This window comes from Zingiber officinale, chromosome 9A (assembly GCF_018446385.1).
Source record: "Zingiber officinale cultivar Zhangliang chromosome 9A, Zo_v1.1, whole genome shotgun sequence".
Lineage (NCBI taxonomy): Eukaryota > Viridiplantae > Streptophyta > Magnoliopsida > Zingiberales > Zingiberaceae > Zingiber > Zingiber officinale.
The window spans coordinates 26,927,593-26,999,681 of NC_056002.1; the positions used below are offsets into that span (position 1 = coordinate 26,927,593).

Genomic DNA, 72,089 nt, shown 5'->3' on the forward strand with positions numbered 1-72,089 from the left:
ATGATGAGAGTGGAGAAGATATCTGTGAGCACTGCGCAGAACTGTCCATGCAAACACCTTTTATTAGGTTGATAACGACTAGTTTTTCAAGCTTAATCGACTACCCTAATCGATTAAGTCTTCCTAATCTATTACCATAATCGATTAGGAAGATTTCTTTTAGTGCTAAAATAGGTCGTAAGCAATTAAGCTTCCCTACTTAATTGCTTACCAAACTCTCTATGCATTCACAAAATTAAGGCTTAATTGATTGTTGTAATCGATTAAGCATTCATAATCGATTATGAACCTCTTTGTGCACTTCGTGAAAACTAGTTAATCCATTACCTTAATCGATTAAGCTTGGTAATCGACTAACCTAGCCAATTACCAAGCCCTAACTTCAAACCAGAGTCTAGAGTTCTTTTACCCAACATTCGGTCAACTGTGACCTGTTGGGACTCCTCATTGCCTAGCATCTGGTCAACCTTGATTTGCTGGAACTTCTTTACCAAGTGTCTGATCAATCCTTTGACCCATTTACACTTTTCTCCTTGCGCCAAGTATTCGATCAAACCTTTGACCTACTTGGACTTCTCTCCTTGTGCCAAGTATTTGGTCAAACATTTGACCTACTTGGACTTCTCTCCTTGTACCAAGTATCCGATCAAATCTTTGACCTACTTGGACTCCCAATCACCAAGTGTCCTATCAACCTTGACCCAACCTGGATTTCCACTGCTTAGCTTCACTCACCAGGACTTCCCACTGCCTAGCTTCACTCACTAGGGTTTTCCACCTGACTTCACTCACCAGGATTTTTCTTCTGCCTAGCTTCACTCACTAGGGCTTTTCAACTGTTTAACTTCACTCACCAAGACTTTTACCTGACTTCACTCATCAGGATTTTCCTTCTGCCTATCTTCACTCACTAGGACTTTCCAACTGCCTGGCTTCACTCACTAGGACTTTTCAACTGTCTGGCTTCACTCACCAGGACTTTCACCTGGCTTCACTCACCAGGATTTTTTTTCTACCTAGCTTCACTCACTAGGGCTTTCCAACTACCTCGCTTCGCTCACTAGGACTTTTACCTGGCTCCACTCACCAGAATTTTCCTTCTACCTAGCTTCACTCACTAGGGCTTTCCAATTGTCTGGCTTCACTCACAAGGACTTTCACCTTGCTTCACTTACCAAGATTTTCCACACCAAGTGTCTAGTCAACACTGACCCACCTAGATTTTCTTCTTCTGCCAACCTTTCAGTTGGACTTGCCCTTACCTAACTTCCAGTTAGGACTTTCTCAATCAAGTATTCGGTCAACCTTGTTCTACTTGACTTTTCTTCTCATCAAACTAGTCAAACATTGACCAAAGGAGAATTGCACCAACAATCTCCCCCACACAAACAATTGCAACTGCAATCTCCATACATTGTTAAACATTAAAACTTAAACATCAAGACTCAAGCTTGAGCCAATTCAAGCTTAGTCAAACTGGTCAACCTTGACCTAGGGAAATCACACCAACAATCTCCCCTTTTTTTGATGTTTGACAATACGTTTAAGTTAGGCTAATCTCATAGCCTCAACTTCTTCTTTATACCAAAGCATGAATGAGAGTTTCCTTCATTCTCCTCCTTTCCAAGAGGGTAGCCTCCCCCTTTGAGTAATAAAAGTTTCCTAACTTAAACCCTACATTTCCCCCCTTTGGCACACATCAAAAACTCTCCCCTTGAAGAGTTTCCTACATATTGTTCACAACCTCACTTATTGTTCACAACATCACAATAAAGGTCTCATACCCTTATTATGGTCAAATGCTCATCCTAGAGCATTCACCCATTACAATGAGGATTTAAAGCCTTCCAATGTTTTGGTAAAAAAAATATCATGTCTTTAAGGAGTAGCTCCCCCTTATAATATGCTCTAAACTTCTATCATTTGCACCAACAATGACTCGGAACTCCTAAACCTTTAGAAAATTCAAACTTTTGAAGTTTTGAGGTTCAATAATCAAATTGAATGCAAACCTCATCCTAAACTTCAACTTATTCTTTCTTTAACCAATTCTTTCTTGTTTCAACAATAAAACTACCCTTGAATGATTACTTAAGCACTTCCTAGGGTTAGGAATGGTTAACACGATTAAACACAGCTTATTCAACTCAAATAAATTTATTTAAGCTGAAATCAGGATCTTAAGCGCTTAAACAAAGCCCTTAGTCACTTAAGACCAACCATAGTCGATTAACGGTCGTAATCGATTAAAGTTGAGATTTAATAGATTCCTGAGTGTCAATCGATTGTTGTAATCGATTAAGGCCTTTAATCGATTGTTGTAATCGATTTCGTGAGTTGCTGTGCTCACAGAAACTTGCCTAATCAATTATCCTGATCGATTATGATGTGGTAATCGACTAGCCTAGTCGATTACTATTTCTAATTTTTGAAATTAATTTTAGCTGAATTTCAAAAATACCCCAAAAATTTTACAAAATTCTAAAAATTATAAAAATTTATGTAGACATTATTTAATGCATATATTATCATGGAAAATAGTTTTATAAGAAAATACATTCCATTTTCAACGATTGACACAAAATAAAAAGTCTTGAAAACTTCAATATTTCTTCTAATTTTGTGTCTAACTATACAATGATGATTCCTATCAAAAGATGACCTTTACCAAGGTTTTCCAAAAGTATTTTGAAATAATTTTCAAAATCAATTTTCAACTATGTTCCTTGGGCTAAATGCACATGACTTATACATTAACTTTTCCAATGATTGGATAATACATAACTATGTGTTTTGATGAATTCAAAACTTAAAAAGATGCACTAAATCAAAATCTTAGGTTTTGTTCATTCTCCTAACATCTCACTTGTCTCTAATATGTACTAAAACATATACAAGTCACCTTATAGTCTTTATGAGATGTAGATTTTTATTTTATCCTGATCTAAGGGATCATGCATATCTATTTAAGAATTATAAATTTGATCATCCACCTAGCATGTCACTTGTTGATAAATGTCATTGTCCTTAATTACAAGGAATTAGAATAATGCATTATAATTTATAGCATACATCAAAATTGATATTTTTCAAAGGAAAAACTCTTTTAGCTACATGATGTATGTATGACATATCATGGTATTTTTGTTGTTTTTCATAATAAATATGAATGAAAAATATGACATCATGGCATATTATAGGCAAATAATCATGGCAATTTAGCATAAGTTGCATACCTAGATTATCTATTAAGTATCTCTATTAGTTGTTAAATTAAAATTTAATCCTAGATTGCTCTCATCTCCCTAAGAAAATGTCAAAATCCCAACTTGGTCTTTCTTTGACTTTTCATATTTATGCCAATTTTAATTAAGCCAAATTCCTCAAGTTTTGGCATAATTTTCTCTTCCAAAGAGTAAACAGTTAAACCATTTTCATTTTCAAGGAGTACAACTACCTTGAAAATGCCCTCTAAGTGTCAACTTCTTCAAGGTTAGATTAACTATCCTTCCAATTAGAGTTGACACTCTCTAAACTCATCTAGGGTGTAGAGAACACAGTACTCCTAGGAACCTAAAATCGATTGGTGCTCCTTAGGTGTATTCACTAGGGATAACTTCCCTTGATACCTTCCTAATGCCCTTCCTAGGCTTCTTAGAAGATTTGGCCATGCTAGATTCCTCTTGATCAACTCTATGGATAGCTTCGCTTGTGACCTTCTTAGTGATTTTCTTAGGCTTCTTAGAAGCCTTAGTCACGTTGGTCTTTGCAAGGTTTGTTCTAGGAATAGCCTCCTTTGAAACCTTGGCTTGACTCCTAGACCTAGGGTTGGTTCTATAACTATATGGACCCCTATGGTATGAAATCACATCCTTCTTAGCTTTAGTTTTGTATCCCAAACCCCTATGGACATAAGATGGCTCTTGCATTCTTAAACCTAAGTTGTGCTCATTTTGCCCCTTAAAGATATTTTTCATTCTTTTTAGGGTCTTTTCCAATTTATCAAGTCTTGACCTCAAAACTTGATTTTCCTTCCATAAATCCATAGATTTAAAATTTTCTTGATCCCCATAAGCATTTTTATTTTTAGGCATATATCTACAACTCTTAGAGTTCTTGCCTAATTTGTTATCTACCTTCCTAACCTTAGGTGACACTACATGTTTTTCCTTAATCCTATCATGCTTCCTATTTTCATGATAAATAGCATTAAAATGATATAAACTAGACTTACATGCTTTTTATCATGTGTAAAAGGAATTAGTTCAATAAATGATACCTTGAGTTTCCCCTTAGAAGCTCCCCTTTGACTTAAGCTTTCTCCTTTGACTTTGGCCGGATTCTTCTTCTTTGGGCATTAGCTCCAGTAATGTCCATTTTGTTTATACAAGAAGCACGCAATGTGTTCCTTGCTCTTGTGTACCATGGGGCCGACCTTCTTGGGCTTCTCCTTACCCTTTGGTATCACTTGGCCCTTCTTCTTGGCTAATTTGAGACACTTACTCTTGTAGTGTCCTTTTTCCCTATATTCAAAAAAAATGATATGATCTTTATTATTTACAATTTAAATTTCTATACCTTTACTTGTAGGGGTGGCACTTTCTCCATTTGATCCGGATGAAGAGACTTCTTCTTGATCCAGCATTGATGTTCCACGCTCCCCCTCAATCCTTGAGGTGGAGGTCTCTTCATCTTCATCCTCATGCACATGAAATAAGGAGTATGTTGGATCGAGACGCGCTAGAGGGGGGGTGAATAGCGCTCGTGGCTATTTTGATCGTATCCGAATCGTAAAACTATCAAAGTAAATATACGCAGCGGAAATAACGAATGCAATCACAGAGGGACACAAGAAGTTTTACTTCGTTCGGAGCCTAGGTCGACTCCTACTCGAAGGCCCGCGATCCTTGATCGCTTTCGATGGGCAACACTTATAAGTACGAAAAAGAGTACAAGATTTACAATTAGTACAGTAATTAAAAACAAGTATACCGACGACAGAATCGTAATCTCGAAGCTCCTGGTCGTCGTGGACTCGTAACAGCACTTCAGGGTCGTTGATTGAGCAGCACGCAGCACAAGGATCGCTTGGAAGTTGTTGTTCTTCAATGCTGCTCGAAGTCCCCTTATAAAGGGCATCCAAGGCGCCTTGAAGGCCTCTGAAGGCGCCTCCTAGGCTCCGAGTCCACCGTGCAGATGAGCGCTGACCAGTTTGCGCTTATCACCTTTGAGGGCGCCTTCAAGGGCCTTGAAGGCGCATTCCAAGGCGCCTCCAGGGCCAGCCGAGGCGCCTTCAACCCTGTTTCGCGGCCAAGTCAGCTTTTGTACCCGAGGCGCCTCCAAGCTCCATGGAGGCGCCTCGGACACGGTTCATCCGAGGAATTAGGTTGCTCCTTTGCACCTGCAAGTTATGTTAGTCCCAAACACAATCCTGCAACACAAAGTTAGCACAATACACATGATAAATAAAGTATAGACAGTCTCCGGACTGTCCGAGTCTGACTTCGGGTTTCCGACCGGAAACCCTAGGTCGACCTGACGCCTACTGTTCCCTCTACGGGGAACGCGTCCTCACCTACTCCACTCAAGAGATTTACCTGTTGTCAGTCGATCCTCCAAATCGACTGGACTTTTGCTTAGCACTCGACGCTTCCGGACTTTCTGCTGGACATCTGCTTCCCGGCTAGTCCAGACTTTCACCTGGTTCGCGACACCAGGACTTTCCACCTAGGGTTACCACCCCCTAGGACTTTTGCCTGAAGCCATCGACCTGCCAAGACTTTCCGCATAGGGTTACCACCCCCTATGACCTAGGGTTACCATCCCCTAGGGTTTTCCCTTTGCCTAACCGCAGCTAGGACTTTTCTCCACCTAGGGTTACCACCCCCTAGGACCTAGGGTTACCACCCCCTAGGGTTTTCACCTGCCTAACCGCAGTTAGGAATTTCCTGAACTACTCACTCAACATGTTAGATAACAAGGAATCTTAACTTTGAATCCCTTTGCCATTATCAAAACTTAGGTTCGATCGTCAGATGCTTCCTGCACCAACAGAGTATACTCCTTTGCCTTTGTCTTCATGCTCTCTAGAGGATGAACCTTCTTCTTCTTCTTTCAATGTTGAGCATCTCTCAACTTCCGATTCCTCTTCTTCTTAATCTAATGAGTTTTCCTCTTTGGATTCTTCTTGATTTTGTATAGTGGAGGGATCTTCATGGATTCTTGCCAATTTGCTTCAAAGCTCCTTGGCATCCTCAAATTCTCCTATCTTGCTCAAGATGTTACTAGGCAATAGATTAACCAATATCTTGGTCACTTTATCATTGGCCTCACGTCTTTGGATTTTCTCTTGACTCCATTTGCTCCTTTTGATGAGTTTGCCTTTTGAATCTCTTGGAGCTTGAAAACCCTCCATTAAAGCAATCCATTGCTCTATCTCCATTATGAAAAAGTTTTCAATTCTTGATTTCCAAGAATCAAAGTTTGCCATTATGAATAGTGGAGGCACCCTCGTGTCGAATCCGAGTTTATCACGGAATTCCATTTTTAAGTTGAACTTTTGAAATCTTTGACTTGTTGACTTTTATGCTTCAACTTCTTCTTCCTCTAACTCATTGCCCTTCTGACGATGAGTCCGGTGAAGAGCGATCTCGCTCTGATATTACTTGCTAGGACACTTCAGAGCTAGAGGGGGGTGAATAGCTCATCACGCTTGTTCGCTTGCTTCGTAGATGATGTGCAGCGGAATAAACTCAAAGCTAAGCTCTCTAATGTTAACAAGTATATTTACTTAGTATCCACCATAAGATGAGGTGACTAATCCAAAGATGCACACTCGACCACACTCTCCACTATGTAAATACTCCTTCTCGGAAACACTCTGGAGGTGGAGAAACCTCGTACAAAAATCTCAATACAACAAGAAGAAGAAAGAAGCAAATACAAAGAATGTCTTACAAGATTTATACAAATGAAACCCTAGCTAGCTTCTTCTTCTTATTTGAGAATGCCTCGACCTTGGAAGTATAACAACACCTTTCTCCAAGAAGCTTCAAGAACTAGAGAGCTCGATGATGAGAGTGGAGAAAAGATCTATGAGCGCTGCTGAGAACTGTCCACGTGAACACCTTTTATTGGGCTGATAACGGCTAGTTTTTCAAGCTTAATCGACTACCCTAATCGATTAATTCATCCTAATCAATTATTGTAATCAATTAGGAAGCTTTCTATTAGCGCTAAAATAAGATGTAAGTAATTTAGCTTCCGTGCTTAATCGCTTACCAAACTCTCTGTGCATTTGTGAAATCCAAGCTTAATCGATTGTCGTAATCGATTATGAACCTCTCTATGCACTTCGCGAAAAATGCTTAATCGATTAAGTTTCGGTAATCAACTAGGTTAGTCAATTACCAAGCTCTAACTTCCAAACCAAAATCTAGAGTTCCTTTACCCAACATCCAATCAACCGTGACATGTTGGGACTCCTCATTGCCTAGCATCTGGTCAACCTTGACCTGTTGGGACTTCTTCACTAATTGTCCGGTTAATCCTTTGACCTACGTGGACTTCTCTTCTTATGTTAAGTATCTGGTCAAACCTTTGACCTACTTGAACTCCTCTCCTTGTGCCAAGTATCCGGTCAAACCTTTGACCTACTTGGACTCCCAATGTCCGATCAACCTTGAGCCACCTGGATTCCCACTGCCTGACTCCACTCACTAGTGTAGGACCGTTGGGCCGGCTAGAAAGGGGGGGTTGAATAGCTTTGTAAAACTAAAACAAAAGTACCTTTCTCGAACTTTCAACAGAACACTTGCATCAAATAAAAGCAACAAATAAAATCAGAAAATAGAAAGTAAAAGGCTCACAGAGAGTTGACTTGGTTACAACCGGGGAGGTTGTTAATCCAAGGAAGATGTCGTACTATTATCTCCTTCTAGTGGAGAAGCCTTTTTACAGCAATGTAGGCACAGAAAGACAAAAGCTTATCTAAACAGTGGAAGTGCACAAGTGTTGTTTACAATTTCTGAATTGATGAAGTGCTTCTGGACTAAGGCTATATTTATAGTCTTGGTCGGGCGCCTGGAAGGGTTCCGGACACCCTGGGGGGGATAAATTTTATTCCCCAATGATCAGATCGAGTCAAAGCTCAATCTGGTCAAAAACTCACTTCCGGGCACCCAGAAGGGTTCCAAGCGCCCCGGACTGGTCCGGGCACCCTGGACTGGTCCAAGCGCCCCGAGCTGGTCCGGGCGCCCTAGACAGTTCCGGGCGCCCCGGATGCTTAGTCAACTCCAGTTGACTTTCGTCCTGGTCCTCTGCTTGGTTGGGCGATCTCTGCTATCCGGAATAGGGCTCACCCGAACCCAAGTTCCGGTCTTCTCGAGCGGGCTTCCCTCCGGCTTCTCGTCCCTTGGAATCACCGCGTGTTTCCTTCTCATCCACCGGCGTACTCATCCGCAGTCTTCGTCCCTCAGACGCACCGCATGCCATCCTTCTCGCTAGCTGCATCTCTTACTCCTCGAGCAATCTTCAGCTCCGGCTTTTGTCCCTCGGAACCACCGCACGCTTCCTTCTCGTCCGCCGGTGTACTCTTCCGCAACACCTCATCCCTCATAATGTCGTCCTTCTCGCTAGCTACGTCTTCCGCTCGACTACCTGTGCTCCTAAGCTCCTGCACACTTAGACACAAGGTTAGAAACACACGAGACCTAACTTAACTTGTTGATCATACCAAAACAACTATAACGACCCAACCCTTTGGCCTCTTGGGCAGCCCTTGTGGCGGCCCAACTAGCAGCTCTTATGTCGTCGGCCCATTTGGCGACCTCTCATGTCGTCAACCGACGACCCTTTGGCCGTACCGTTACTCTCTAGGACTTTCCACCCCTGGCCAGTGGATTTTTGCCTCCCCCAAGAGTTTATGAATCCTGGTAACCAAGTGAGATCATCTCACTTGGTTACCAGGATTCATAAACTCTAGTACTTAAGCATAGAGGTCTAGAGTTCGAATCTTGGGGGAGGCAAAAATCCACTGGCCAAGGGTGGAAAGTCCTAGTGAGTAACGGCACGACCAAAGGGTCATCGGTCGATGACATTAGAGGTCGCCAAATGGGCCGACGACATAAGGGGCCGCCAGTGGGCCGCTGCAAGGGTCGTCCAAGAGGCCAAAGGGCCGGGTCGTTACAACAACCTTGGGGTTCCAACAATCTCCCCCTTTTTGGTGTGATCAACCCAAGTTAAGCTAGGGTTAAAATAGACATTAAATAAAATTAAGTTAATTAACTTAGTTTGCAATTTAAGGGCAAAAAGATAGACAAGAGAGAAAAAAAATTAAATCTATCTACCTCCCTCTAGACTTATATTTTCCCTTCTCCCCCTTTGATCACAAAAAATGGGGTTCCAAGAAAAACAATCTAAGTTAAAAACAATTCTATGTTTTTGCAAGAATTATTTTGAGAAAAACTTAAAAAAAATTCTAAGTAAAGTTTTAAAAATCTAACTTAGGCAATTTTTAAAAAAATTTCTAGGTAATTTGAGAATAAATTTCTAATTTCAGAAAATCTTTTAACTTAAGAAAAACACTCAAAAAAATTTTCTAAATAAAGATTATTTTTGAAAGAGATTTTTCTAACTTAATCATTTGAGAATTTTTAAGAAAGTTTTTCCAAAATAAATGACTTAGTCAATTTTAAAAAATTTTAAATAAGTAAATTTCTAAATTGAAAAAAAATGTTTTGAATAACATTTTTAAAGCATTAATTAATTCTTGCATTAATGCTTTATTAGTAAGTTAATTAAACATTTATTTCAATATTTTGGCTTCCAGGTCGTAGCGAGGCACTAGGCCTTCTTGGTTATTGGAGCAACAACTACTTCCTTGACAAAGCCTCATAAAGAAATTCTTTGTTTAATTTTCTCACTTAAAGCGCTAATTTTAATTTTAAAATTAATTTAAGCATGACTTTAGAACCCAATATAGGTTCCAGCCTACTGGATTAACCAAAAAAATTTTAGAGACATATTTTCTTGAAATATTCTTAATTTGTCCCGGGTGATATTTAAAGTACCAATTTAAATTATTAAATCTTCTAAAATTGGTTTTAGATGAACATGCATAGTTTTTCAAGTTATCTACTTGAATTTTCAAATCATCATTTTCAAGTTGTAATTTTTCATTTGCTAGTTTTAATTTATCTAATTCTTCTAAGGGACAAGACTTAGCTAGAATTACTTTTAAATTTTTATTTTCATTTTCTAATTTGCAGCAATCTTTTGTTAAAAGTTTAACGAACTTAAACATTTTATCGGGAGGAAGAGATCGTACCTGACTTACCTTGTCGATCTCGTTGTCTGTTTCTCCCCCTAAGCTGCTGCTTTCTTCCGATGTGTCTCCCCCTTCATCGATGCTCTCGATGCTCATTTCGAAAGAGCTTGAATCGCAGTCGTCGTCTTGATGACTCGCTATCAGTGCGAGTCCGGAGAATGCTTCGACTTCCGATTCGGACGACGTATCGTCCCACGTCACCTTCAAGGCCTTTCATTTTTGGATAGGCTTCTTACCCTTTTCCTTGTCTTTGTTCTTCAGCTTGGGGCAGTTGTCCTTGACATTCCCTTCTTCGTCGCAGTGGTAGAAGCAGATTGTCCTTTTCTTTTTCCCTCACAGATGGTTAGTAGATCTAGATTTAAAAAGTTTCTTGAATCTTCTTACCATCATTACCATTTCCTTGTCGTCGAGAGAAGATTCCGACTCAGGTTCATCTCTCGAAGCTTTGAGGATGACGTTGTTCTTGGGTTCCTTCATTCCTGCACATCTTGACTCATGCACTTCAAATGTTGAAAAAAATTCTTCTAATGAAATTTTTTCTAAGTCCTTCGAAGTGTAAAAAGCATATACTAGTGATGCCCATTTTGAATTTCTCGGAAATGAATTTAACGCGTACCTGAGCGAATCTCGGTTACTTACCTTTTCTCCTAGATTCGTGAGTCCGATGATGATTTCTTTATTCTAGAGTGCAGATGTGCAATTGTCTCGTCTTCCCCAAGTCACAGGCTGGTGAGCTGATTGCGAAGCAGATCTCGTCTAGCGAGCTTGGCTTCGGATGTTCCTTCGTGCAGCTCGAGGAACTTCTCCCAAAGTTCCTTTGCGGAGTTATAGTTCCCGATCCGGTTGACTTCTTGAGGCGGAAGAATGCTTAGCAGATGGTATTCTGCCTTACTGTTCGCCACGAAGTCGGCCTACTCCTTTTTTGTCCATTGATATATTTCCTTGCTCTCTGGAGCTTCAAAGCCAAATTTCATTGTTAAAGTTAATTCAATATCGGTGGTAAAGAATACCTGCATATGCTTTTTCCAAGTGGCGAAATCCCCTTCGAATTTCGGCGGGTGGATGCTTGGTCCGGCTATCTCTTTGTCGCTTCAGACGACGGTTAGTCCTTCTGAGGCGTCTCGGCTCTGATACCACTTGTAGGACCGTTGGGCCGGCTAGAAGGGGGGGTTGAATAGCCTTGTAAAACTAAAACAAAAGTACCCTTCTCGAACTTTTAACAGAACACTTGCATCAAATAAAAGCAACAAATAAAATCAGAAAACAGAAAGTAAAAGGCTCACAGAGAGTTGACTTGGTTACAACCGGGGAGGTTGTTAATTCAAGGAAGATGTCGTACTATTATCTCCTTCTGGTGGAGAAACCTTTTTACAGCAATGTAGGCACAGAAAGACAGAAGCTTATCTAAATAGTGGAAGCGCACAAGTGTTGTTTACAATTTCTGAATTGATGAAGAGCTTCTGGACCAAGGCTATATTTATAGCCTTGGTCAGGGCGCCTGGAAGGATTCTGGGCGCCCTAGGGGGGATAAATTTTATCCCCCAATGATCAGATCGAGTCAAAGCTCAATCCGGTCAACAATTCACTTCCGGGCGCCTGGGCTGGTCCGGGCGCCCCAGACAGTTCCGGGTGCCCCGGGCTGGTCCGAGCACCCCGGGCTGGTTCGGGCGCCCCGGATGCTTAGTCAACTCCAGTTGACTTTCGTCCGGGTCTTCTGTTTGGTTAGGTGATCTCTGCTATCCGGAATAAGGCTCACTCGAACCCAAGTTCCGGTCTTCTCGAGCGGGCTTCCCTCCGGCTTCTCGTCCCTCGGAATCGCCGCGTGTTTCCTTCTCGTCTGCCGGCGTACTCATCCGTAGTCTTCATCCCTCGGACGCACCGTATGTCGTCCTTCTCGCTAGCTGCATCTCTTGCTGCTCGAGCAATCTTCCGCTCCGGCTTTCGTCCCTCGGAACCACCGCACGCTTCCTTCTCGTCCGCCGATGTACTCTTCCGCAACACCTCGTCCGAGGGACTGCCGTCCTTCTCGCTAGCCGCATCTTCCGCTCAACTACCTGTGCTCCTAAGCTCCTGCACACTTAGACACAAGGTTAGAAACACACAGGACCTAACTTAACTTGTTGATCACACCAAAACAACCTTGGGGTTCCAATAACTAGGACTTCCCACTGCCTAGCTTCACTCACTAGGGCTTTTCAGCTGGCTTCACTCACCAGGATTTTTATTTTGCTTAGTTTTACTCTCTAGAGCTTTTCACCTAGCTTCACTCACCAAGATTTTTCTTCTACCTATCGTCACTCACTAGGGCTTTTCAACTATCTGGTTTCACTCACCAAGACTTTCACCTGGCTCCACTCACCAGAATTTTCCTTCTGCCTAGCTTCACTCACTAGGACTTTCCATCTACCTAGCTTCACTCACTAGGGCTTTCCAACTGCTTTGCTTCACTCACTAGGACTTTCACCTTGCTTAACTCATCATGATTTTCCTTCTCCCTAGATTCATTCATTAGGGATTTTCAATTGCCTAACTTCACTCACCATGACTTTCACCTGCCTTCACTCACCAGGATTTTCCACACCAAGTGTCTAGTCAACACTGACTCACATGGATTTTCTTCTTCTATCAATCTTCTAGTTGAACTTGCCCTTGCCTAACTTCCAATTAGGACTTTCTCAATCAAGTATCCGGTCAATCTCGACCTACTTGACTCTTCTTTTCATCAAACTGGTTAAACCTTGACTAGAGGGGAATTATGCCAATAATCTCTCCACACAGATAATTACAACTGCAATCTTCATACATTGTCAAACATCAAAACTTAAACATCAAGGCTTAAGCTTGAGTCAACTCAAGCTTAGTCAAACTAGTCAACCTTGACCTAGGAAAATTGCACCAATAGTTTTTATATTGTGCAGGGCAATTCATCCCTTCTTGTCAAGCGCAAGGGACCTACAATTGGTATCAAAGCCGAACCACTTCAAAAGGACTAAACGTCGAATGGAGCACAAAAGACGATGGCCGGAGCAAGCATCCATCCGCCGAAGTTCGAGGGAGACTTCATACAATGGAAGAAGAAGATTGAGGTTTATTGTAAAATTGATTTTGATATATTTCTTATCTTAAAAAATGGTTTTGTAATACCTACCGATAGCAACTGTGAGTTGAAGAAAGAAGAAAGCTGGACAAAGAAGGAACAAGCCGAGTTTGTGACCAATAGGAAAGTAAAATTTCATCTGCTAAGTGCACTGCCACCATAAGTGATAAATAGAATCAGAGTCTACGAGTCTATAAAAGACCTCAAGGAAAAAATCCTAGAGCTTCACAAAGGATCATCCGAAGCCAAGCTCGTAAGGAGAGATCTACTTTAGAATCAACTAATGAATCTGCGACTAAAGGAAGGTGAAACAATTCCTCAACTATACGCCAAGCTAAAGTAGCTAGTCACCAAACTCATGAATCTCGGAGAAAATGTAACTAATCAAGATTATCTAAGGTATACGCTTAACGATTTTCCTAGAACTCCTAAATAGTCAACTCTAGTAGATGCATATTACATCTCTAGAGATTTAGAGGTTAGTAATTTAGAAAACTGCTTTCTACTTTCGAAATTCATGAGCCTAGATGCGTAGATCTAAAAAAGGAGTCGAAGCACAACATTGCCTTAAAGGCAAAAATGAAAGAACCAGATTTTGAAACATCTCTCGATAATGATGAAACGACTTTTATGGTAAGAAAGTTCAAAAAATTTGTTAGAAATAATAAATTCAATCATGTGCAGGCTAAAAGAAGAAAAAAAATTGAGGTGCTATCATTGCAATCAAGAAGGATACATCAAAGATAAATACTCAAAACTAAAGAACAAGGACAAAGACAAAAGATTAACCCAGAAGAAGCACAAAAATCTAAAGGCGACGTGGGACGAAACGTCGTCATCAGATTCAAAAGTTATAGCCTATGTCGGACTTGCACTGATGGCAAGTCACCAAGAAGATGATAAAGTAAGCTTATCCAAAATGAGCATCGAGAGCATTGACAAAGAGGGAGCCACTTCAGAAGGAAGTAGCATTACAGGGGGAGCATAAGATAACGAGATCGACAATGTAAGTCAAGTACAATCTCTTCCTCTTGATGAATTATATAAGTTTATAAAAATGCTTTCAAAAAATTCTTGCCATTTAGAAATTAAAAATGAACAATTTAAAAAGGAAAATGAAGAATTAAAAATAACTTTAGAAATATCTTGTCAATTAAAAGATTTTGATAAATAGAAAATAGAAAAAAATGAAAGAATAAATAGACAATTTCAAGAATTCTTCATGTTCAAATTTTACTACTTTTAGGAATTATCAAGGACTTAATTAGTATTTTACATATAATAAGGGTCAAATTAGAAAATTATCATCAAAATATATTCCGAAAAAGTTTCTAATTAATCCATTAGGTAGGAACCTATATTGGGTTCCAAAATCATGCTTAAATTAATTTTTTTATACATGTCTTACTTTTAATTTGATTTTGTTTTTACTTAGAATTATCTAAATAAATTGTGTCGTATAATTTTTGGTTGAAATTAATTTGATTTTAATTTATCCAAGAAAGAAGAGTTCACTACTTCTCTATAGAAAATATTTTGACCGTTGAATTATTTTTTATAAATTTTTAACAAAAATTATATTTTTTAATTTAAAAATATTTCGCAGAGTTACTTTTGCAAACTTTATTTTTCTGTAAAATTTTATTATGTTCTCTATCCATGAAAATAATTTTAAAATTTTTTAATCGTTATTGAATTTTCTATGAATTATTTATACAAATGCTAACTTTTAATATTAAAAATTATTGAAAAGTTAATTTTTAAAATTTTATATTTTCTACTTGCTTTAATATATTCTCAGAAATTTTTTTAAGATTTTTCAAGCTTAAAAGCTATTTTTAAGTAATTTTTTATAAAAATACATCTTTCTGTAAAAAATAATTTATTACTGTTCAAATTATTTTTAAATTTTTGTGAAAATTTTCTTACTTCTTTGAATTTCTATTTAACTATTATACAAATTTTCAGAATTTTTTAACACTTAAAATTAATTTTAAAATTATTTCTCCAAAAATACTTCCTAAATCATAAAAGTTAAAATTTTCAAAATTTTAAATTTTTCTCAATATTAGTAAGTTTTTTTGAGATTATTTCAGATTTATTTCAAACTTACTTTCCAAGATTACCCCTATTTTTAATATAATCAAAGGAGGAGAATTAGAGATTAAGTCTAGAGGTAGGATACATTTTAAATTACAAATTATGTACCTGTTATTTTAATGTTATTTGTTTTGATTTACCTTAACTTAACTTGGGTTGCTCATATTAAAAAGAGGGAGATTGTAAATACCTCGTGATAGTTTTGATGTGATCAACAAGTCAAGTTAGGTCATGTTGTCATTTGATGTCTTGTGTCTAAGTGTGCAGAAACTTAAGAGTACAGAAAGTCAAGCGAAAGACGTAGCTAGCAAGAATGACGTCACGGGAGAGAGTCGACGGCGTCGGTGCGTCTAAGGGACGAGGTGTTGTGGAAGAATACACTGGCAGACAAGAAGGAAGCATGCGGCATTTCCGAGGGACGAGAAACCAAAGCGGAAGACTACTCGAGAAGGTCAAAAAATGGATTCGGACGAGCCCTATTCTGGATGGCCGAGATCACCCAAACAAGCGAAGCCTGATCGGAGTAGAACCAGACAATCAACGAGATGTTGACTGCCCGAGTGCCTAGACCAAGTCCGAGCGCTCGAATGCTCCGGGCGCTCGGACTCCCTGGGCCAGCTGAGGGGCAACGCCCGGACCTACCCGTTGCATAGCCATTTGTGTGACAATAAGATTTGTCACGCTAGGGGCGCCCGGACCGTGCCACATCTGCAAATAGTCGTTTTCGATCAGTGGGCTATAAATAGAGTCCTGGTCTTCTCCTTTTCAAACAAGACACTCTGTATTTCAAAAACTTTTCTGTCTTTCATTTTCGAGCATTATTTTCGTGTATGAGGCTTCTCCGCCTCCGACGTTTTGTTTGAGAAGGAGATCTTGATTGTGAGCTTATATTTCTTAGAGTAGCAATCCTCTGATTGCCAACCAAGTAAAAATTTGTTTGTCTTATACTTATTTTATTTTATTATATTTTATTTAAGTGTGTAATTGTGTTAAGCCTGATTGTTTGTAAAAGGTATTGTTGTTTTTATATTGTACAGGGTAATTCACCTCCTCTTACCGGCCTCAAGGGGCCTAGATAACCCAACCCCAAAATCCTAAAGATAAAATCTAATTGACTTAACCTCGGAGCTAAAAATTTTTTACAAAAAACAAAAAAAGACTATTAAGCACCCTAAATATGTACCCCGTGAGCAAGTAATTTTTTATGAAATCGTAGATGCTACAACGTTCTATTCTAGACATATTGTAGTAAATACGATTTCATAGATGCTACAATGTTCTAGTTTGTAGTCTAATTGTTAGACCAGAACGTTATAGCAACTAAAAAATCGTAACTACTACAATGTGATTAGACCAATATGTTGTAGTAGCTACGAAATCATAGTTGTTACAATGTTGTGTTGCTACATTAGAAAAATAGTTTAGGGTTTTTTTATTCTGACAGGACACTGCTATAGTAGAATTTTTTTTAAAAAAAATGATGAAGCACTGTTATAGTGAAATCGTGCATAGTCACACAATGTGTGTGCACTCCGCATGTGCAATTGGAGGAGGGGGCACTTGCAAAATAAAATAAATTAAATTAAAAGGGCACCCCTTTAATATTTTTATCCCGAAAATACCTCTTAATCCAACATTATTGTATAAGTCACTAAATAGCTACTACAACATATAAAAGCTATCGAGTAGTTGGTACAATGTGTTTAGAGTGAGTATATAATTTAAAATTTATACCGTATAGAAGTTTTCTAGTAGCTACTATAATATATTTAGGGTCAGTTTAGGGTTTAGGATTCAGTATCTCCTAACATTATTATATCAAAATACTATTTATCAATTTGGTCAAAATTATTTAAATTTTATCAAAATCATTTTAAAACATCGTCAACCATAAATCATAAACTCACTCTAAACATGTTTAATAACAACTAGATAATTTCTATATGTTATAGCAACTACTCGGTAGCTTTTGCATGATATAAACTCTAAATCTTAAATTCAATTTAAACACATTATGATAGTTATTTGATGACTTCTATATGTTGTAACAACACCTAATAGTTTTTACACATTGTAATAGCTATCTATGCTACCCTAATAATACTGAATTAAAGAGATATTGTTGAAATAAAATCATTGAAGGGGATCCATTTGATTTGTTTTTAAAAAAATTACTATGTTTCTCTTAATTTGAGACTAAAGACTCATTTGATGTTTCTTCTTAATTTGGGACTTCTTTTTCATTTTTGCCCTATATATTGCTGAAGGTCAATTAAAATTTATATCTAAATTTATAAAAAAAAAATATTTTTCATATAAAAAGTTTAATCAATTAAATATATTATTATTTCACAAAGCCATAAGAAAGATTTTCTCACAAAGTATTTCACCAGTTCAAAACCATTTCGTGAGTAAACAAATAATTTAAACAGGTTGCAACACATGGAGTGATTTTAAGTTTTCACCTCTTAGATGCATATCAGATCGATATCTTGAACAGTGGCGCATGCATATCTCAAGATTATAGTTCGAAAAATTTTACACTCCCACTTCCACAAATCCCTTGCTTTCTCATTGACAGGATATATCTTGTTCATTTGTCTATTACAGATCCTCAACCAGTAGAAGTCGAAGCGTAGTCCCTAACCATCCAAGGCAGACAACTCGACCTCCTGAGTGCACGGGCGATATACCGCAAAGGAATTGTCGCTAGAGAAAGAACCCGGATTGACACAAGTAATTCCAGTATATTTGAAGGATTTCTGCTCACTTTTGTCCGCCAAGACTATCTGTGAAACAACATGTTTTTTATGTTTCAGAATTGGCAAAGACACTTCTATCGATAAAAAGTCTTCATACCATATGGGGAGTTGGATATAGCCTCAGACAGTGATCATAGTTCCAAATGATAGGTTGCACAGTCAAAGGCAAGGGGCAAAGGTGACTTTGATGAGTGATAGTCACTACCAGCTGGAAGGACACGGGAAAAAAAAATCAAGTGAGCATTGGAAATTCGACGAATAAAATGATTATCTTATACATAGATAATATAACTCACATGCTCGAAGTGATCATTTGTTTCCTCTGTTGGTGGTGGAATTAAAGAAGCCCTACGCATTCTGTAAAGCAGATCTTGCCGGAAAAATACAATTTCTTGGGTGTAAAATTTGACTCTGTAAATTGCAAGATGAGTGATAACATATATTATTTAACAATAGAAAATCAGTCCATGCATGAGGGAATGTTGTATTATCTGAATCCGACTATGATATTATGGTGAAATTGTCCATATTAAAGATATATATATGATTAAGAAAATTTATTAGTAACTGTTTACCTGCAGGGGTTGCTTGAAAAAATAGCATTTGGAATGTGTTTTTGAAATTCTTCAGTGAGATACTTAGGCAAAGCACACCTGGGAAGTACTTTGGATGAACCTAAATCATAAGATTAAATCAATTTGATAGTGAAATATTCTAGAATAGCATTAGATTAGCATTTATGTTGCACATAATTTGAGATGGATAACATGTAAGTCCAACAAGTTGATTCTGAATGACCAACTTTAGAATTACAGTACCTGCATCATCAGGACCTGGGATAAGTAAAAATTTGCTTTGTTCTTTAAGCCTTGGGTGAGATGCAATCATTTCCCCAAGCTTCCCAAACTGCATTCTGCATTTTTTTTACGAAGTTATTTTCACTGTCATTTGCTTTCTTTAGCAAAGATAGCTCGGCTTGCTAAATCATGTAATTATCAAAAATTCAATGGCATATTCCCTTTAATAGTGCATTTGAAATAGTATAGCGGCTAACCTGAGGTTTGAATAAGAATGAAAAGCAAAGTGGCATGGCCGTGAGCAGAAATTCCCCATCAAGATAAACAGATAAGGAACCACCTCAACACCCTCATAAGCATCAAAGACCACGGCGAGTTTCTCCATAGTCTTTTTCATCAAACAAAGTTATCATTTTGAGTAATATTTTTACCCAATTAGATTGGGGGAACCGGGGCCTAATGAGTGTACCTCTTCATTGTCCAACCAAACATCTGATAGGATCACAAGCATGTGATTCACTGCCGCCTTCTCCATCTCTAATAGCTTGGACTGTTCAACATAGAACACATTTGTCAAACATTGACAACAATATGGAAACAGTGCAGAGATGCATACCCTTTCGTCATTTGATAGCACTCCTCCACCAAAGAAATCAAGACCCATGAGTAATTTTAATGACACTTCTCTATCCTCTAATGGTGGAAATCCACATGTATTAACCTACAACCCACACAAAAGATATGAGGTTTAATTTTTTTCATGGAAATGTGATATGAATTTAACATGGTCATAAAGCTGAATTATCCAAGAGTTTGTTCCTATTCTGGTTTCATATTAAAAATGTTAGTGTTTCTCAAAGACTAGGGTGAAAATGATTGAAACTGTTTGCAACAAGAAGGCAGTCGAACGCTTCTTTCGATTTAGTTCATATATAAAAAAGTCAAGTTAAAAAATGAATTTTCTTTCATCAGTACTTTAACCTATTATCATATTAGTCACGATTGCAAATATTATAGAAAAAATTGTTCCTAGTACAGAACTACCAAAAAAAATGGCCATGGTCTGCGTTCCATAAATTAATTGGTAAGATTGACAAAATATCAGCAAGTCTCCATTGTTTATGAGCTTGAATAACCATTATGCGATAAGTTTATAAGTTATGCTCTTCTTCTAACTGAAGTTATGATGTTGCACGGACTTTACTTTTAAAATAACACTATAAGACTAATATATAGATAAAGAAATTAAGAAACCTTGACCTGAAAAATTCCATTAGGAAGTAATTCTCCCTCTGCAACAATGACAGTGTTTTCAACAAGGAATCCTGCTGTGATTTTGTAATATATATTAAGGAAAGCCACCTAATATTAACCTTCCTATTTTCTATATCCTTTATGCCCATAAGAATAGCAAGAACAATATAAAAATAAATAAATAGCAATTTGAATGGCTTGTTGGTTATGGAACATCACGCTTATAAATCCTATACCCTAAAAGGCATTCCAATTGGTGCTCAACATATAAAATCTTAACAGTAAGCAAAAGTTATGAGTATTTGGCATTCATCCTATGTAAAAGTAATTAAATATCAAACTGAAAGCAACTTTTCTAGATAAAAACACCATTTTATGTATTCACAACTACATGTGGCAATTTCAAGCCTTTCTGTTCTTGTTCTATATTTTTAAATAATAATAATTATTATTATAACAATAAAAAAAGTCTTCCATCCAAGGACAATGGCTGAGCGTTCACAAGTGGGCAATTTAGTTGTTTGGTAAACTCAATAATCCAATTGCCTTCATTTGGTAGGCTTTCATGAAAGTCATGATCAATCAGGGTTCTACTTGCATACATGGCTTGTTCACGTACTAAAATCCCTAAAGGGTGACTAAACTTGGATCTCCTCAAGTGATATAAGACAACTTTCAACCAATAATCTTGTATGATAAAAAAGACAGTCTTCACTGCATCAGAAATTAAAACAATTTATGTGAAAATAAACGATATATAAGCTGCATAAAGGATATTGAATTTGATAAATCAATCGGCACAGCAGCAGCCAGATCTTCCAAGTAGAATTGGCCTTCTTCCAATTGGGAGATCACCCCCATGATCCATCTTCTTCCAGTGCATCCAATCAGTGACTGGATGGAAGTAATCTGCAAATAAATAATGAGGCAACTGTTAGATAGTGGTGTACATCATACTGTCATGCATCTGCTATATATCATTCCTGAAATTTTTAGGGGAAAGCAGTACCTCACAGCTCTCAGATTCAGTCATTTCAGTAGCAAAAACAGGTCTTGAGAAGTACTTATCACGAGAGATCCTCTGAAACAAAAGCTGGTATCTATCCCTGTACAGGGCAGCTTTATCGACAGCATCACCATGGATAGGCAGCTTACCAGTGTGTCTAGAAATAAATCAAAAGACAAATTGTTGAATTATCTTAGAAGCCAAAACATCAAATAAACCAAAGTAATCAGAAACTTGTTGATCAAAATAAAAAGAAAAGGGAGAATTAGGAATAAAACAGAGAAATGTTTGAAGTCGCATACTCATAGAAGACCTTCTTGATGCCATCATAATGAAATCGATGGATGTGGAATACATCAATAACCCGGAGGACAGCATGGTCACTAGTGCTTCTGGCACTATTATCAGGGGCAGCATGCGCCTCTAACAGAGAGGCAACCACATCATGTATCACCTCACGATCCAAAATTGACGAATGCACTGGGAATTTCAATTCAGTTCAGAACAAGAAAATGAGAGGGAAATTGAGGGTGTAAAAAAAAATTTTATAAAAAAAAAACAGAAGATTGAAGCAACCCACAAGATTTGTTGTACATCTCATCAATAAGGAGGTCAAGAGCCTCATCTTCGTCATTCGGAAAATGAGCAAGGTAAGCAAGGACCTCCTCCATGGCATCAACCTTGAAGGTGAAGCCACGGAGCTTGAATTTGTGTTGAACCTTCTTCCGAGTTCTACCAGAGACCACCATATTGAATCTCTCTCTCTCCCTATGTTATGGTTCGTCGGAACGGCCGGAACAGGCGTTCCGGAACGGGAACGCCTCACGCCGTTCCAAAGTTCAGGTAAATAACGTGGCTTGCTCTGAAACGCCGTTCTCGGACGTTATAACGGTAAAAGAACGAATCGGAGCGGCCGGAACGGAACGGATCGGAAGTGATTACCTCCGGATGAATCGTACAACGAAGTCGGAGGCACACCAGCGTGGCCTGATCGGGCAGCTCGCCTGTCGAAGAAGACAGCGACGGCGGCGGCGGCGGCGGCAGCGGCGGCGGTTTAGGGTTTCGGCGCGTGAGACGTGAGAGAAGGCGGTAGACTTTTGACTCAAGACTCAATGTGCTATTTTGAAGCATGCTGATATATAATTAGATGAGTTTTCAATTAGATGCTGATATATATTTAGATGAGTACCGTCTTAAATGAGGAGAGGATGTTCAAATGAGTACCGTCTTAAATGAGGAGGGGATTTTTAAAGGTTTGAATACCTTTGAACACCTTTTTTTTTAATGTATTATTTTATTTTTAAATTATAAAATTTTTAATATTATTTAAAAAATTAATAAAATAGATGAATAAGTAAATAATAGAGCCAATAAATAATGAGGATTAATGTTAAAAAGAGTAAAAGAGATATATTATTATAATGATTACGTGCCAATGGATTCCATATTTTTTGATGAGATGATGAATATTATAATAAATTAACATTCCGAATGCTCTTAACACTCTAAATGTACAAATCTTCTAAAACGACTAGAGTTTATGAGGGATTTAGGATTACAAGCAAACAATAAGGTAAAATCAATAGTAAAGAACATAATTAAGAGCAGAAGAAAAGTCAGACCCACTGCAAAGAGATTAATAGGTTATTTTGGGAAGGTAAAGTGAGAAATAAAAATTAAATATATAAAGTTTTTTAAGAAAATAAAATAATTAAATAATAAAATTATTATTAATAATTTTAGTAGATGAAAATGTATAGAATAAATAAATATAATTTATCTATAATTTTTAAAATTTAAAATAAATTTATATATATTTTCATAGAACAATTCCAAGAGAATTTTAAAAAGTTTATTTAGAATGTCTAATTTAAGTTAACCATAAAATTGGAATAAATTTATTGTGAGATTACTTTCCCCTTCTTTGCACTCCAATTTCCCCCTTCCTTACCCTCCAATTTGGAAGTAATAAATTTCGCCAATTCTCCTCCCTCTCCTTAACTCGCTGCATAAAGGATCAATTCTACTTTTCCTCTTATTTACCTTTCCCTCTCCTTCCCTCACCTCCTCCCAAACAGAGGCTTTATAGAGAAGAAATAGGTTTCGTCTACTGCTCACAGTGGCGGACAATCAGACGGTGTGGCTGGACAGGCGGCGACGGAAGTTGCAGTAGTGGCTGCCAGAGACCATGTGCGGGATCGGGTCGATCAGATGGCTGCGCGCGGCTACCAATGAGCAACCGCAACCGATGGCTCACCAGCGATGACCGTGGAACGCGGCTAGGTCACGAGCAGCAACTACGGGGCGGCAGCGTGCAATTCCCGAACAACTACAAGTAGCGACAACGAGCACACGACGCAGGGCAACTGAGAGAGAGCTCCAGAGAAATCGCAGGGACGGCGCCGCGCCGGAGCAGGAAAAAGTTTCAAAATTAGTGTTTTTAGGCATCATTGAATTTCAACCCAAGTTTTCTTTTAACATAAAATAAAAATATTTTTTAAACCAAAAAAGTGAAATATTGTTATTAAGATTCTCATAAATCCTCTCCTGTCATTTTTTTTTTCTAACAATGATGGCTAAAAAGTGTTCGATATAAAGAAATTAAAAACATTGTTAATAATAATATTAACAATGTAACTAAATAATTTATTATTTAAAAAATATCATTTTAATAAAAATAATATTGTTAATAGAAACTAGGGCGGTAAATAAATAAAAAAGATAAATTTTGAGTTGTTCAAATCTGTATAATAAAATAATCATGTTAAGTCAAACCAAAATGAATCAAATTGTTAAAATAATTATTTATGATTTATTTTTTATAATTTAATCCAAACTTAACTAAGCTTGGTTTTTCTTATTTATTCATTTTAAAAGATAAATATTAATTTAGAAACTTTGTTCATGAATACATTCTTCCCAATTCGTATTAATTTATAAACAAGGGCAAAGTATATATATATATATATATATATATATATATATATATATATATATATATATATATATATATATATATATATATATATATATATATATATATATATATTCAAATTTATTCATTTAATTTAATAAAATTTTTATATTTAATTAATCTATATATATATATATATATATATATTCAAATTTATTCATTTAATTTAATAAAATTTTTATATTAATTAATCTTAGATACATTAAATGAATATAAATAAACTCTTGTAGAACCATATTCCTACTACTTTCTGTTCCCTCTCTTGTAAAGCCTAGTCCACTTTTTTTTAAGAACAAAGAATGGTCCACGATGCAATTACAAATTACGATCACACTTCGGACCTAATTAATTGTGATCTCTTTTTGGATTTACCTACCCACCTAAATTATAATTTGAATCGGGATCGATAACCAAAAGTAACCTCTCGTTCAACACTCAACAGCTCGGTCATCCACTCACCGCCAGCAACCTCCGATCAACCATACGGATCCAAATTATAACATAGATGAGAAGGTGAATCCAAAAAGAAATCACAATTAATTACAACCGAATCAGTCACAATCCCGCCGCAATTATATTATAGATCACCCTGATCCATAAAAAGTAGACCAGAGAATCCTTCTCTTGCTCTCTCCTGCGACAGACGAAGACAAACCATATTCCTACTACTTTGCGCTACCTGAGCGGATTAGGAGCCCAATGAAAGAAAACTTGGTACACAAACTTTGTAAACTTTTTTCTGTTGGGAACTGTACTACTGATGTTTAAGTTCAAAGAAAATTACATGACAAATATTACTAAGGAACCCCAGGATGTGTTGAAAATGGCCATCTGAGTCAGGCTGCGACGATGGCTACTTTCCTGATGTGTTAGTAGTTACAAGTTGCTCGACGAACGGTTGTGTTGGTAAGTTGCTCGACGAACGGCTGTGTTGGTCTTGAAGCTACTGAGAAATGCTCGTGCAGAATAAGATAGAGTCATCGTTAGCCGTCTGCATCTTAGCATTTGTGACTGTTTTAACTCTTGCTCCTCTTCTCCATCAACTCTTGTATAGTTCGAGAGGCATCCTTCAGATAAGAGTCGAATATGAAAGATGATCGTTTGAGATAAAAAGAAATTTGGCAGATAAAAAAATAGTCAAACTACTCTTTTATCATCAAAATAAAATTAACTAAATATGACCAAAGAGAGTTTTTGTCATTGAGATAAGGCCAACAAGGCCCTATTTATAGAAATTCAGAGTAAAAAAGGAATCCAGTTTACCTTTCAAACATTGTTTTCATCAAAAATTGCTGGCAAAATATAAAGCGGAACAATGGCAACCAAAACATATTATTATTATGAATAGTGTAAAAAATTAACGTAAAAAAAAAACCGAACACAATGGAAAACATGTTAAAGGTTGAATTGTTTCCTCTCACCTTTAATTTGTTTCTCAAATTCTCTTCTTCTTTTAGTCGCCCGTTTCTTTCTTCTGCAAATACGTCAATCAAAGCATCTTGTTCTTTGTTTGCCTCTTCCAACTTTTGTTTTGCTACTTCCAGCTGGTATAAGATTCAAGCAAAAGCCTCTTAGCCTTGGGGAAAGCCACACAAATAAGCTAAATGAAGATAGGTACAACAAAAATCTGAATATATACAGGAACCTATAACCAGATAAATATAGATATTATTAGAATGACGGGGGATTTTATTTAGCACGGTCCATGCAGAAATAACTCACAAGATTTTTATTAAAATTTAGTATCTTAGAAGAGGTTTTGGAGTCCTTTATAAAGATTGAAAAGACTTATTTTCAAAAATTAATCTATTCCCTAAACAATTAGTGAATATATGACTAATCCCTAAATAACTTGTTATCATAAAATATAAATTGCCTACTTCAAAATAAAAGCTTATGATTTCAAAAAAAATTTATAAAATTTTAACTTCCACCCCACCTATGGATAAGGCTTGATTGTTGTAGTATCGAGTAACTTATCTTCTAAGTGCAATGCATATGGTTGGTGTATGAAGGGCTATGTATATTTATTAGAAATTACTGATGCTTCATGAATCATGGTTCACAATTATGGTTACTAGACTGAAAATTGATAATAATACATATATATCATAAAAATCCCCATAGCAAGCACACTAACTACACGCAGGCTTTCTTTTAATTTGACAAGAGGAATCACAAACAGATGAAATTGTACGTCCAGATCCTAAATATAGATCCTCCCAACACTATATTATTGAAGCCCTTTTGTGTGGTGCATATACATGATGTTAAGATTACTTTGAACGCCCAGAAGAAACTGTAATTGTAGTTCACTTGTTTAAGAAAATTTAAATCATTCCAATGTAACAAGTAGCATGTTTGGTTCAACCGATAATACAGAATTGAATTGGCCCAGGGTTTAAGGAAAATCCATCAATTTCTGTTCTTTTAGATGCATTTATGATGAATAGTATCTACTCCCTAAGCATATATCATCCATTCGCATCCATATCAGGCAATTATTTCAATTTGCAGTGCAACAAAAGCATGTAATTTAAAAAAGGATGGTCATACCTTCTCCTGTAAGGATTTATTACGGTCCCTCTCTTCCTGCAATTCCTGAGATGCTGATTCTTCCATCTTTTTTATTCTAAAAGATGACTTACTGGAATTAATTTATGACAACAAAAACATCCCAAGACTGATAAACTATTGATATTTAGTTATACCTTTTCTTGAGTTCCTCATTTTCATCTTTTAGTTGCTTAATAATAGAGTTCTCAATATTTAGCTCATTTTGGACAGTGACGGTAGGGGACAACACCCGTTCAACAGACTGTAAGTGAAAAGAAAAAAAAAAAAATCAGTTTTTTCATACAACTTTATGAAACTATTTAGTAAGGATGTTGCACAGGTTTATAGAAATCTTTTATATATATATATTCTAGGTTATTAAGAAGAAAATGAAACAACTCAATAATCTAAGGATGAGCAGCAAAAGATCAGACTTTGATATATCATGGAACTATTATTGTCTGCTAAAAAGATGTGAATAAATTCATTAAAGAAAGGCAGTTCAATGAACTAGAAACAGAAAGAACAAATTCACTGTAACATTTAACTTGACTGAAACATGAGATCTTGCAGGAAGGGGAACACAACACTGAAATTGCCCAAGGATTCTCCTTCTCTCTTTAAGTATATGTCAAAGGAATTATAGAAATTCATTTCTATCTTATTTGATGGTCCTTCAATTGGAAGAAGAGCATTTATAGAAATTAAAAATGGAGCAGCCTATAATTAGTTGCCAAATTCAAAACAAAATTGAAGGAAATTCCTGATATTTCACTCTTTCATTAACTCAAAATTACCAAAGGGCTAAGCAGCTAAAATATTGTCATCCCCATTGTGATGGTAAATGCATTGAGCTTATAAAAAATTTAGGTGTAGTTGGGTTCGGTCTCATACTATATATGTTTAGGATTTTATTATGTCTAGATATACTAATATATACCCATGCATGTAATGGTTATCATATATGATGTGTTACAATATTTCTTTCTTTAAATTCTGCATAGTATTAGAACCCTCTTCTATCATTATGTTTTTCCATAGGGGGAGGCCACCAGCGCCACTGGCAATGACTTCCCCTTGTCTCATCATCCACTCTCCTCCCCTTGTCCTATGTCTTCTGCTTTGGGTACGATCACTTCTCCATGCCAACTCCTAAAGTGCAACCACCCACTCACCTATATTCCACCATGCAAAACCCAGCCTCAACTTGTCATCCATGTGATGTGTTGCCTACGCACACACCTCTGCCTGTGTGCCATCCATGATACTTAACTGCGGCACCTCGAGATATCTGCCACCACCTGCTAAATGTGTAAGCCTGGATCCTGATTTGCCACGTCTAATTGGCACAAGTGGGCATCCTTTATGTTGTGTTTGTGTTGGTGTAGCTGTCTTTGTCCACCATCCACATCTACCAACAACACCAGCATCCCACATCAAGTGCTGTCCTCTATGAACATCTCTGTCTGCTTCTTCCTCCTGCAGCTGCAGATCCAATGAAGCTACTGATCTCCCACTTCTTCTCTAGCAACAGAGAAGATCCAGTATCATCATTCTTGCACTTGATACTAGGTTCCATGTCTCTTTCCATCACTTCCTCACATGTGATGCCAGTGGAGCCAAGATAGTGCCACTCTCTATTCCAGCAACATGGCTAGCTGCACCTGTCAGTAGTGCCTCACCCTTTTACTTGGTCTACAGATTTCCAAGATATGGGCCTTTGTCTCTTTTGGAACTAGATTTCTCTCTACTTATTTTTATAGTTGGCAGCAAAAGGTGAAACACGCCCTTCTAGAGTGGCCCCCCAGTATATGGAAGGGAGGTAAATCATAGGGGGTTTCGCCCGGCAACATCATCACATACAAGGAGGGGTTGAGGCAATCAGCAAGGCATTCCGCACCCGTTGCGAATCAATCCCAGGCCTATTGGCAGCAACACTCTTACATGAACCAACTGCGCCAACCCGTGGGGACTACGTATTTTTATAGTTGCATCCATTGGAGATAGTCAGTGGAGGATTGATTAGCGTTGGCTCACATGGAAAGGCAAAGCATCCTCTGGCCATGACTTATCAATGCCTCTAGATTCACTTCACGTAGTATCGCTTTCAGCCACTTTTACGGTCAGCCACCACATACGATGTTGATCCTCTTGTCTTCTCTGTAGTGAACTCTCTCTTGATTAAAGATACCGTATACATATTCATCTTATGATGCTCCCTAATCAAAACCTTTTCCTTGTTAATCCAATCCCTCAGTTTTGCCCTTGTTAATCCTAGCTATTGGATCATATCTTGGAATGCTTTAGAATCTAATATCGAGTTGGGCCATTTCAGTAAATTATCAAAATTTGATACCAATTGACAACAATAATCTCTCATGTATCACATGTGTCGATCATGTTAAAAGTACCATGTCATGCCAACTCAATACCGCTTTGGCATGCTAGTGACACGCATCAAGAGAATTCCAAGTAATATTTCTTATTTTTTTATAATTTATATCTACACAACACAACGTCAAAATTGTGCCATTCTAGATGGATAAAAGATCCAACATGAATTGTTTTAAATATTCTAGATGAATAAAAAGTCCATTATGAAGGGGAGCCTTGGCGCAATGGTAAAGTTATTGCTTTGTGACCAAACGGATCCGAATCCTAGAAACAGCTTCTTGCAAAAAACAGGATAAGGCTGCGTACAATGGATCCTTTCCCGGGATCCCATATGACGGGAGCTTCGTGCACCGGGCTGTCCTTTTTTTTAATAAAAAGTCCATTATGGAACATTATTTTAAATCGTTCCAGATGGATAAAAAGTGCAGCATTAAATGTGATTTTAAATCACTCCAGATAGATACAAAGTCCAGTAAGGAATATTATTTTAAATCTTACTCTTAACTATATAGTTATAATCTCTTCTTCTTTTGTTTCATCTTCTTCCTTCCACTTACAATTCGCCATTAGCATCATACACAGCATGTCAACACAAAACCCAAATCAAATTATTCCAATCAGAGACAAAAACAATAGCACGACTTAAAATTGATACTTATCCATCTTCCTCTTGTTCTGCTCCTTACATTTTGTCATTCTCATATTCTTTTTTTCTTAGCAATTTATCTCTAATGAAGCATTGGAAAGACAAAGTCTCATATCCTCATTTTGCTACTTATAGCAAAGGGTCAATATGTTTTTCATCTCTAATCAAGACTAGAAAATGCTCAATTCGCGTTTTTCAATGTTTGACAAAGGCCTCGAGTATATTATCCATCACTAATGAAGACCTAAATAAAAATGTAATATCCTCATTTCAAATGTCTAAAAAAGGATGAAGCATTGTTATCCATCTCCAGTGAAAGTTTGAATATAAAATAGCTTATTCTCATTTTGTTATTCCCAACGAAGTGTTGAACTATGTTATTCATTTTGTTCACCAAAACCATTGAGTTATTTCCTATTCCCTTAGTTTATTGTATGATGTTATATGCGCCATTTTAAGGAAAAGCTCATTCAAGATACTTGTTCTTAAGATCACTTTTCATCTTAGTTTCATTTTATATGGTCCGCTTCAAGGAGAAACCCACTCGAAATACTTCTTCCAAAATACTCCTGCTATCTTTACTTAATACAAGGTTTAAAATCTTGAGTCATCTTAGAGTTTCGGCTTTTAAGAGTGAATCAAATTAAATTTTAGCGTGTATTATAGGGTGTCAAAACATTTTGGCGGCATATGATAGTCAAAGCATGTCAAGATGCTTCAGATGAGGTTTACTTATGTAATTCTCCTTCACTTAGATTTTCTAATTTTACAATTAGTAGTTGAAGTAAAAAAAAGTTATTTAATTTTACTTCAATGTAAATCGAGATGAATTCATATTAATTTTCCTTAGGGGTGTCAAAAATGAACCCGACCCGACGACCCAACCCAAGTCGACCTGAAAAAAAATCGGGTTCGGGTTGGGCATTTTCGGGTTCGGGTCGAGTTCGGGTTGGGCGTTTTCGGGTTCGGGTCGGGTTCGGGTTGGAGGGTTGGAGAGTAAAAAAGTTTCGGGTCGAGTTCGGGTTGACCCGGGTTGACTTAAATATAGGGTTTTGTGGGTTTTTTTGGGGTTAAATCAAAATTTTAAAAATTTAGATGTTTTTATGTATATTAATATCATATTTGTATAATAATGATGGAGTATTGAGATAAAAGTGAAGAATTATAGGAAAAATAGCCCAAAAAAGTCGTTTTGAATCAAATTTTCGAGTTATATGGATCGGGTTCGGGTTGATCGGGTTGGTCGGGTTCGGGTTGAGGTGTTTTGGGTTGAACTCGGGTTCGGGTCGGGTTCGGGTTGGGTTAAAAAAAAAAAAAACTCAACCCGACCCGACACACCCGAATTGACACCCCTAATTTTCCTCTTATAATCTTATTGTCCTTAACTTAGTCACTTATAAAATACAATTAGGAATTAGAAAATTTATATTAGAATATTTAAGAAATAAGCTATAAGAAATACCAAACATTACTTGAATCCATCTTGACATATCTTAAAGTGTGTCGAGGATTGCCAACTATTGGCACAACAAGATACTGGAACAATCGAAAATGGAGGCACATGATAGATTATCTGAGTTTTAACAATTTAGCAAAACGATACATTTTGACCATGTCATCCTATACTGGATGGCATTTCAAGCCATGGCTTCATTTCATCCTTTGTTCTCCTTTTATCGAAGTTATAGTTGGTCTAAGATTGAAGATATCATCACCTATATGCTCCACTATAATTATAGGTTTAAAAATAAGCAATTAAAGGGTACATCGATCGCATGCTTTGTTAATTCCCCAAGTTTTATTTTCTTTGCATGTGAATATTATGTTTTGGTTTAACTCCGCTCATGACGGGTCCCAAAATCAGATAAAGGAGGATGATTGCGTTAGGTTATCAGCTAGCGTTAAAAGTATGATAAATGTTCAATGAATGGATCATTAAACTATTATGTTAATGTTAGGTTGTTCCCCAGAAGGAACGCGTTGTAAGGTCCGACTGTAACGTCTCATCTCCATAACTCGAGTGTAGTACTAAATATACAAGAGCAAGATCCGCTACATCTCCAGAACTAGAGTGTAGTACTAAATATACAAGAGCAAGGTCCGCTATATCTCCAGAACTCGAGTGTAGTACTAAATATACAAGAGTTCGCGTTGCATCCGACTGTAACGTATTGGCAAGGACCGCTATATCTCCATGAGAACTTGGGTGTAGTGTTAAATAGGTAAGAGTTCTCACATCATAGGTTGGATAAGAACAAATATGATAGGAAAACTAATAGCCTAAGATTTGAAATATGAAACATAGGAACTCTCAATGGAGGTAGTAGATACAATTATTAGAGAAGAATTAGTATTTTGCGCATACAAGAGACAAAATAGGTAGGCGAGAAGGCAAAGATGCTACAGAACTCGGGTTTTAAGTTATGGTACACAGGAAAAAGTAAAGCAAGAAATGAAGTGAGTATTGTTGTAAATAGTTCGTTAAAGGATGATTGTAGGAGTAGTTAGAAAAGCGGATAGAATTATAACCCTTAAGATAATAGTTGATCCGGCGATATAGACAAGGGACCCCCTTTAAGGGAAGTCAATGACACATAGAGGTCAAAAGTCTAAGGGCAAGATGAGGTTCGGCCGATCGGGTGAGGATCGGGTCAACCGGCCGAACGGGTCAGAACAGAATCAAAGATAACCCGGCGGGGAGTCGGGTTTCCGACGCTCATGGTGAACAAGGTCGCCGGGCCAAGCGGGCGGCCCTCTCGGCCGAGGGAGAAAGCAGCGATGCTGTGAAGGAACCATCTCAGCTGAGCACACAATCGGGAATATCCCGAGCGGGCCAGTACCTGCGTCCGATCGGACGTGATGGGACTGCCGAGCGGCTGGATACTCGGCGTGGGGAGAGAAAAGACAAAAGGACAAAGGAACATCTTCTGACAGCAAGCATGTTCGAAGACCAAGCCATGCACAGAGTCCTAGGATGGAAGGTTCTACTGTCCCATCAGAGAGGTGCTCGGACTGTAGCAGTATGGTGTCAGGCAAGCTCCTCTGGCAAGCCCATACTGAGGTATGGTAAAAGGACACGTATATGCCTCGGTATGTGTGCATAAGCCTCCTCACAGTTCTATATAAGGGTCCTCATACTTCGCCGGAGGTACGCGATCTCTGGGATTCGAAGCCACCTCTGTATTTTCCTCTTGCCTGACTTGAGCGTCGGAGGGTCGTCACGGGAATCCCTTCCCGGCCCGACTTCTTTGCAGGTTCACCGGAGCTCCATACGGCCTGTCAGATATCCACGTCATTGGTTCGAAGAGCGCCACGTGCCCAGCGTCCATCGATTCAGCGTTCGGACAGGATCAAATTGGCATCGTCTGTGGGAACGCACCTGCATCCGAGCGAAAGAGATGGACGAAGTTGGACAACCGCACACCGTGATGCTCTCCCAGGCTCAACGCTCTAATCAAGGCAAGAGCAGCTAAGCTCGTAGAGCAACAGAAACAGAAGGCGCAAGCCGAGCGACTGGAGCAACAACCGACGTCAGCGTCAGGAGGTCCGAGCGGCAGCAGAGTTCCGACCGGAGAATATTTCAACATAGGGCCGAGATAAAGATTCGGTCGGCATTCAAGGGGAAAGAGGATGGCCGAGCGAACCACCTCCAGCCTTATCGGGCGGGATGAAAGGTGCGCCAATGTAATATATGTTGTATACTTTCCGTTCGGCTGTATACTTGAAATGCAGGAAGTAAAAAATCAGAAAATTAGTGCAAGTATACTTGAAGACCGTCGAGCTCCGACGTTAAAAATCGAGAGTCGCGCCGGCGACTATAAACCCTCCGGCCGGAAGACCGTCGAGCTCCGACGTTAAAAATCGAGAGTCACGCCGGCGACTATAAACCCTCCGACCGGCCGACGTTAAAATCGAGAGTCGCGATTATAAACCCTCCGGGAAGACCGCCGAGCTCGACAAAAATCGAGAGTCGGCGATTATAAACCCTTCCAACATTAAAATCGAGAGTCGCATGACTATAAACCTCCGGAAGACCGCCGAGCTCCGACATTAAAAATCGAGAGTCTATAAACCCTCCGGCCGAAGACCGTCGAGCTCCGACGTTAAAATCGAGAGTCACACCCATTATAAACCCTCCGTGGGAAGACCGTCGAGCTCAGGCGTTAAAATCGAGAGTCGCGGCGATTATAAACCCTCCGGGCGGAAGGCCGAGCTCCGACGTTAAAATCGAGAGTCGCGCCGATTATAAACCCTCCGGCCGGAAGACGTCGAGCTTCGACGTTAAAATCGGAGTCGAGCCGGCGTCTATAAACCCGCGGAAGACCGTCGAGCTCGACGTTAAAAATCGAGAGTCGGCGGCGAAACCCTCGGGAAGACCGTCGAGCCCCGACGTTAAAAATCGAGAGTCGCGCCGACGACTATAAACCCTCCGGCTGGAAAACCGTCGAGCTCCGAAGTTAAAAATCGAGAGTCGCGCCGGCGACTATAAACCCTCCGGCCGGAAGACCGTCGAGCTCCGACGTTAAAAATCGAGAGTCGCGCCGGCGACTATAAATCGTTTGGCCGATCGGCCAAGTAACCAAAAGTACTTCGTGAACCTCTGGCGAAAAGCCCGTTGGCAAAATAGGATATATTCAGCCGAGCGGGCTAGCTATGCGAAATACTTCGTAAAAAACCCCTTTCAAACACAAGAAAGGTGAGATGAGAGGCGAATAGCGAGAAGTGAAGGAACATGAACAACGGTAGTTGGCTAGCCTAGCGGACAACACTCGTATTGATTAGTAAAAGAAAAAGCAAGCAAAAGGATAGCATTAAAGAAATTAAGGCCGAGCGGCCGAATTACAAAAAGGGATAGTTTTTGGCCGAGCGGCCGAATTACATATAAACTTCTATTCTAGATAATCGTAAAGATCCTTCGGGATGGTGCCGAGGAGCGCCGCCTGGTCTTGGGCTGGGATGGTGGCGGAATCAGAAAGTTGCCCTTTGGACTTCAGGTAGTTTGTCGTGGCAGCCATGGCAAGTTCAAAGGCAGTGTACATCCGTTCGCAAACTTTCTCCGAGAATTCGGCCGAACGGATGTAATTCTGCCTCAAGGCGGCAACCCGTCCTGGCTCGGCATCCTGATATTCTTTGAGAGCCGCTCGGGAAGCATCGGCAGCTGCCTGGTGTTCTTGTAAAGCAGTCTCTAGTTTCGTCACCTCATCCGAACGGGCAACCTTCTCGCCGGCCAGCTGGTCCATCAGCTCCTTAACCTTTTGCTCCAGACCCCGAGCCTCGACATTCTTCTTCTCCAGATCAGAGATTGTCGTTTTCTTCCGCTCGGTGGCAAGGTTTCTCTTCCACTCAAGCGTCTTCACCTGCCTTTCAAGTTCTCCCAGAGTGTAGGCCTGATCGGCCGTCTTCTTTTGCTCGACCGCCAGTAGATCTTAGGTCTTTTTGAGCTCTTTCTGCAGCTCGGCATATGAAGGACCCTGGGAGGGCGCGCCGCCTGAACTCCTTAATCTTTTTAGCTCCTCGTCCACCATAGCCAGACGATTAGAGACCGCGATCTCTTCCACCCATCTCTGACATAAGCAAGATTGTTAGTGGCCGATCGGAAAAAATGCGTAAAAGACTTCAAAGAAAGCATACTTACCCCAGTGGCCTGCTGCATATGACTGTTGGCCAGATTGCTGAGTGGAATCATGGCGACGCGTGCCCGAGCGTCGGCCCACATTTCGGCTAGAGGCCCCTTCATTGTGATCATGTGCTCGGGCGCGGTTGGCCGAGCGGACTCGGGTAGCAGCTCTTCGGTGGGAAGATACAGGGTAACCCTGATGGTACGGTGCCGACCAGGAGTCGTCTGGGCGGAAGCCGAGGAAGGATCGGAGGCCGGTGCAGACATCTGGGACAAAATGGCCGAGCATTCGACCCGGCGTGGAGCGGGCGGAAGGACGCTGACTAGAACGGCCTCGAGGGGGTCCGCGGACGCGTCCAATTGGGACAAGGTCCGATCGGACGAGATGGCCTCCACCGATGGGGCTTTGCCGCGAGAATCGGCGGTGGCCCGATCGGACGGCTGCACCGCGGAAGTGGCCGATCGCAGGGGTGTCTCCACTCGGCATCTCTTTTATCGAAGAGGACGCTCTTCCTCCTGAGCGGAGCCCTCCTCCCGAGCGGAAGGCCCTCGGCTGGAAGTTGTGCCAACCACCGGCTCCGGGAGAGAAGCTTGAGCGGCCGACTCCCCCGCATTCGTGTCGCTCTCCCCTTCATGTGAGCCGACCGGCTCAATGCCAAGCGCCTCCATCTCCTTGGCAGCTGCGGCCTCGAGCGCTGCTGCATTCCTTTTCAAAATGCCGGCCATCACTGACTCCATGATAATGTTCGCTGCAAAGAAAAAAGGAGAAAATCAGTTAGCAATCAAGGCAAATGTACCGAGTAAAATTATTACCGAAGCCGCTCGGGAGGGGGGTCCTGATCGGACTCAAGCCGAATATGTACATCACCCCTTCAGGCAGGAACTTAGTGATGTCAAACTTCAGACCGGCCAGCATGTTGGCGGCGTGAAGATAGTCCGGTCGGGTCTTGAACCTTTTGAGCTCTGGGGAGATTGACGGTCCGACCTACCACTGGGTTCGGAAGGAGGCCCGCTCGGGCATACGAAGATAGAAGTAGAACTCTTTCCAATGCTTATTGGAAGAGGGCAGTTTATTAAAGAAAACTAAACCAGGTCGAGCCTGGAACATGTAAGTGCCCAGCTCAGACTGTTTGGGGTAGTAGAAATAGTATAAGACCTCCGGTCGGAGGGGAATGTTGTGGATTTTGAACAGGACGACAACGCCGCACAGAAGGCGGAAAGTGTTGGGGACTAGGCTTCCGAGCAGAATGCCGAAAAAATTGCAAACTTCAGCGATGAAGGGATGAATTGGAAATCGCAGACCGGCTGTGAACTGGTCGCGGAAAACACAAAGAGCTCCGCGCGGCGGTTTGTGTGGCCGAGCGGAGGGAGAGGGTAAGATAATTTCGAAGTCGGATGGGATGTCAAAATTATCCATCAGAATATCGGCGTCGCGTCAATCGAAGCGCGACTCCATGGTGGTGTACCACGAGTCGAGGGCTTGGTCTTGAGGCTGAGAGGAACTAGCCATCGTCCGAACGGGCGAAATCACAAAAGGTAAAGAGAGGCGGATGATAGAAGGAAGAAGATGATAGATGAAACAGCGCCCAGATGACCAAAACTTGGGAAAAAAACGCAAAGAAAACGCAAGAACTAAAGATAGAAAAGAAGAAGAGCCTTACAGAGAAAGATGAAGGTCGACGAAGAACACGGAATCGCCAGAAAATAGAAGAACAGGGTCGCCGGAGTGCTGAGAGAGAAACGCTGCGGAGCACGCGAAGATGCAAATGTGGCGAGGAGGAGGAGAAGGCGAAGGCTTTATAGGGTTAAGCCCGAGCGGGCTCAGCCGTCGATTACAGGTCGCGAGAACCGGAGCACGCATATGGCCGTCAATTTCAAACTAAGGCGGTCCCATCGAAGGTAACGTCGCCGCCGTACGCTGACGGCATCGGGGGTGCCACGTGGCGCCGCGACATAGGTCGCATTTAATGAGCGCCCTTATCGCGCGCAGCGCGCGTGCGCGGCTTTAATGGAGGGGATTTGGCGCAAATTCTGAGAAGATCCAAGGAATGTTGCCGTTGACTGAACGCCGCGGCTACCCACGTGGGGTCGAGCGGAAGATAGTTTCACGGAGACGCCGCTCGGCGCAACTAACAGTCCAGTCAATCGGACTAATCGCCTCCTTCGACTAGACTTGAAAGGGAGGCAAGTGATCCGGCGATACAGACAGGGGACCCCCTTTAAGGGAAGTCAATGACACGTAGAGGTCAAAAGTCTAAGGGCAAGATGAGGTTCGGCCGATCGGGTGAGGATCGGGTCAACCGGCAGAATGGGTCAGAATAGAATCAAAGACAACCCGGCGGGGAGTCAGGTTTCCGACGCTCATGGTGAACAAGGTCGTCGGGCCGAGCGGGCAGCCCTCTCGACCGAGGCCGAAAGCAGCGATGCTGTGAAGGAACCGTCTCAGCCGAGCACACGATCGGGAATATCCCGAGCGGGCCAGTACCTGCGTCCGGTCGGACGTGATGGGACTGCCGAGTGGCTGGATGCTCGGCGTGGGGAGAGAAAAGACAAAAGGACAAAGGAACATCTTCTGACAGCAAGCATGTTCGAAGACCAAGCCATGCACAGAGTCCTAGGACGGAAGGTTCTACTGTCCCATCAGAGAGGTGCTCGGACTGTAGCAGTATGGTGTCAGCCAAGCTCCTCTGGCAAGCCCATACTGAGGTATGGTAAGAGGACACGTATATGCCTCGGTATGTGTGCATAACCTCCTCACAGCTCTATATAAGGGTCCTCATACTTCGCCGGAGGTACGCGATCTCTGGGATTTGAAGCCACCTCTGTATTTTCCTCTTGCCTGACTTGAGAGTCGGAGGGTCGTCGCCGGGAACCCCTTCCCGGCCCGACTTCTTTGCAGGTTCACCGGAGCTCCATACGGCCGGTCAGAGATCCACGTCATTGGTTCGGAGAGCGTCACGTGCCCAGCGTCCATCGATTCAGCGTTCGGACAGGATCAATAGTGATAAAAGAAACTATGAAAATAATTAGCGTATATGCACCGTAAGTCAGATTAGATGAAGTCACCAAATCAAAATTTTAGGACGACTTAGCTGAAGTATTACAAAATATTCTGTCAAATGAAATGATTTTAATAGGAGATAATCTAAATAGTTATATCGGAGTGAAAAATAAGGAATATAAAAGGGTACATGGGGGTTATGGGTTTGAATGAGAAATGAAGAAGGGAAAATTATATTAGATTTTGCGATATCATAAGATTTTATATTAGCTAATTTTTTATAAAAAGAGATAAACATTTAGTCACGTTCAAAAGTGAAAATGATAAATCACAAATTGACTTTCTTATGATTAGGAAGAAAGAAAGATTTCTAAAATTGCAAGTCATCCCTGGAGAAAACTTAACTACCCAGCATAGCATAGTAGTGTTGGATATACATCTCAAGTATAATATCAACAGAAAGAAAATATATATGATTCTTAGAATTAAACGGTGGAAGTTAAAGGATGGGAAGCAAAATATATTTAAGAAAAAGGTAGGAATATAAGAGCATCCACATCAATATCTAAAGATTTTACTCTAAATTTTGGATAAGGCAGTTAAAAAACCTTTGTATCAGCTACCTTATCTATTCCCTAAATTTTACATTTATGAATAGCACTTCTCTAAATTTAGGGAATGGATTTCATTCCCTAAACATTATAAAAGAGAGAACAAATAAGAAAGTTGATATAAAATGTAGTGAAAAGTGGATATCCAAATTTAATAAAGTAACTTTGTTACCCTAAATTATACATTTTGGATAAGGAAGCTAGTGTGCATGCTCTGAGTATTAGGTGAAATATATGATGACTTTAATACGACATGAGATAAGATGGTATCAAACTTGAAAATAATAACTAAGAGAATACTCGATGAGTCAAAGGGACGTGCACCATTAAATAAGGAATCTTGATGGTGGAATAAAAAAGTACAAGAAACAGTGAAGGATTATATATTTGTAAGAATGAGAAAAATTTTAAAAAATATACAATAGACAAGAAAGAGGCTAAGAAAGTAGTGAATGAAGCAAAGAATGAAACTTTTGAACAATTATATCAAAAGTTGAATACAAAAGAAGGGGAAAAAATATTTATAAAATAACTAAAGTGAAAAAAAGGAAAACAAGAGATCTTATCCAAAATAAATATATTAAAGATAAATATAATAGGGTACTAGTAAACGATGGAGAAATAAAAGAGCGGGAGAAAAGGTATTTTCATCAACTTTAATGAAGGTTTAGGTGATCAACTTAACTTAGATAATTTAATAAGTCAAATGAGTATAGAAATTTAAATTTTTATCATAGAATTCAAACTTCAGAAGTAGAACGAGCTTTTAATGGGATGCACAATAGAAAAGTCGTTGGACCATATAATATTCGGATAGAGGTATGGAAGTGTCTAGGGAAACAACGTATTGAATAACTTACAAAATTATTTAACATGATATTGAAAACGAAAAATATGTCTGATCAATAGAGGGTAAGTACTCTAGTTTTCTTATATGAAAATAAGGGAGACGTACAAAATTGTGCAAACTATAAGGGTATTAAACTAATAAGTCATACCATTAAACTTTTAAAAAGTAATAAAAAAATATTAAAGAGACCACGTTGATCGAAAATCAATTTGAGTCCATGCCTGAAAGGTTGACAATAGAATATATACATCTTCTTATACAACTAATTGAAAAATATCGAGAGTAAAAACAAGATCTACATATGGTATTCATTGATTTAGAAAGTTTATAATTGAGTCCGAAGAGAAATTATATAGAGAATTCTAGAAAAGAGGCATTAGCGTAGCATATATTAAATTATTTAAGGATATGTACGAAAATGTAATGACCAAAGAAATCAGGCGGAGTAACTGAAGCATTTCTAAGAAAGATAAGGCTACATCAAGGATCAACTCTAAATCCCTATCTTTTTACCCTAATTATGGACGAACTCACTACACACATTCAAGACATAATACCGTGGTGCATCTTGTTATGATATTGTTTTGGTAGATGGAATACATGAAGAAATATAAACTAAAATCTTTGTGAGAAACATTAGAAGAGAAAGGTTTTAGGCTTAGTAGAATAAATACAATATATGAAATTTAAATTTAGTAATATTAGATGTAATAAGATAATTGTTAAAATAGAAGATGACGAGTTGCGCAAAATCGAGAGCTTTAAATATTTAGAATCATTTTTGCAAAACGATGAGAGATTGAGAGAAATGCCTTACATAGAATACATATAGGATAATTGAAATTAAGGAGAGCATCAACTCTAAAACTTAAAGGAAAGTAAACCTGCTATGTTATCTGAAACTGAATGTTGGGTTGTGACTAGAGCACATGAACAAAAGATGAGAGTTGCAAAGATGAGGATGTTAAGGTGGACATACGAGGATGGACAGAATAAGCAATGAGAGCATTAGAGAGAAAGTCAGAGTTGCATCTATTGAGAGAAAAAGAGACACGTTTAAGATGGTACAGGAATGTACTTAGATGACCAATAAATGCTCGAGTATCAAATGAGGAAGAGGAATACCAAAAAAGGCTTAGTTAGCAACAATAAAATAAGATAAAATTTATTTAAGTATAGATGATGATATAGTAAGAGATAGAGTTTAATGGCGTAAACGGATCCATATAGCCGACCTCATCTAGTGGGATAAGGTTTTGTTGTTGTTATTGTTTAATATGGTGATATCTTAGTCCACATTTCTATTTCATGTAACAAGATAGATATTGATTACTTTTTATGTTTCAGCTTAAGGGGAGTGTTGAATGTATTGGATTTATTGAGTGTAGTGGATTTAGTTCCACATCTAGATTAGAGTTTTATCACGATGGTATCATACAATATTTCCTTCCTCAAATTCTGCAAGATTGGATTGAAATTGATGGAAGCAATCTACCAATAATAACATACATCATGTCAACATAATCAAAGGTGAAATGTAGTATGATATTGTATGGCTATCAACCAGGCACAGAGTTTAAAGTGAAAGAGTTCTTAACTATAGAAATATAATTTACCTTTGTTTGCGATCTAGTAGTAATTCGTTGAATTCCGACAATTCCGCTGGTTGTATGACTTTCATGAGTTCCATTTTTGAAAGAATAGGAGGATGAAGACAAAATTGAACCTGTAGTTTTTTCAGTGATTTTTTGAGGAGAGCTCTTGCAAGTACTAGAATGGTGTGTTATTTTATCCAAAGGAACACACTCAGTCTCAGAATCACTTCCATCACTGACATCTCGGGTTCCAGGTGAACTTGATTGAAGCTCTAGGTTCTTAGTGCCTTTCTTCTTGCTGCCTATCGAACTGACAAAATTTAGCTTCTTTTGGGTGCCGGATTCATTGGCCTTTCCAGTTTTACCACTTAAAATAGACTTATATCCCATTTTATGTGAATCACCAGATTTTCCAATATCAGTATTCGGAGAATTAGCCTTCTTTGAATGCTGAGATAACTGATGAGAAGATGGCTCTGGAGAACTGTCTGCTAAGGATGATCAACAACCATATTAGATAAAATACCATGCGTACTGGGATTATATGGATCTTGAGAGAGTGAGAAAATTGAGTTCAAAAGTAGAAAAAATGAATGTAAAAAAATTAATAACCAAATGAAAAGGTGTTTTTATCAAAATAAAATAAGATTTCATTACCTTTATCTCCTGACTCAATATTTTTCTTGTTAATCCTGGGAGCATAACCGATCTTATGACAGTTTGTAGCCCTGGATTCAAATTTAGTGTAGGAGAAACAATAACATCAATATCATATCCAACTCCTTTGGAATAAAACGTGCTTTGCAATGAGGAATCCAACAAAAATGTAAGAAACCTCTTATGAAAAGAAAAACACCACATGTTTAATAAAAGGTTGGCAAATGAGACAAACCAATATGATTTCTGCATCTGAACAAGTTTTGCTTCAAGTCTTGAAAGAATGGTTGTGCGTTCAAAGTCCTGCTTATCATGTGCTGGTTCAATAAAATTTGCCTCCAAGACGCCTATAGGCATTGCAAAACATTTAAAAGGAAACACATATTCAGGAGAGTATATAAAAAAAAAGGCATCTGAAAGAAGTACCTATAACTCCTCGTCCATCACTTCCAGCAGCAGTCCACACCCTCCAGAAAGGCTAAGCCATATTTACCAGATAATACAAATTACAAGTTGTTAGTTCATATAATTATCTTACATATCAGAATATGAAATGAAATCGGGCAAATATGGACTAGTCACCCTTGTGCAATAAGTCCACAATAATGAAAGAAAAGAAAATGTGTGAATGTTAGCATATGTCTGTGTTTAACTATGTCCATTCAATAATGTTCCATAACTTGACAAAAGAAGGATCGCCGCATTAATTATGGTAGGAAATTGTTGGTAGCCATGATCAAGTTAGTCAAGATTTCAGCGCATAAGACGAGTTATACTCTATGAATCTTGTGAATATACTTAATGGGTGAACAAATCCAACTTAGTCAGACACTTGCTTGAGCACATCTTCACATGCTGTAACTCTTCAAAATTGAAAATTCCTTAACCTTGTCGTGAATGAGGAAACTGGATGTTTGTCATCAGAAATCATGTTCATGAAAAATATAAAGGCCTTGATGTTAAGCATTTTGAAACCAAAACATCTAAGGATATCTTTTGCTTGAAAACTTTAGAATTTACTAAGAAATTTGAAAATCAAATTTAACCATTCACAATATCAAGGTGATGTTAAAAAAAAAAAATAGTACAGATGTGAGTGCTCAATGTGCAACTAAAAACAAGCTTATTTGAGATGGTTCTATGGCAAAAATTAAGGTTTGTCACAGATTAAGATATGCAGATAGTTTCAAAACGTAATTTCAAAGATATTAATATTTATATTGGCAATTTAACATGTTTACCCAAATCATGCCATAAACAAGTTTTTCAGATTTTGTATAAAAATCATGTTTTGCCCAATACATGATTTTGTACCCTTCGAGGTGCATATTAACTTTGATTCTCAGGTATTCTCATTCGTACATCTAATAAATCACATTATTAGATTGCATTTTAGGTCTTTTGCTGTAAAATTATGTTTAGGGAAAAAATGGTAATCAATATGCTTTTGTGCTGAAGTAATAATATTTTCCACACCATATAGGTGCATTATATGAGATTTAAAATTTCAAGTTGGCCCCATTTAGTGGGATAAGACTTAGTAGTTGTTGTTATATCGGATTTTCAGTCTTCCAATTAAAGATCCATATGATGTTGTGCTTATAGAATTTTCATACTTATTTACTTTGAAATATAAATATATATCATTGTTAAAAACGATCCAAGGAATAAAAGGTTGAGATGCGCCGGTCAGCATAGGTGGAATTTAGCAGCACCTGACTCAGATCTGCAAGTGGCAACGACCTTGCGGAGGCTTTACGGCTAAGCGAGGTCATCGTGAGAGGCCTCGCCTGGCCGTGAGGCCTCCATGAGGTCACAAAGGCGCCATAACTTCACAAGCATAGCCGCGACCTTGCGGCGACAAGCCGCTACGACTACCCGAGTTGTTTTTTTAAATTTCCTTTCTTCTTTTTCCCCTATTTCCATCTTTTTCTTTATTTTTTTCCCACAATTAATTCCTTTTTCTCTACAATTCTTTACCCTTCATCGTCCATAATTTTTTTTCCCTACTTTATTGTTAATTTTCTTCCCTCCTTCATTCATCCACAAGAGTAAATAAAGAAAAAAAAAACTCTAACCTCTAAGATTTTTCTCCATCTGTCCACAAGGTTAACAAATGGAAAAAAAAACTCTTCTAAAGATGGAGGAGACATATTGTCAGGAAAGATAAAAATAAATAAATATTATATAATTTCTAACCTTATAAAATATTCTATAGCTAATGAATTAAATTGTTTTATGTATAAATTTAGAATAATTTTAAACTAAATTCAAATTAAATCCACTTTAATTCTACACAATCCTGCCATGTCTAATTAGTGGACTTTACTAACCGTAAATTGACTTTTAGTGAATCCGCATCAAATATTTCACAAGACAATCAAATCTTGAACTCAACATTTAACATCTCAAAAAATAACTCAATAGTAAAATCTATAGCAATGAAATATTAATAAAAATATTTTTAATTGGTATATTTTATATTTAAAAAAATATTGAAATTGTATTGGCACAATACAATACCAAAATAGTATCATTCCGGCATAAAACGAAATTCCAACAAGGCTCAAAATTTTAACCTTGAAAAGATCCATTAGTAGAGCAATAGGCACATATTCAATTTAGAATCTTTGAATGATATTTGACAATTTTAAAATATTAAAAGAAAGGTTCTTTAGAAAAGTTACACTTCAAGGGCGGAAAGCAAATGAAAAATCACAAAAAGTAAACTTTTACTTCGAGGCAGGAGTTATCACCATCAACTATTTACATTATATATCTTATATTATCTTCTAAGTTCGATAAACAAACTACAAGATTTTTTATTTTCCTTTTTACATGTTTACTTTTTATGATTGAAAAAACCACTAACTATTTCTACTTGTCTCCTTTGCAGGAAATAGGAACTCACCAGCCAACTAACTAAAAAAAGAGTTCTAACATGTATGAAATGTGTGTTCTACATTTGGAAAGCAAACATGTGACAAATCTGTGTTTATTTAAATAATTGTTTGCATAAGCAACAACATTATTTTGTAGGTTAAGTTTAAAATTTAGAGGCATGCCAGAGTGTTTCAATTTATGACCAGAATGATTTAGTTTTAGTATCATGCCATGTAGTGTACCATTGTGGTCTCGGTAATTTTTTAAATATAAAATATATTAATTAAAAGATATTTTTATTAAAATTTAATTGCTACAGTTTGTTTTTCTAATAATTTGACTCCAACTTCATCCTTAAAGAAGTTTTTTTTCCTTAGTCTTTGTTACCCTCGTTGACGGATGGAGAGCAAGAAATCTTTACTAACAATGCTTAGTCTATTTACCTCTAGACGGATGAAGGAAGGAAAGAAATAAACAAAAGAGAGAGAAATTACTAAATAGAAAGGAATTAAGTATCAAAAAAAGTAAAGAAAAAGATGAAAATAGGGGGGGAAAGAAGAAAGGAAAGAAAAGAAAACTAGCGATCTCGCAAGCTCATGGAGGCCTCCGCAAGGCAATTGCCGCCTTGCAGCTTAGCCCACTGATGTGTTGAATGATTTCGTTGTCGATCGACGGCGGAAGGGTAAATTTTGCCCGTCCCGACCAGCACAGCTAGGTATCACAATCCTTGTTTCTACCAAAACTTCTCTACAATTCTAAATAAGACAATACCAACTTGAAACACTCTAAAACTTGTTCTCCTAAAGAGAAGAGCTTACCCAAATAAGGTCTTCAAAATTTTAAAACTTAATATTGTTATTTGCCTCATAAAGCATGGAAAGAAAATTTTTTAAGAGTACCTTTATCAGCCGATTCTTATGATAGACATTGAACCCCTGAACATCCATATGATGCTTTGCATCCTTCACAAAACCAACAGTTACAACTGCAATCATCTAATACAAGGTTGAGATAAAATTTAAGTCAAATGTCTAGCAAAAACAATATGCCAAAATTAATGATTAGAAGATGACAATAAAAGAAAATTACATTAGGATCTTTTGGAAAAACTGCTGAGACCGATTGAGGCCTGTATGTGACCTCTTGCTTCATCATCATATCATTCACAATATTGTGGTGTTCAATATCTTTGCCACGCAATATCATTCTGAAGAAGGATGGAAGCCTGAGATATAAAATTGAGGCATAACTCTACACAAGGAAAAAAAAATATAATCAGGAAGAATTACATTTTAAAAATACCAACTATCCAAAGATCTCATAATAAGAACAGTAAAGGCAGAATAATAGTCATGTGAGATTATCAGCAAACCATTAGAACGAAAATTGCCAACAATAGAAAGCAAATAAGAAAGCAAACCTGAGGATGAAATGAGGATCCAGAGACACTACTAATGAACCATAATTCTACATTTTCTATCATTTACCAACAGCAGGTTAAATCTTAAAGATAAATGTTTGCCAATCAAACTGTAACATGAAATTAGAGACAGTTCAAATACTAACTAGTTACATTGCCTCTACGAAATAGCCTTTTAAGTTCACAATTTCACATGACCAGTGTTATTAAACGATGCACCCGGGCTAAGGCAGTTGGTGTTATAAATCCATTTACCAGAGTAAATAAATCAAATACCTGGGCTAAGGCAGTTGGTGTTATTAAAGAATGGTATGTAAATAAATCTATTCAGCAGAGTAGTACATCCAAACATTTGGTGTTATAGTTACCATAGCCCATTAGCATGCACCAATCAGAACACGGATAAGACTGCAAGTACTTCCAACATTGTTATGCATAAGATAATGGGAGGAGGGAAGGATTCAAATTTTGTATGCCACCAAAGAATACTGAATTAAAGCTCATTTTTTTCACTACTGTCATACGCCAAATAGCATGAACATGTGAGAGAACAGAAAATTATTCATCAAGGAGTTGAGATTGTGTCAACCATAAGCCTATTAAACTGAAGAAATATTAGAAAAAAAAAACCTTTCATCATCATTTGATTATTCCATTTGGGAACTATTGTAAATTAGGCTCACAGTGTTGTGTAAACTGGAAACTGAGAAAGGAAAGCCAACAATCAGACCCCAGCCAATCTGGTATCAGCTCTTAAATGAAGTTTTGTCAAACCAGAATTGAACCACTGAAAGGCTAGAATCTAGCAACCCAGTTGCACTAAACCAACTAATTATCCAATTGAGAGGCTGTTAAAATTGTAGATTAATACTTCGTCTTTTTACCGAACCAAGTAGGTAAGTTTCCGAAATTACCAAATCGCGTATGGCAGTTTCAAAATTACCAAATCACATATCCATTTCCTATTTTATCAATCAAATCAATATTGCACTGTGTCGAAATGCCAAAATTTTGAACAAATCAGTTGACTGATTTTTTAAATCAATCGATTGATTTTTTAAATCAACCGATTGAGAACAGTGATTTTTTAAACACGAAAATATTTAAAAAATTCAATTCGTATTCAAAAAATCATTGCTCTCAATATATTTGGTCAAATTGATGTTTGCAGACATGGATATAATCAAGAGAACTAGCCGAACACATTGGACCTAGTTTCATGTCAATCTGAAATCATTTGATCCATCAACCGATTTTAAGTTGGACCAAACGACCTCAGATTGACATGAAACTAGATCCTATGTGTTCGATTAGTTCACTTAATTATATTCATGCCCTCAAACATCAATTTGACAAAATATATAGAGCAATGATTTTTTGAACACGAATATATTTGAAAATTTTAATTCATGTTCAAAAAATCATTACTCTCAATATATTGGGTCAAATTGACATTTAAAGGCATGGATATAATCAGGAGAGGTAGACGAATATATAGAAACTAGTTTCATATCAATCCGAGGTCGTTTGGTTCATTAGCCGAACCTTGGATTGATATGAAACTAGTTCCTATGTGTTCGTCTACCTCTCTTGATCCATGCCCTTAAACGTCATTTGATGGAATATATTGAGAGCAATGATTTTTTTAACATGAAAATGTTTGAAAAATTCAATTCGTGTTCAAAAAATCATTATTCTCAATAGATTATGTCAAATTGATGTTTGAGAGCATGGATATAATCAAAAGAACTAGCCGAACACATAAGATCTAGTTTCATGTCAATCCGAGATCGTTTGGTTCATCAGCTGATTTGCTCAAAACCGGCTGATGGACCAAATAACCTCGGATTGACATGAAACTAGTTCCTACGTGTTCGTTTACCTCTTTTGATTATATTCATGCCCTCAAACAACAATTTAACCCAAGATATTGAGAGCAATGATTTTTTGAACACGAATATATTTGAAAAGTTAAATTTGTGTTCAAAAAATCCAACTGATAAACCAAACGATCTCTGATTAACATGAATCTAGATCTTATATGTTCGGCTAGTTCTCCTTATTATATTCATGCCCTCAAATATCAATTTGACCTAATATATTAAGAGCAATGATTTTTTGAACACAAATTAAATTTTTCAAACATATTCATGTTAGAAAAATCATTGCGCTCAATATATTTGAAAACATGGATATAATCAGGAGAACTAGTCAAACACATAGGATCTAGTTTCATATCAATCTGAGGTCGTTTGGTCCATCAACAGGTTTTGAACACGAAAATATTTAAAAAAATCAATTCATGTTTAAAAAATTATTGCTCTCAATATGTTGGGTCAAATTGATGTTTAAAGGCATAGACATAATCAGGAGAACTAGCCGAATACATAGGATCTAGTTTCATGTCAATTCGAGGTCGTTTAGTCTAACTGATGACCAAACGACCTTGGATTGATATGAAACTAGATCCTATATATTCGGCTAGTTCTCCTGATTATATCTATACCCTCAAACATCAATTTGACCTAATATACTAAGAGCAATGATTTTTTAAACACGAATATGTTTGAAAAATTCAATTCGTGTTAAAACAATCTGGTTGATGGACCAAACGACCTCGAATTGACATGAAACTAGATCCTATGTGTTCGGCTAACTCTCCTGATTATATTCATGCCCTCAAACATCAATTTGACCTAATATATTGAGTGCAATGATTTTTTGAACACGAATTAAATTTTTCAAACATTTTCGTGTTCAAAAAAAATCATTGCTCTTAATATATTGAGTCAAATTGACATTTGAGAGCATGAATATAATCAGAAGAGGTAGATAAACACATAAGAACTAATTTCATGTCAATCCGAGATCGTTTGGTCCATCAACCAATTTTGGACAAAATCGACAATCAAATGATCTCGGATTAACATGAAACTAGTTCGTCTATCTCTCCTGATTATATTCATACCCTCAAATATCAATTTGACCCAATATATTGAGATCAATTATTTTTCAAACATATTTGTGTTCAAAAAATCATTGTCTTAATATATTGAGTCAAATTAGCGTTTGAGGACATGAATATAATCAAGAGAGTTCATGTCAATTCGAGGTTATTTGGTCCATCAACTGATTTTACCTAAAATCAACTTTGATTAAAAAGGAAAGGAAAAAGTAAATCACTCGACTGATTTGTTCAAAATTTCAAAGTTTCGGTACAGAGCAAAATCAATTCGACTAATAAAAAATCAATCTACTTATAGGGATAAAACGGAAAATAGGTACGTGATTTGGTAATTTTGAAACTACCCTACGCGATTTGGTAATTTCGAAAACTTACATACATGGTTCAGTAAAAAGCCATTAATACTTTCTCATATCCATGAAATATTATAGGAAATCTTGATAAATATGCATTCAGAAAAATTCTATCCGAGCAGTTGGTATATCTGAGCCATTAATACATTGTACTGGAGCTTGGTTGGGTCTTCAGTTCAAGTACGATACCTTGTAACTTGTATTTTGATTCAATTATACACTAAAGTTGTAACAGACTAATGCATCCTAGTTCAAGTAGCATTTCGAATCAGACGCTCCTGTTGAGCTTTTCATTTGTATACAAAAAAAAGAAAAAAAAAAACTTCAGATTAAGTCATTTCAGCATCCTACTAGTCATGCATGTTAAGAAAGATACCTCTTCAACCTAACAGTTCATCACAAATATGACTGTTAGATAAACAGGTGACAAGCAAAGAAAATAATAAGAAATGAAAACGATATATGAATACGTTCCACCAAACTAAGAAGTTTAGAGAACATGTAAAACATATGGAGTACCCTTAATGAATGCCGATATGTTAAAAAATGCCTGGAGTTTGGGAACTTCTGGGCCATTTCAATCTTTTTCTCATCACGATTAACACCTCTTATTTGAATGTCCTGTTAACTAGAATAATCCAAGTCAAAGGCAAGAAATAATATATAATGGTAGAAAAGTACAAAAACAATATGCTTGCTGAGATACCAACTTTGAAGAGAAAAAATATCGACACTAACTTTCCTATCTAATATGCTATCGAGAGAGAATTAACATAATAGTAATAATTAACAAACGGACATGTCTGTCTGCATCAAAATCAAGTTCCAACTCCCCTTGGTCGTCCTCCCACAGATTGTATATAACAATTCGACTTCCTTGATCTTTTATGTAACTGAACTGCACCATTAAAAGTTGAAGTGAGCATATTCAATCTTTTCAAGTAAAACCTTCCACAAATATAACACATCAATGATCAATATAATTATTTTCTAAAAAAGGTTTACAATGTACAATCAAATTACCAAAAAAGTTAACTAGCAAAACAAATTGTACCACTTGGCTGTTTAAACCACAGCACCTACATCAGAATGAGTAATTTGATATTTCTTGATGATGTCTCATTTTGATATTTATAGAAAAGGTCAATAAAAGGAATAGCACATCAGATTTGTTCCTGCATTAGCAGCTACATTACCCACATCGATAGTTGGCACTAACCATTGATGTGGTGCTAGGTAGACAAAGTGAATCAGTCAAACAAAATGTAAACTTGGCGTGCTATTTGGGGGCTTCTGTGTTCCGTATAATTCAGTTCCCTTTTTTTCTTTGGCAGGTCATCAACCACAAAGAGGGACCCTTATATCTATATAGTGTGAGTTATGTTAATTACACTGACATGGCAGAAAGGGCAACGCTCAATTCAGCTCAACTATCACCTGCCATTTTAAAGAGATTTTGAGGTGAAGACCACCTTGCTAGTTGCACAACGGATAATGCACAAAACCTTAGCAAGCACTTTCAGAAACAAAGGACTTCATCCCAAAATTCATAGAGCAGAACATGCAAACTAACTATAAGCATACTCCGCAATTGTAATAAGTTTTTAGCAGTTCACAATGTCAACCAAAATCTTCTTCAGCATTTGGGAAAAAGACACAGAATTGTTTGGGATGTGGTTTCCATTTTGTTTGATTGATTTCCAGTATTGGGGAATTTAGAACAAAAGTATTATTTGTTAATAAATTCATTTCACCTTTATTTTTCCTATCAATTGTTTTTTCTTTGTTAGGTTTAACAGTTAAATTAGGCACTAGAGTTAATAGGTTCAGCCACATAATAGTTATCATCATTGGGTGCTATGTCAGATCATATTTACAAAACATATGGTAAAGTTATTTTTTTATCAGTCCGATAATTTTCTCAAATTTTCACTAGAGAATCTCCTGCAATTACAGTGTTTCTATTTTCTCTTAGGGAAGGCTCAGATTTGATATAGCAGTGTCATCTCTCCTCACCTCGACCACTTTTTTCTCTTAGTCCACAAGACAAGGCATGTTTTTGCTATATTGCTCCCTCCTTACTGCCTTGACATAACATTATCTGCTTTTGCAGTAAACCAGTCCTAATCTCTTGTTTGCAATATAACCCATGTTGCAAAGGATGAGACAATGTCACATAAAATCTTACATCAGAATATCCATGTAGCAAATCTACATAGAAACTCTCCCAAAACTGAAAAATTCTTCTACAAATACTCATCTCTGCTAAACCAAATTCACATCATAGTCCTCCAGTATGAGATTTCAGCATTTCGTGGGTCTTTGCCACCATTAAGTGAGAAATACCATCTCCTCGCTTAATGTCAACGCTTGCCTCCTTGGGTTTTGCTTCATTGAGGTGACCACACTCAACTCCTCCACACACCCTTTAGTCACTTTGACTGCAAGCAAATGGCTCTCTTGTCGCCACAATGACTACCACGATTTCCAATTCTTGCCTGCATGCCTACAAACACCAGCATTCCACAAAACCACCTCCATGCCCATCTCGCTTGAAGCAATCCGCTAGCAACTCTTATATTGAAGCATCCACTGGCAACTCCCAAAATAGAGTCTCCAAGAAAGACTTCAATTTGACAACCATCTATCTTATCATGCTCAAATAATGCTCTACGATTGACAATATAAACTATTTCATCCTTGTTTCCGAACATGGCATGCACAAGTTAGTAAATGGGATCAGCTTGAGAGTTAAGCAAGCAAAGAACAGACATGCAAAACAAAGGCCTATAGGTGTTCAATTCTTAATGTACACTAGGGGTTCCATCTTTTTGAGAAGTTGGCACTGCAACAACTGGCTTCCCAGAAAATGAAAGCACCAGACCAGGGAGACATCCATAGGAAGAGGTCTACCTGAGCTCAATTTATAAGACCTGTTTGTAGTTTAAAATAATAATAAAAAAAAAAAAGCAGCCCGGTGCACGAAGCTCCCGTTATCCGGGTCCGGGGAAGGATTCATTCTACGCAGTCTTACCCTGCTTTTTGCAAGAGGCTGTTTTAAGGATTCGAACCCGTGACCTTTTGGTCACAAAGCAACAACTTTATCGTTGCGCCAAGACTCCCTTTCAAGCAAAAACAAAGAAAAATATGGCATAACTGAAATATTAGTTATTAGGCATGCAGATTATTTGCTCAACATATTTTTGCTCAGCGTACCATTCTTATGGAAAACCACTAACCTAGTTGACTCTTTAGCATAGCTTGATCATGTTGTTGTGTTGGACTTTTGGTTTTCCTTTCTCCATACATTATATTAGCTATTAGATATGCAGATTATTTGCATTAAAAGAATATGCTATTTACTTTAAATGACACTCTTATATGCTAATAACATTCCATGTGGCTTTTTTATGTAGGATAGATTAATTGTTTTGATGTATAACACAATGTAGAATAAGATTCCATGTGCCACTCTCTATCATTCTATATTGCATGATGGAAAGCGCAAGGGCCAACACCCATGATTAGATCCAATTGAGCTCATTTGATTGCAGCTATAGCATCTAGTTGAATGATAAATTAAAATTTACTTATTTAAGATGTAAAGTGCAGTGCATGTATCTAGTTTATTATTTTGTTGTTAAATCTTCATTAATTTCACTTGTGTTGCTAGACTACTTAATTTTCTTGTTCAGATATGCAATGAGTTGACTTGATTTTTTGCTAGGATTGAATAGACTTTGTGTGATCTTATTTCCTCAAATATATATCTATTTTAATGCTCATGTTTCAATTTACCTACCTTTTTGATAATGTAAGAACTTGATGGTCGATATTTCCATGTAGTTTGAGTTTTTGCTTAGCAAATTCTTTATGGTTCAATTTAATGAATATGTTTGCTAATATTAAAATATTTCTTGTGATGTACACTATAGTTGTATGGTGGTTTCTAACGTAGCAAATGTCCAAGAGAATGTTACATGGTCATCATGGTCTTTTAGCCATACCAATGGCTGTGAAGACCCACTTGGGGCAAGACAAAAAGACTGGTGTATCATAAAAGAAGGTTAAGAGAAATATAACAAAGCTTGAAGACTAATGCAAAAGGGAAGATTCCAAGACAGATACAACAGAAATCCTAACAAATAAACTTTTCAATGAAGATATTTAATTTGCCATGGGCAAAAAAAATGACTTCCAAGTAAATATGTCAAGGCACTTTCAATGCATATTACCTGCTCAAGAAGATCTGTTTCACTTGAATATGGGGACCATTGGATGATGGTGTCAATATTATTATTCCAATCAGCTAAGTTTGATCTCACAATCTTATTCCAAGATTGATCTTTCTCATAATCAAGCTGCAAATGTAACATCAATATAAATTTTAGTTTAGAGGAATCTGTTCTTAACATTAATATTTTGACATTAATAATGAAGACACTAGAGCCCGCACTAAAATACATGGCACATGATCAGGCATTAGGCAAAGCCCCAGTGGAATAAGTAGGTTTAGAAAGAGAGGACCAATACTCAACAAGGACCTTAAAACTTTATCTAAATCACTTTGTTGTTACATAATCCCATAAAAATCATATATTAGTTTCATTAGATGAAAAAACTTATATCCAACGAGAATATAAGTGATTGGGGGAAACTAGTTTCTCCTCTTCCCATGTGTTTGATCTATATTTTTTTTACCTTTTATAATAACAGCAATTGATAAGTAAACATTCTTAAATAATTTCTAAAAATGGATTCTCATTAATTCATTAAGTATACTTTCAATATGATAAACAATATTATGGATGTAGTTGATGGCATTTTTTACATGAACAATATTTTAAAACGTTTTCATTAACATTTAATCAATATTAGTTTTAGGAGTTTATGTACAAAAATATCAAATAAGAAATCTACCAAGAATTTTAGGGTGGATAGGATCATGAATTGAAAATCTGTCTGAAAATTTAATTAGGTCAACTTTTCCTCATTCCTCTATCGAGTCCAAAATTATATAACTACTTGACCAATAACAGAGACTCTATAACTTAAAACATTATCTAATTATCCCAATATATACACAAGAATATTCTTCTAAGATTCTCAAAAAAAAAATATATTTAAATACATTTTTTTGGCAATTGCCTAACGTGTGGGGTTTATGACTAGTTAATAGACTAATAAAAGTCATGCAAACAAATATCATTGATAGATAAGGCAGAAAAATATATGTATAATCCATAACTTTACATAAAATGTCATTTAATTGCCAAAATGGTGTGCATTAACATACCATTGGAACTACAATATCTTCTTTCCCAGTGTTCTTTAGAAAAGTGTAAGACAACATACCAATGCTCTGTGTGGGTCTGGAAACCATGTTAGAGAAGTAAATCTACTGAAGAAAGAAAGAGGAAAACACAAAGTACAACAAAATAACAAAACATAACATACATAACAGAAGCAGGATATTAATATTGGATAGGATAGGTTTCGCCATAAATTTAATATGGGAGAAAATAATTATAATGGATAGAAGGACTTGCATTTGCATATAATTTTATTAGCTCGGCATAATATTTTGATAGAGTTCAAGACAACTATTTTTAATGAGTTTTCGAGGAGTATTTATGAATTCTATTGATGTGATAAAGGATATATATAATAATATAGTTACTACTACTGTAACTACTGGGAGTACCAAATGATCTTCCTATAACTATAAATTTGGATCAAGTAAACTCTCCAAATCTGTTGTTTTACATTGTTACAAATGATATAAAGTAAATAGATTATATTAGAAATTGATTGTGGAAAAATTCTTTAGAATAGATAGGTTTCAAGTTTATGACTAACACTGAATCTAAAAAATCTAGTTTCAATTATAAGAAAAAATGAAGAAAGTACTTACATGGAAATGATATTTCTGAAATTCCTGTAAGCAATTTTTAGATCTATTTGAATACACACCCAGACACACACAATGTAGATATGACTAACAGGATAAAGAATCAATGCTTGAAAAGGAGAAAAGTAAAGGGCAGCCTGCAAAGCTCCCGCCATGCGGGGTCCCGGGGAATAATCCATTGAAAAGGAGAAAGAATTTTAGAATATTGTGAGAAACATATACCTCTTAGGTCAAAAAGAGAAAATTTATAAGATTGTATAACCTATCATACTTTAGGAAGAAACATGTAAAAAAAACTAAGCAACAATAGGAAAATTACGATGAATGTGTGCTAATACTTGAAATGAGAAAATAAAATATTAAAATGTGAATCTGACTAGGTATACCTCTAATGAATCAATAAAATAAGAAAAAATAAATTGAGATGTTATGAACATGTTGAAAGACAACCAATTGATTCTGTAATTGAAAGAATTTAATTGAATGGAGTGGAAGATATAGACTCATTAATACTGAAAAATGCCATCAAAAAGCATTCACTTAGACAAAGCATTTGTGCGATAGTATGCTAGAATAAATCTGTAAATATTTGCAAATTCTATTAATTCAGAGAAATGAGCATCCAGTAGTACAGGTAGAGCTAATAACATCAATATTAATATATTATTCCTCCTCATGGTAAAATCAAAAGAAATCATCCTTTCCCTTCAATTCCCTCCTAGCAGTTACAAGAGGGAGATTGTCTAAGTGATAAACACATCAAAATATAAAAATATACCGTGAAAAGGGACATATGAAAAATAGGCACACCTATGTATTCTATTTCATTTATTGAATTGTACCAGCAAAACAACGTTATATTAAAAAAAAAAAAAAAAAGACAGTCTTGGATAGAAGTTCTGGCCAATGCGAAGTCCTAGGAAAGGGTTTACTTTGCAAGAGACTATTTCTGAAACTCAAACCCGTGACCTCTAGGACATACAGAAGCAACTTTACCATTGCGCACTTAACCAAAACTGTGTCCATGAAGAAGCAACAGACTTGGATAGAAGTAAAGAGATGTCTAATGTGCACATATGTGACCATAAACATGCATTTCAACAATATGAATATTTCCATAAATCTGCATATTATCATACCCAAGATAAAGAACAAATGCCAACCTTTTTCCTTCTTTTCCACCACTACGAGAAAACACAATAACGTCTGCCCCAAGTCGCATGGTACTTGTTTTAAAGCCATTTCCATCTACACCATGTAAAAAATTGAAATATAAAACAATCCATAGCATCTAAGAGGAAAACGAACTTATCAACTGCATGTGTCTCTTTGATGGGTAAGAACTCACATTGTCCAATAGTGTTTACTACTTTGCACTTGACAGAATAACCAAGTGACATGCACTGTCGCATTTTATCAGGGTCCATTCCACCACCATTATCTGCTCGATACAAGGAAACAAGATAATTGAGCACCTCTGTCAAATGTGTTAAATAAATAAAGGGGAAAGGTTATGCATGGACGAAAGCTATAACAAAGACAGAAAAGGCTAATTTGATTACCCTCTAGACATGAGACCTCAGATCTAGATCCCAACAAGCGCCATAAAAGAAAATAACATATCCATCCCACCAAGAGACACCACAAAAGAAATATTATGAAAGAAAATGGCACAAGATGTCAAGTCAACAGTGCAGAGAGGTGCAAGCCCTCTAGCATGCAATTGAGTGAAGTCTGGCTTAGACACACTATGAAAGAACATAGCATAAAAACTTGGGTCCAAGTAGTGTCACGCCATAGCATAATATAAGTACCCTGCCTTAGACCCATGAGCAAATTATTTTAGATCATTGATTGCTAAATGATTTTGTTGTTTTCATAGAGCATAACATATTCATCATTGATGTGAAACAATTACAATGATTTCAAAAGACAAAATCATAGAATGATGCACCCAAACAGAAAGCACTTTTTGACACAAGTTAGATATAACTCAGATAAAAAAGCATAAATGCATTAGTTTGCTAAAGCAAAAAATCTATCTTTTGCTTTTGAAAATAATCTGAGTATATGCATCAGAATGAAAGACAATATGCAGCATAGTCGTTAATTCAATGAGGAAGCAAAGAAAATTAACTTCCAAGGAGCAAAGACACACATAACCATTAAAAACTTCAATACATCCTCATCCAAATTTTAATCAGTATATGCTTTTGCCAATTCTAAAGAAGACAAAAAAAATATATTATCAATGTTTGACAAGGATAGTGTAAAATAGAACCCATACCTTCAACGAGCAACATTTTGCTGCCATCTTTCTTGTTTATTAGCATGTCAACATTCACAAATGTAGCTCCATTACAAACCTATTAAGATCATAATTTATTCATAAAATGGATGGCAAACAAGAACTGATCGCCATAGATGAAGATAACACTAGATACCTCATCGAACGAATTGTCCAAAAGCTCAGCTAAGGCTGTCCATCAAATTCAAATTACCAAAATTGAATATAAGGTTCAGAATATACCATAGATGGCAATGGCATGTCAAAATGGCTCTGAATTTACCTCCAAGTGCCCACTTGTGGCTAGTAGCATTTGAATGTAAAAACTTTGGGTGGACTCTCACATGATCCATTCCGAGAGCTGAAATGAGTAACCTTAATGTGGCAAATTATGCAAGAAAAACCAGAGGGAGACTAATGCAAAAAATGGATGATGCTAACTTCAACAAATTAGTGACCTCATGTGCTTTGACATTTTTAATCTTTTGTGCATTTCTAATAGATATTAACATATTTTGTTCTAGAAAAATCTATCCAACGGGAATTCTCACTGAAAATTCAAAAAAAAAAAAATTAGGCCACTTCCAATAGTCTCATTTGTCTAGATTATATCAAGATAAACCATTAGGTCACCTGAGCAAAGTTCATTTAGAAATATTGAAAGAGAATTTCCATTGGTATCATCTATTTACACTACATGCGATGGAGTATGCTGTGTGGCTATAGCTTATCTAAAAGTACAGATCAATGTTTAAGGTGTAGTTTATTAAATCAAGCAAAATGCAGTATGTCTTGTAGGTATTCATAGTCAAAATATTGAGCTCTGCTCTTCATTACCTATCCTAGACTTTTGACTAAGTTTAGCTCAAAGGAAGAGATATGCCACAATGTCTGTTTATCATTTTACTAAACAGCTCACTACGTTTGCTTGCTGAAGATATAAATGTAAGGCATATGTTGATTTAAGTGCACAGAGAGGGACTGAAAAGCTTCAACCCAGCACAAGAACCAATGCAGACTCGGCAGACTGTTTGCCTAGTTTCTTTATTAAAAAAAATGCAATTAACAAATCACATTACTTGCTTAAGAGAATGAAGAATTGGATTTGGGGAAAAACATCGAATTAGATAGCTCACTAACAGAGAGAGAAAAAAGAGATGTATAAAAAAGAAGGCTTACCTGAGGTCAGCGAGTTAGGGTTCTGGATCTCCTCAAAGTCCCCTGCTTTCCAAAACTGTCTGCGTCCGACCAATGACGCCTGCGGCTTCGTGGCCGGCGGCGGTAGGGACAGCGGCTTCGTCTGCGGGAGGGGGTCAAGAAAACCAGGGGGCAAATCCATAGCAGCCGAGCGCGACTTCTTAGCCGGTCGCCTCTCGGAGCCTCGCTTAAGCCAAGCTTCCCCGCCGCCCTCCTCTTCGGAATCGCTGCCACTGCTGCTCAAATCGATAACCGCGTTCCGCTGCAGCGGCGCCGGCACCACCGACATTTCGCGGATATTAGGCGGCTCCACCGATTCTATGATCTCGTTCTTGACGACGAAATCCATCGCGAAAGGAAGGCGAGAAGGCAGGGCTGGCGTCAGAGAGCAGCTAGCGAACTAGCAGAGAGAAGACTTTGAAAGTGAATTTCGGGCCCTAGGGTAAAAATAAATGAGGAGACTTACACATAAATTTTTTTATCTAATCCATTTTCTATTAAGAGGATAAACATATTATTCACCAATAAAAGCAATGGTCTCCTTATTTTATATTTATAACAGAGCAAAAATAAAATATAAAAAAGACCCCCCGAATTATATAAATACACCCTCTTTGAAAAAAAAAACACTCAAAATAATTTTTTCCCGAGAATACCCCTTATTCTAGAATTGTTAAAGTAGCTATTATAATGTTTCATGATTTATAACTTATGATTTACTTAGATTAAAGTAATATATAAAGTTTTATGTTATTACAACTATATAATTGTGTTAGTGTAGGACGCATCAGAATCGAACCTGAATTTTGATATTATCAAATGTTCAAGTTAAGTCTTGTTTAATCTAACAAGTTGACTAAGTGTGTATGTTGTTTACTAACCTGTAGAAAATCTTAGCAAATCGTGGAAGCTAGGCAAAAAGTCCAAGTGGGTCGAGAGGACCTGACATTTGGCAAGAAAGCTCGATAGGTTTGGAGGATCGAAGATCAAGGGAAAGTCCTGGTGAGCCGATCCGATGCTAAGCGACAAAGTTCAAACAGATCTGAAGGACCAATGTTTGGTAGATAGGTTGAGATAAACAACTGAAAAGGAACAACAGTGAGGACGTGTTCCAGAGAGAAACAAACCTTAGGTCACCGATCCAACTGAAGAAATCTGGAAAGTTTTCAAGTTGAGATCAAGACAGTCTTATTGTCTATTACTACTCATGCATCTTAGTATATTACTGTGCTAACCTCTGTTTTGCAGGAATATAGAGGCTAACTTTGTTTTTGCAGAGAACGACCTGATCGGTCAACTGAACCAGAGGATTGGTTGACCGAACAAGACTAACTCAGACTAGAGACTAGTTCAGACCAAAGTAGAGCAAAGAACGATCAAAGCATGATTGGTCGATCGAATCAGAGGATCGGTCGATCTAACCTTGATGATGTGGCACATATCTAACCAAGCCAAAGCAGAGAAGGAAACCTGGATGATCGGTCGACCTAACCAGAGGATGAATTGACCGAAAGATCATCTCATTAAAGCAACATTAAGTGTAAATCTCGACGAATAGGGAAATTCACTGTTTGGTCGATTGAACAAAGTGATCGATCGACCAAACCATTAAATGTCATCAATGCCCAAAGATCGGATCTCAACAAAGAAGGAAGGGAGCAGGTTTGGTTGACGGAACCCGAGGATCAGTCGATCTAACAGTGACGATTCTTATAAAAGTGAAGCTCAAGGTCTGAGGTTGATGATCAATTTTCAATTTACCTCTGTGCAAAGGCTCTATTCGTGCTACTATTCTGCAACGCACCTTCAAGGAAGCTACTGCTCCAACACAACGCCGACAAACTTCATTGATATTCTTTGTTTGGTATAATTATTATTTATTAGCTTGCATTGTACTTAGATTAAAATAAGATAATAGATTGTTACTATCTTACACTCTGCACCTATACGAATTACTTCTCTCTAAAGGATTTCGAAAAGAAGAATTTTAGTGGATTGTCCAACGGTGCGATCAAGGATCGCGGGTCTTGGAGTAGGAGTCAACCTAGGCTTCGAACCAAGTAACCAAAACGTGCATTTCATTTTTCGCTGCACTGCTCTTGTTTTTACGATACAAAAAGAAAGAGTTTTTAACGTGCGATATTCACCCCCCCTCTATCGCTTTCTATTGATCCTTCAATTAATATTAGAGCCTGATAGCTCTGCAAATACTTAATCGTTTTTCGAGCAATTTTTTTAAAAAAACTTTTTCTTTTCTTCTTAAAAAGATTTATTTTTCTTTCTTAATTCTTTATCCCGCACTACTAATCCCAAGACGAGAGATTTGGAAATCTTCTTCTCCTTTTTTCTTTGGTAGTAAAGATGTCAAACTCCTATCAAGAAGGGTACAGTACTGTTCGCCCTCCTTTGTTTAAAGGACAGAATTTTAGCTACTGGAAAAATATAATAGAGTGCTACCTCAAGTCAGACATCGAGCTCTAATTCACCATACTCAAAGGATACTCTCCCCCGATGATAGATGGAAAGCCGGTAGAACTAGAAGACTGGACCCCTCCGATGATCAAGAAGACGTAACTAAATTATAAAGCAATTAACACCATTCAGTGCGACCTAACGATGGAAGAAATGAATCAAGTCGGACCCTACAAAAATGCTAAAGAACTCTAGGATAATCTGGTGAAGTTGCACGAAGGAACCGATGAATCTAAGGTAAACAAAAGAGATTTATTATGCAATAATTTATTTAATATTAAAATGCTTCCTGGAGAGAAGGCCACGCAACTACACGCTCGATTAAAAGATATCCTCAACGACCTACATCTAATCGGACATAATATGAAGAATCGCGACACGATAAGGTACGCATTAAACGTCTTCCCGAGAAATACTTTGTGGACATCAATAGTAGATGCATACAAAGTTTTAAGGAATCTTTCAATTCTTAAATTAGATGAATTATTTTGTGAATTATAATTACATGAACAGTCTAACTTGAGTCAAGTCGAGAAAAGGATTGTTTTATATGCAGGATCAAGCAAAGAAACCAATACCAGAACCAAGAAGGAACTAGAAAGTGAGTCTGACTCAGACTCAACCAATGAAAAGGAGTTGATCAACATGGTTCGAAAACTACTAACAAGGAAAAAATTCAAAAGGAGCACCAAGAAGACACCAATCAACCAAATGTAAAACAAATCAGAAATGATTTGTTATGGATGCAACAAGAAAGGGCATCTAAAAAAGGAATGCCCTAACTGAAAGGAGGAAAATCCAAAATCCACAAGAAGAAAGAAGTCCCTCAAAGCGACGTGGGACGAGTCATCCTTTGAGGAGTTCGATGTGGAAGAACCGAAGCACTCAAGTCATCTTGCCCTTATGTTAAGAAATGAAGATTCCGAGTTCGAGGAAGAGTACGAGTCCGAGACCGATACCGAGTCTGAGAAAAGCCACGGATCCGTATCCGTTTCTGAAGGTCTCGATATGTCAATCTTTTATTCCAAGTCAAATTTACTTAAAATAGTTAAATGTCTATTTCAAAAATTAAGAAAAACTGAAAAACAAAATAACTCGCTACTTATGGAAATTGACTACCTTAAGGAGCAAGTTAACTTGAGTAACTTGACTAACCAAGTTCAAGTTGGAAATTCAACTCAAGTTGCAAAACTTGAGGAAGAAAATTTCAACTTAAAAGGTCAAGTTGAGCGACTCAAGAAAATATTGGAAAAGTTCGAGCTGAGATCCAAGTGTCTAAATATGGTACTTGGGTCGTAACGAGTCGTGTATAACAAATCGGGACTTGGTTATAACCCAAACAAAACCAACAAATCGTATTTATCTCTAATCAGTCAAAATGTTAGAAATCAAGTCCAAGCAAGGGCCCCTAAAAAATATTAAACTAAACCAATCAAACCAAACCAATATTTGGTCCCTAAGAGTCAAATTTATTACTTAGATAGGTCATATCTAAGCTATAACTTAAGGGGAACAAATAGAAAGATTGTTAAACTAATTTGATTAACCTATTTTGCATGCATAGGATTAGATTTACTTTTCTACTTAGCTTAAAATGGTTAGTTAAAAAGGTTTACCAAACCCTAATAACATAGCATCAGAATGGATTGGGATGATAGTACGTCAAGGAAATTTTGTTGAAGACATGTCTAAGCTGAATTTTGGGTATTCTATTTGGTGTACTAGACAGTGGATTTGGCCGAAACTACCCCAGTCAAACATGGGCTAATTAAACCAAAACTTAGCATCAAGTTTTTTGAGCAGAACTATTTTGGAAAGTATTCAGTAAGTGGTCCACCGTTGATATACAAGAAGATCATATGCTTCACCACTGAACTGAAAACTTATCCTTAGGAAGTTTGCTTGATTAACCCAAAGCTAAATTTGAATCTAACATGGGTTAAACAACATTTTTAATAGGTTTTAATAAAGCTTGATTGAACTTAACCTAATATCAATTTTAAAACTTAAAATTAATTAAAACCTCAAAATTAAACTTAATTAAAACTTAATGAAAATTTAAACTTAATTAAAAATATTTCAAACCTTAATTAAAAATATTTTAAACCCTAATTAAAAATTATTTTAAAACTTAATGAAAATTATTTTAAATCTTAATTATAATTTAAAATATTTTAAAACTTAATTAAAAATATTTTAAAACTTAATTAAAATTATTTTAAAACTTAATTATAATGAAAATTAATTGAAAACTTAATAAAAATATTTTAAAACATAATTAAAAATATTTTAAAACTTAATTGCTTTAAAACTTTTTTGAAAAATATTTTAAAACTTACTTAAAATTATATTAAAACTTAATTAAAAATATTTTAAAACTAATTAAAACTTAAATTTAAAACAATATAAAAAAAAGTTAAACTAACTTAAACTAAACTTTAAAACTTTAATTCAAATAATTAAACCTAGTTATGAAAACCTAAAACATAAAATTAAAATCACTTAAAACACCAAAATTTAACCCATTAACTTAACTTAAATCTAACTTTCTAAATTAATATTAAATTAAAATTAATATTAACTTAACAAAAAAAATCAAACATAAATCTTAACATAACTCAATAAACTTAATTATCTATTAAATAAATTAAAACTAAACCTAATTTAAACTTAACTTAAACTTAAACTTAAATTCAAATTTAATCAAAACTTAACGTAACTCCTAAACTTAACTATTAAACTTAAAGTAAACTTAACTTAAATTTAAAATTATTAATTCAAACTTAAATTAAAATTAAATCAACATTATTCAAATAAACAACTTAAAATAAGACTAGATCTTAAATTTTAAACTAAAACTTGATAACTAAACTCAAAACATTTGAAATTTCATAAACCAAACTTTGATTTAACTCTTACGTTGTGCGTAGGAATCCAAAGCTCTAGACACATGGATTTTGGATAGCGGCTGCTCCAGACATATGACTGAGGATCAGCACAAATTCATCAATATTGAGTTCAAAAACCTAGGATTAGTTGTCTTTGGAAACAACGACAAGCTAAAGGTAATTGGTATAGGTGAAATTCAATTACAATCAAATATATCAATTAAAAAATATTGCTTGTTGAATATTTTCATTATAATTTACTTAGTATAAGTCAATTATATGATTCTGGATTTAAAGTCAAATTTTTATCTTCTGAATGTCTAATAAATTACACTGAATCAACTAATAGATTGCTGAAAGGAATAGAGATAAAAATATTTACTTAATAAATCTACTAAAAACTTCACCCAAGTGTTTTTTAACACAACATAAAGAAACATGACAATGGCATAGGAGATTAGCTCACACCCATGTTAGGAATTTAATAAAATTAAATAAAAATGATTTAGTTAGAGATCTACTAAAATTAGGAACCCCCGAGAATAAAATATGTAAACCTTGTCAATAAGGAAAATAAATTAAATCAACTCATAAATTAACTAATCAAATAGAACTAATAAAATACTTAAATTATTATATTTAGATTTATTCGACCCTCATGGAGTAAAATCACTAAATGGAAGTCTTTACTGCTTAGTTATAATAGATAACTACTCCAAATACACTTGGGTTAAATTCTTAACTTATAAATATGAAACTTTTGAATTATTTAGTAATTTCTGCAAACAAATAGAAAATGAAAAAGAAATACAAATTAAGAAAATTAGAAGTGATAATGGAGGAGAATTTAAAAATTAAAATTTTATAAACTTTTGTTTAGAAAATAGTTATCATCATGAGTTTTCATGCTCAAGACTCCACAACAAAATGGTCTAGTAGAACATAAAAATAGAACCTTACATGAAGCTGCAAGAACAATGTTAAATGAATATAATTTACCTAAATATTTTGGGGTTGAAGCTATTAATACAGCTTGTTATGTCCAAAATAGAATTATAATCAACAAATTTCTAAATAAAACATCTTATGAAATCTATTTTAATAAAATTCCAAACATAAAATACTTTAAAGTATTTGGATGTAATGTGCATATTTTAAATCTTAAAAATTACTTAGGAAAATTCACCTAAAAAACTCAACAAGGAATTTTTCTTGGATATTCATCTATAAGTAGTGCCTATAGAGTTTATAATAAATCCACTTTAAAAATTGAAGAAACCACTAATGTAACTTTTGATGAAAATATTAATAACAACATAATTAATCTTGAAAAAACTAATAATCAACATAGTTCCACAAATCAAGAAGAAGAAGAATAATTAACACAAAACAAACAAACTAACCCATGAATAATAAGACCGAATCCTAATCATCCAATTGAACAAATTATAGGTAATCCTGAATTAAGAGTTCAAACTAGATCAGTCTTTCAGAACTTAACTTAAATAGCACTAATATCATAAATTGAACCTAAAACCATAAATGATGCATTGTCTGAGTCCGACTGGGTAATTGCAATGCAAGAAGAGTTATGTCAATTTAAAAGAAATCAGGTTTAGGATCTAGTACCTCCACCAAAAGGTAAGTCAGTTATTGGCATCAAGTGGGTATTTAGGAATAAGTTAGATGATTAAGGAGAAATCATAAGGAATAAAGCTCGACTAGTTGTCAAAGGGTTTAGTCAAGTCGAATGACTCAATTACGATGAGACTTATACCCCGGTAACTAAACTTAAATCAATTAGGATGTTGCTAGCCTATGCAATATATAAAGATTCAAATTATATCAAATGGATGTTAAATCTGCATTCTTAAATGGGCAAATTAAAGAAGAAATCTATATAAGTCAGCCACTAGATTTTGAAGATCTAGAATATCCAAACCATGTCTTTAAGCTAAAAAAGCACTATACGGATTAAAACTGTTGGTTGCTACTCGAAAAACCTAGAGGTTCCACTGTACAAAAATTTGTACAAAGGTCTGAACCTTTTCCTAGCTACCATGTGTTCTTTTAAATTAAATTTTGGATCGCCTGCGGAACTTAACACGTTTGATCCAAAACTTAATCTATTCGTTCTTTTAGGTTTTGACTTGGGTCTCCTGCGGAACTTAACACGTTCGACCCAAATCACCTTAAGTTATTAATTCCATTAAATATTAATTTCCATAATTGATTCCCAGTACTGACGTGGCGAGGCACATGACCTTCTTGGATATGGGAGCAACCACCACCGACTAGACAAAACCTTTTATAGAAAGCTAATATTTAATTTCCTAAAATAACTTTAGGTTAACCAAAAAGAACAATCAAATCACAAGGAAAAAATAAAACAAAAGAATACAACTTCGAAAAACATATTCGAAATACTAGAACGTAAGCCTCTTGTATTTGGTATTATTTCCATAAATAACTAGTATGATGCGGAAAGAAAAATTACTAGTTATACCTTGTAGAAAAATAACCTCTTGATCTTCTACCGTATTCCTCTTCTAACCTCGGACGCTGTGTGAGCAACGATCTTCCGAGATGAGAAACCACCAACCACCTTCTTCTCCTCCTAGTTAGGTTCGGACACAAAAGAAGAAGCTTCACCAAGGAAGAAAATCAAAACACTAACCAAGCTCCAAGAGATGCTAGCTTTCTCTCCTTCTTCTTCTTCTTCTCCAAGTAGTATCCGGCCACCACAAGAGCTCCAAGGGAGAGAGAGAGGTTCGGCCACCACAAGAGGAAGAGAGGGAGAGGATGATGATGGCCGACCACACCAAGGAACAAAAGAGGGAGAGAAAATAATAGAGGTTGTCCCATGAAAGCACCCTCACCCCTTCTTTTATATTCCTTGGCCTAGGCAAATTAGGAAATTTAATTACAATAAAATTTTCTCAATTTCCTTGACATGATTTAATTGAGAAAAATAAAATAAAATTTCCCCAATTGAAATCTTATGGCCGGCCACATCAATGAAGAACAAATTGGACAAGTTTCAATCAACAATTAAAACTTCCTAATTTGTTTCCAGAAATTTTAAAAAATAAAATTTCTCTTCAAAATCTCTTCATGGTTGATAAAAGGAAATTTCTATAATTTTAATTTTACAACATGTGAATAATTTTTAAAGAGAAAATAAAATATCTCATCAATCTACAAATAAGGAAAGAGATCTAATCTCTTTCTTTAATCTTTTGTAGATCTTTTACAAGAGAGATATTTTAATTTTAATTCTCTTTAATAAATTATATCTCCCACATAATAAAAATTAAAATTAAAATCCCTTTTTAATTTAATTTGGCCGGCCCCCACTAGCTTGGGTTCAAGCTAGGGCCAACCACATCTTAGGTCGGCCCTAGCTTGGTTCCCAAGCTAGCTTGGCCGGCCCCCTTTATGTGGGTATAGAAGATGGGTATAGGTGGGTATAGTACTCTATAAATAAGAGGCTACGATAGGGACCGAGAGGAGGAATTGGTTTTGGTCTCCCGATAAAATTAAGCATCCCGTGTTCGCCCCGAACACACAACTTAATTTTATCAATAATAATTCATTCCACTAGAGAACTATTATTGAACTACCGCACCAATCCCAAATTATATTTTTGGGCTCCTTCTTATTATGAGTGTGTTAGTCTCCCTGTGTTTAAGATATCGAATGTCCACTAATTAAGTGAGTTACTGACAACTCATTTAATTAATATCTTAGTCCAAGAGTAGTACCACTCAACCTTATCGTCATGTCGGACTAAGTCCACCTGCAGGGTTTAACATGACAATCCTTATGAGCTCCTCTTGGGGACATTATCAACCTAGTATCTCTAGGACACAGTTTCCTTCTATAATCAACAACACACACTATAAGTGATACCATTTCCCAACTTATCGGGCTTATTGATTCATCGAACTAAATCTCACTCATTGATAAATTAAAGAAATAAATATCAAATATATGTGCTTGTTATTATATCAGGATTAAGAGCACACACTTCCATAATAACCGAGGTCTTTGTTTCTTTATAAAGTCAGTATAAAAGAAACGACCTCAAATGGTCCTACTCAATACACTCTAAGTGTACTAGTGTAATTATACAGTCAAGATTAACTGATACCTAATTACACTACGACCTTCTAATGGTTTGTTCCTTTCCATTTTGGTCGTGAGCTACTGTTTATAATTTATAAGGTACTGATAACATCATCTTCTGCATGTGACACCACATACTATGTTATCTACAGTATAAATTAATTGAACAACTACAACTAAATGTAGACAATTTGACCAAATGTGATTCTTTATTCATAATGAATGTTTACAAAGCTTAGGCTTTCAGTATACACTCCAAATGGATCATGAGTTAAGTATTGACTTAACTCTACATAGTTTATTGAAAAGTCATTCACAATTTGTGATGAACTATCAGATGGATAATTTAGTATCGACCATCCCCAAGATGATAAATATGCTCAAGACCGTGGAGCCTTCTATTAAGGGTGAATAAAAAACTATGATGTTAATAGACTCCTCTAAGAAAGGTTCTGAGAGGAAGCCAAAATATCAGGCTAAAGGAAAGAGCAAAAAGGCCAAGACAGTAGAACTTGCACAAAAGGACTCATACTATCATTGTGGTAAGGTGGAACACTGGCGAAGAAACTACAAGATCTATCTTAAGTCCATGAAGAAGAATAAGGCATCTGATGCCCTATCCTCTTCAAATATTTTCATTATTGATTGTCATGTTATTTCCTCAGACACTTGGATATTGGATACTGGTGTGACTCATATATATGTAATGATATACAAGGGCTAAGAAATAGCAGAAGACTTGTCAAGAGAGAAACAAGTCTGCGAGTTGGGAATGAAGCAAAGGTTGATGCAGTCACCATCGGAATATACTTGTTAAAACTTCCTAGTAGACTTGTCTGAGAACTAGATAATTGTTATTTTGTTCCATTATTAATAAAGAACATTATTTCTATTTCTTTCTTAAATAGAAAAGGTTTCTATTTAGCTTTTAGTAACAATTATTGTTATATAACCTTAAATGACATTCTTTATGGCATTAGAACTTTATGCAATGACATCTATGTGTTAGATATATCTAGCGACGTACTCAATATCGAAAAGAGCAATAAACATGCTCGAATAGATAATCAATTAACCTCTTACTTGTGGCATTGTTACCTTGGCCATATAACAAAGAAATGCATGTTCGAATTGTAAAAGATTGCAGTTCTCGAATCATTTGAATTAGATACATTTGATTCATGTTTAAAAGGCAAGATGACAAAGTTACCTTTTTCTTGAAAGGATGAACGAGTTGATGAATTACTTGAGCTCGTACATACCGATGTATGTGGACCAATGACAACTCATGCATTAGGAAGTTATAGCTACTTCATTACTTTCATTGATAATCACTCTCATTATGAGCATATGTATCTAATGAAACACAAGTCTGAAGCCTTTGAAAAGTTTCTAGATTATCTAAGGGATAATAGTATATTGTCTCAATGGACTCCGCCTTATATGCCACAACATGATGGTGTATCGGAAGGGCATAATCGAATTTTGTTAGACATGGTTAGATCAATGATGAATCGTATAGATCTTCCCAAGACCTTTTGGGGTTATGCACTCATGATAACTGTTTACTTGCTAAACAGAGTCTTGACGAAGGCAATCTCAACTACTCCATATAAGGTATGGACTAGTAAGAAACCCCTCATATCTTATTTGAAGATATGGGGATGTCCTGCTTATGTGAAGAGGACTATATCAGACAAGTTGGACACTAAGTCTGATAAGTGTTTATTTATTGGATACCCTAAGGAAACTAAGGGTTACCAATTCTATCATCCCTTAGAACAAAAAGTGTTTGTTTCAAGGTATGCTACTTTTCTAGAGAAAAAATTTCTCTTATAGAAAGCAAGTGGGAGTATGGTTGAACTTGATGAAGTTTAAGAGACTCTAATAAATATTAATGAGATGCCTAGTCAAGAACCACAACTGATTATGACACAACCTCCTCGTAGATCAGGTAGGACACACAATATTCCTGAGTGATATGGATTTCTTGTAAGAGAATCGAATGATGTGTTACTCATTGAGGATGAGGAACCTACTAATTATGAAGAGGCTCTGAATAGTTCAGAAAAGGATAAATAACTTACAACCATGAAGTTGGAAATGGATTCCATGTATGAAAATCAAGTTTTAAACTTGGTGGACCCACCTGAAGGCATTACGCTTATAGGGTGCAAATGGGGGTTCAAGAAGAAAATTGACATGGATTATAATATTATTACCTACAAGACAAGGTTGGTGGTGAAAGACTATCGTCAAAAGTAAGACATTGCCTATGACGAAACTTTCTCACCTATGACCATGCTTAAATCCATTCAGATACTCCTAGCCATATCAGCTCATCATGTTTATTAGATATGATAGATGAATGTGAAAATAACTTTCCTTAATGGAAATATGCTTGAGGATGTGCATATTGTTGGAGCAATCTTGCTCAAGACATATACTTATTGTTGATGTTTGGTTAAATAAGTTTAAGTTAGGCATTAATTATGATCTAACATAAATGTTGAGTGAGCATATATGACTTCTTGGCAAAAAGGTGACTTAGCATGACAAAGCCAAAGGTGGCCCTTGAAGGCAAGCGCAAGGATGAGGAGTCGTGGAGATGGAAACATCCTAAGGGTGCAAGGCTGATGGAAGGTGCTTGGAGGCCCTTGAAGGCAAGCGCAAGGATGAGGAGTCGTGGAGACAGAAGCATCCTAAGGGCGCAAGGCTGATGGAAGGTGCTTGGAGGCATGAAGTCTAAGCTAAGGAAGTAATTTAAGTATGTAAAGTAATGTAAATTTCAAAACTGTAAAGAAGTTGTGATCTCAAAAGGCATAAGGTATCAGTCGACAGGTACACACACCAGTCGACTGATACCCAGACACAAAACAAACAGAATGTCGACGGCTGTTTGGAATCGGGTACCAGTCGACTGGTACAAGCACCAGTCGACTGATAGATGACCGTTATCACTGGCGGCTGGAAATCTCTCTAAATCTTAAGTGTCGTTGAAGCCCATTAGTCGACTGATAGCTATATCAGTCGATTGATATCGAGAGAAACTATAAAAATAGTTCTTGAAGCTGAGAGAATAATATACTGTTCAAAACTGAAAAAGTGCTCATCAAGTGATCCAAAAAGCCTACAGATTTTGATCCTCTTTCTCCAAAAACCTAGATCTCATTTTGTAAAGAGGAAGAGAAAATTGTGTAAGGATTTCTCCACCTTCGATTATGATTCGAGAAGGAGAAGTTTATAGTGGAGCTTGATTGTGTGGGTGCGTGCCTTGGATTAGTCACCTCAAGGAGGTGGAGACCAAGTAAACCAAGGAGTTAGCATTGTTCTTTTGTTTT

At 36.7% G+C, this 72,089-nt stretch overlaps 2 protein-coding genes across 2 annotated transcripts; both read right to left on the reverse strand.

Moving 5' to 3' along the window:
• Positions 1 to 18,012: 18,012 nt before the first annotated feature.
• Positions 18,013 to 22,491, reverse strand: LOC122020422 (DNA polymerase epsilon subunit B-like). Its single transcript, XM_042578345.1, has 13 exons — positions 21,924 to 22,491; positions 21,646 to 21,823; positions 21,347 to 21,500; positions 21,115 to 21,246; positions 20,344 to 20,421; positions 19,700 to 19,804; positions 19,553 to 19,633; positions 19,341 to 19,471; positions 19,105 to 19,199; positions 18,862 to 18,961; positions 18,583 to 18,697; positions 18,384 to 18,494; positions 18,013 to 18,313 (listed from the first exon to the last, which is right to left on the reverse strand). The coding sequence occupies exons 1-13, from the start codon at positions 22,090 to 22,092 to the stop codon at positions 18,167 to 18,169; spliced, it is 1,596 nt and encodes a 531-aa protein (XP_042434279.1). The 5' UTR covers positions 22,093 to 22,491; the 3' UTR covers positions 18,013 to 18,166.
• Positions 22,492 to 25,028: 2,537 nt separating this feature from the next.
• Positions 25,029 to 59,682, reverse strand: LOC122018892 (protein MICRORCHIDIA 7-like). Its single transcript, XM_042576351.1, has 20 exons — positions 59,243 to 59,682; positions 58,347 to 58,424; positions 58,221 to 58,255; positions 58,064 to 58,142; positions 57,125 to 57,217; positions 56,940 to 57,024; positions 55,162 to 55,237; positions 54,101 to 54,226; positions 50,665 to 50,763; positions 50,385 to 50,486; positions 46,217 to 46,378; positions 46,027 to 46,122; positions 42,671 to 42,722; positions 42,480 to 42,591; positions 42,245 to 42,315; positions 41,609 to 42,078; positions 27,029 to 27,135; positions 26,874 to 26,949; positions 25,739 to 25,861; positions 25,029 to 25,384 (listed from the first exon to the last, which is right to left on the reverse strand). Exons 1-20 carry the CDS (start codon positions 59,607 to 59,609, stop codon positions 25,334 to 25,336), a joined length of 2,460 nt encoding a protein of 819 aa, XP_042432285.1. The 5' UTR covers positions 59,610 to 59,682; the 3' UTR covers positions 25,029 to 25,333.
• Between the last annotated feature and the right edge of the window lie 12,407 nt (positions 59,683 to 72,089).

Coding starts and splice junctions, on each gene's coding strand:
- LOC122020422 (XM_042578345.1), bottom strand. CDS start 22,092: ATGGTGGTCTCTGGTAGAACTCGGAAGAAGGTTCAACACAAATTCAAG. Junction 21,824..21,923: donor TGAGATGTACAACAAATCTT/GTGGGTTGCTTC, acceptor TGAAATTCCCAG/TGCATTCGTCAATTTTGGAT. Junction 18,314..18,383: donor TATATCCAACTCCCCATATG/GTATGAAGACTT, acceptor GTTGTTTCACAG/ATAGTCTTGGCGGACAAAAG.
- LOC122018892 (XM_042576351.1), bottom strand. CDS start 59,609: ATGGATTTCGTCGTCAAGAACGAGATCATAGAATCGGTGGAGCCGCCT. Junction 54,227..55,161: donor AAGATATTGTAGTTCCAATG/GTATGTTAATGC, acceptor TTACATTTGCAG/CTTGATTATGAGAAAGATCA. Junction 42,316..42,479: donor CAGATGCAGAAATCATATTG/GTTTGTCTCATT, acceptor ATTTGAATCCAG/GGCTACAAACTGTCATAAGA.